Below are 60,948 nucleotides of genomic sequence, written 5' to 3'. Positions count from 1 at the left end.
TAAATACACTTAATTACGCTAAAATTGGTATTTTTGTTAAACCAATTAAAAGTTCTTCCTCACACAAGTCCTCAACCCTCCCCACAGTTTGCTTGCCTCTGCTAGTCCCTGCACAGCTGTTCCTTCTTGAAACATCCAGCACCTGGAAACAGCCCATCTCCCCACACTTTAGTCTTACAGATCTGAAATTCCATCCTGTTTGGACATGCACATGTTATGGGAGAAGCGCTAGGAAGGATGCAGTAGGTGCGTCCCACACCTGAGCGGCCTCAGGATACTTCAGCGAAAGGTGAGATTGTGGCCATAGCCTCTGCAATGAAACGGAGTCAGCACACTGGTCAAGTTGGCACACAAAAGTATTTATGACTTCTTGGAAAGAATCACATTGCACAGTTAGATTCCAGAACTGATAATTTTATTCTGTTCAGCACAATGTTCTCTGTAATTTAGCTGAATATGAAACTTTGTCTTTATTGATGTTGATTTTCAGCTGTTGCATAGCTATGCTTCAGTGGTAAATGAATAGTGGTATATACTTAAACAAAAATGGTTGTAAGAACTAATTACACAAATCTGTGTATAATTCCTATACATTTGACATGCATAAAGTTCCCAGGCTTACTATATAACATAGTTCTACTGCATCATGTTTTAAAAGCACTCAGGAATTTTCAGGACAATAAATGAAAACTTGACCCTTGTAGAACATTTTTAAACAGCAATTAATGCAGCATCACATAACTTCTGATAACACTTCCATACTTTAACATTTCTGATATAATAGGTATAGGGAGATCATTTGATCAAGGTCCAACACATCCATGACAGAAGCAGAGCATGTCTATGGGTTTTATTTCTATGCCACAATTCAGCTCTCATACTTAGTCTTCTGCAGCATGCTGTTTCCAGAGTTTATACAGCAAACTATTCTCTCTGCTAATGAATTTAAGCTAATAAAATCCTAGCAGTCTTGGTTTGAAGACTTCTGGTACAAATGTATGTATTACAAAGTGGCACATGTCTTTTTAATGTAAAAAGTTTATTACAATAAAATGGGTCAAATGCTGCAATACATCCATCAACATGGAAGAACTTGCATGATTTATTTTGTACACAATCCATTTCAACAGGAGTACAGATCCAGCTACTCAATGGACTGTCTTGTTTAAATAACATCAATCAATAAAACCACATTTAAATCTAATGAGCATTCTTCTGGACCATCTTGATGAAACTAAGGAAGAGATAGACACAGATAATGCATGCAAATTCTTGATTTGTTACTTTTTAGCAGTTCTTTGTTCTAAGAACAGCACCTGTATTACAGCAGTTCACAGAGCAGGAGGTGAAATGGTGGAAGAGTTGCACTTGGTGCCTCAGTTGAATTGGCCTGCCTGGCTAGCTAATTATGCAACAGTGCTTTCTTCCTTCTACAGTGTCTGCAAATGCAAAAATATTCCTGATACTTAAAAATAAAGCCACTTCTGAACAATAACCGTTAATTGAAATAACTACTTATAATAGTCTTTATGCAACTGAAGTTAAATTGTGTTTCCTTATTTACTATTGTTGAAGAACTACTTTGAGATGAAAACTACTTGGAATCTCAGCTAGAAGAGGTTTAAGCCACTCAACAATATTGTCTATTTCTTTTGAACAGAAAACCAAGGTTACTCTACAAAGCAGTTATTCAACATTCAGTTGTTTTTCACCTCAACCACAGCATCAGTGCAAGTCAAAGGACACACCTTTGTCACCATTTTTGCACTGTGATGAAAAGGATTATGCCTAAGCACCCCCTAGAGCACAAATTGGAAGGCATAATCTTTTGTTTACAAAGTTCCAAGGAAAATCTGATGCCTCACCTTGTTGTTACTGGATTAACAATGAAATGGAAGCTAGAAGGAATACTGCTTCCCACAATGGTTCAGGGAATGTCACAACTGATATCAGTTGCGAAACAGGAAGTTATGACACCCACAGGGAAAGAATAAGCTGTGGAAGGAATCTAAAGGTGCCACTGATAGCTCCAGGGGTGCATTCGCACATAACCCTGAAGCACTCATTCTGGCAAGGCCTGATAGATCCATAAACCAGAATCCCTGACGATCTCTGCTGCCTGAAAGACAGCTTTAAGCTCTCCACAAGATACTACCATGGCCACCATCTTTTAAAGCCTCACCTTGGGAGACCTTGGTACTTATAGAACAACTGCCAAGTTCACTCAGGACTGGAAAAAAATCTATATTAAACTTACTCTCCCTTTCTACTTCAGTGCTTTCAACTGCAAGTCTTCCCCTCCCTCTCAATATGGAGGCCAGATAAGGTGCTGAAAGTTTTAAAGAGTGCTTTTTATTCCTGTAAACCTTTCAGAACATTACTGTCTTGGCAAAAAGGTGCCTCATCTCTCAGTAAACACCAGAGCAGTACTTTGAAAACAGACATGGAGCTTCCTTTCAGAACACCTCTGAAGTGTAAGCTGCCTTATCTCCCTCTAGTTTTCAGTACAGCTACTATGAAGAGCAAGAATACCCCACTTTTTTGCAAGTCAATAAATGTGTTTCTAAAAGAGACTAATACTTTGTACTTACCTAAGCTCTCACATATACATCTTTGAAAAGGGTCCCTTAAACAGAGGCAATTATTTCAAAACCCCTGAAAAGCATACATCTAAACTTTAGATCTTGACTCTTATTACTCACTCTTGATTTTCTGAAGCCTCACCAACAGCACACAAGTTTTATTTTGCTTTCCCTAGCCACCAAACCCACTCTGTTCTCCACAATTCTGCAAATCTAAGGAATTAAAAACAGCCCAGGCACTCCCTAAAACACTTGAAAGTTTCCATCTACAGTAGTCACAATTGACTTACAAACCTGGAACTAGCCAGTCCCCACTCAATAAGAGGCTGTTTTAGTAAGGCAAACATTTATTTATCAATTTTCATGTATCATGTCAGACCAACAGGTAAGATATTTACACAACAGTTTGAAATACACAGTATTTGCATTTTAGACAAGCAACTAAATGCAGCCTGTAGTAAGTTTTCTACGCAGTATCCAGATACTCCCACTGCTACATAATTTCAGTTAAAAACCAACATCTGTAATGCTTCCACAGAAGTTTCTATACCTGAGGAGTTTTAGTATATCCTTTCAAGAGGAAGTCTGCAATTAAAAGCCACATACACAAGCCTATTTAAGGTTGTCATTCCAGTTGCAAATTATTTGCTTCCTTTGAAGCAAGGTCTGATATACACTCCCTTAAGCCACATGATACTTGTGCTGGCCCTTCTGAAGAAGTGCTATCTGCATCATCTCCACAGTTAAGCTCTTTATTTTCCTGTTCAGATTCCTCTGGAGCCAGACTCTTCAGTGTCTCAAGATTGTCAGGTGCTTCCCCAGTCAGTCTCTAGGAAAAAACCCAACAAAACAAGACAGTGTGAACTTAGCACTTTTTCTACTTAATAGCCAGGGAGGTAAGACTGTATATTGAATTAAGCAAACAAATTATATTCATTTGGAGATTGTTGATATAATTAAAACATTCTTCAGTCAAAAAGCTTAGACACTTGAGTTCAACTTGAATTGCTATCTCTAAATCACAGACCACATCTGGTTTGTTGACTGTTAAGTCTTCCTTAGGTTCTTCAATTGGACAGGTTTTATCATCAGCAAACAAAATACAGGAAACAGCTTCCCAGGTTAAATATTACTATAGTAGTATATAGGTTTAATTTTAGAAAAATTACTATACAACAGATTAAGTTCATAATTTTTAATCAGAGATAATGAAGCTACATTAAGTCTAGATGAACTAGAAGACCCAGCAGTTTCTAGCACTTGATGATCAAACTAGAAGTTCTTTACCTAACCTGATCTAAGGAAGAAAAACAGGACTGTAAGATGCTGCTTTTGAGGCTTCTGGTTGTTTGATGTATCACTTAAGGCTCATTAAAGCCTCAGAAGCTAGCACCTCACTAATAAGTGAACTTAACTGTTGAGGAACTGCAGAGAAGTTTCCTGCATTAGTCCTTAAGTCATTTAATTTCTGCCTGTGGGTTTACCACTAACAAGCAGCACCCCCTGAATACCAAAAAGATTCAAGTGCAGCAAAACAGAGGAGTCTTCAAAGACTGATCTAAATAATTGTACTAAAAAACCAACCTAGATAAGATTAGTATCAATGTTCCATGGCTATATATTTATCACAGCTTCAGAGACTGTTACTGAGAATGTACTGCTTTCATGGAACCAATGGCACAACTACCTGTCCCCAAGGACTTCTCAGAGGAAGCTATTTTGAAATTTACAAGTTTATGAACCCTATAGACTTTGTACATTAGCCCCTTTTTGGGCCACACACCCAGCAATTCCTCAGTGAAACCTTGACTTTAAAGAGCATAGGTGCTTCCTTCTCCCTCTCACTGCTCCGCTTTGCATATCCCTGTTTCAAGCTTAATTCCGCAGAAGACACAGCCAGTACAAACACTTCATTTAGCCAGCAACCTCACACAACTTATTAAACACTTGAACTTAAGTCATCTCAGAGAAGTAAAAATGAACCCTTCCTTCCCATATCACCATCTCTAACATGCAAAACCTGTTAAGACAATAGGTTGAATCTTCCCTTCAGAAAACACCCCTCTTAAGTACTTTTCTCATTACTCCTGTGGATTTTAAGCTGGAAAAACTCATCCCCTAGAAGGGGCTTTATGCTTCTGGATTAGAACATTACCACAACAAACAGCTAGACTGTAATGTTAAATGAAGAGTTGTGTGAACACAGAACAGAAGTCATGATTCATTAAACTATCTTTGCTGGTTTCTCACTTTTTCATTCTATAACATTAACTGAAGAGTCAAGTACCTCAATCATGCTGGTCATATAATGCACATGTTCAGCAAGGGACATTAGCTCTTCATTTTCTTCTTTTAGGCGGGCAATTTCACCATCTTTCTGTTCAATTTCTTTGTGCAGCTGAGTTCAAATAACAAAATGTTAACAGGAGTACAATCGCCAGTGGTAAAGAAATAAGTTACTCTTTCACTAGCTACCTTTTCATTTTCTTGAAGTACTTCATACAGAGCCTTCCTCCTCTCTTCAGCCAATTCTTTCCAATATTGAGATGAAGGGCTTCCTGAAATAAGCACCTACAGTAAGTCTGTGCTAAGGCTAAATTCTTAAGATCACCTTAAAATATCTAACTAATATCTAAATAGAAGTGTTCTATAAAGAATGATAAGAACTCACAACTAATCTCTGGGAAAACACTATACAGAGTAAGTTTACAGCTAGAGACATAATTTTACAAAGCCAGAGATCCTAAGCTGTATTAATGGCCATACAGGTAGTCTTCAAGAAGCTGCCTCAAGTATGGCAGCAGGCTTTGCAAGATGGCGGTCACATTCACAATTGTCAGTCTTGATGCATGCTTTGTGGAAGATGGAAGTCTTATTCCCAAGTCACTGTCCACACACTGGGCTTAACCAGTCTCCCACTGAACTTGAGACTTTCAAACTGGTTCTGAGAAACTGCACATGCAGCACACTGCCAAAACAGACTTTCAGTTCACCTTAATTATTAGTCACACGAAAGCTTGCAGCTAGGTCAAAGTAACCAACTAAGGGACTTGTTAACACTGCTGCACACCAAGTTTATGGTAGCCAGTAGTTGAGAACCATTCTGCAACTTTAGTTATCTATACTGCATTCACTATACCACAGAGGGCAAGTATTATTTATTCCTGCTAGGCATTATGTAAAAAACCTAAGCCTTTATCTAACTAACAAAGGAACCATATTTCAAGTTATATTCCAATGGGAGCATAGCATTTAAAGTGCAAGAAAACTTTTTAGGAATTATCACATACCTTTTATCATGAGATCTATAGCTTGAATGGCATCATTCATATTCTCATTTTCTTGCTCCTTGTCCACAGACATCTCAGCTTTACAAGCCTTTGAGGTCAACTTGTTATTTTGGAGTTTCCTTTTGACTGAAGATTTCTTCTGCATGAAACACAACCAAGTTTAACTTCAGAGCAATGTTACAGCTTTTTTTTTTTAAATACAACTTGTAAGTCTGCAGTTTCTTCACATTATAGTTCTAATTTACAGACATCACCCTTGATACCCATAGGTTTAACACGAGAAAAGTCTCAAACATTTTCCTGAAGCACTTCAAAATTGCTATTTTTAATATCCTCTATTACTAAAATAGTAAGTTGAAATTGTGTCACATTAGTTTGCAGATTGTATGTTTTTTCAAATATATTAGTTTTGAGTTAAAAGCTCAAGAGCATTTCACTATGAGTAGAAATAATTACACGTCCACAGGTTCTCATTTAATTCGTACCTCATTACGTCTGCCAACCAGGCAACCTGTTGCTGAAGGCTGAATCATTTTAAGAGTCCGTCTTGAGGCAGCACTGCCTATGGTGTCTGTGAGGTACTTCTAAAAAGACAAATACGGCTTCAGACCATTGTTGCTCTTCTCTACATAAACTGAGACTTAAGAGATTTGTCATGCTTCCAGGTAACCCATGGTTCATCTCAAGACAAGAAGATGATACTTTAGTCTACGTTAAGGCTTGGGCAAAGCAGGAGATCTAGTTATTTATAGCAGAGATGATGCTACGCTCATACCCTGCCTCTTAGAAAACCCTTACCCTTCATAAAGGAACCTGAATAGGTCTCATAGCAGAAATATTCTGACTAGATGTCAAGACCAGCTACAGTGCAGTCACACATCTAAACTTCAGCTGCTCCCAAAGTTGTATTTGACAACAGCAGTATTGGACTCCAGGGAAGAGACACAGTGACTGCAATTGTAAGTTTACTTGGTAAAGTCACACAAATCACTTCAGGCAGTACCCATTTGTTACCTGTGAACATACCCTCAAAAGTGTTCATTTAAATAATGTGTTGCTTCAATTATCCATTAAAATGGATCTAAAGCTTCCTTGCTCTGATCCAGACAGGCTATTGTTTTGTATAAACAGTATGTTTATCACCTTTTCTGTCATGCATAAATATCTATTTCCTTCATTAAAGCTTTCTGATTGGGTTGGTTACACTGCTACCACAGGATAGCAAACAATGGCAGACAACCAAGCAAGAATAGCCAGAATACAATGCCACACCAGCGTGAGAAAGTTACCAATTCACACTGTACTTCATATGACAAGAGTTCGCTTTTCCCACGGTAGTTTCTGCCACCAATTACCCTACTGTTGAACTAAAGGACAAACACTAACTGCTGTGGGAACAAGAATCACACCGTGTGTCAGACACTGCTTGCTGCCATTGAAGGTTAGAGTTAAGCATGCTCTGCCAAGAAATTATTGACTAATACTTGAGTTAACCCATTGGAAGGGCAAAAAGCCACACTGAGGAATTTATACCCTATAGCTATACTTGCCCACTATAGGACAAGACTACCATGTGTCTAAGTCAAACTTCACTACAATCACTCTATCCCTCATGATAGAGGGCTAGTAGCCTCTATTTTACATGGTATTTGTACAATTCCAAGTAGGGCCTATATTAAAAGGTTTAACAAAAGAATTTTATAACAACTGGAATAGGTATAAACTTTAGTAACTTATCAGTCATCTCAAAAACCTAAATCCTTTAAGCATTTCCACCGATTCCAAGGCAACTATGGTTCATGAGGGTGACTTTAGAAACAGAACTGCCTGGCATGAAGACTTCAGTTAAAGCATGGTCAAGACAGATTTAACTCTTAGTAAGTTCATCCCTATAAAGAGCAGGCTACAGAACCTACTCTGCAACCTCTTAGCAGCCAGAATGATTCGGTAACCAAACTAAGGCAGGTAGCCAGCATCTAAAAAAAATCACATGGAAAGACAGCAAGCTTAATGTCAAACTAAAAAGTACTCGCAGTGAGAAAAAAGTAGTCATAAGCACATATGCCCAAGTAGGACAGAGTGTTCCCAAGCCACATTGCCTGCCAGGAGGTTATTCAAGCCAACAGGACATAAGCCAGGTGGAAGCACACTGCAACAGATCCCTTTGTACTCCTTCAGTGGATACAAAACTTGTGTCAGACAGAGGGACTGCTTCACAGAGAACTGAGTGCAAACCTCTAAACAAAGCAAATTCTCTGAGATACTCTTGATAAATTCAATCTTCTATTTTCTCTATCTACTCCCATACTCTAGCCTTAAGACTTTAAAGCCTATACCTCCAAAGATCCTGATGATTTTTCTGAGTTCGGTTTCTGTTTCATTTTGGAATTAATAGGATCACTGCAAAAAGAAGCAATAGATTAGTAACATCCAGCTGCAACTGAAGGTCAGGCACACTAGTTACAGAGTATCACAATTTCGGTTTATCAACTTTTATGACAGCATTAAAAATTCAATCATGAATCGCGTGGCCAGCAGGCTCTTCCAGAGCCCTTGGAGCCCACTTGGGGCTCCTCCCAGAGGTGCGAGCTACAAGCGCGCTAGAAACGCAAAGCCCTGAGGGCACACCCGTGTGGCTGACACCAGCGGTGCCACACTAGCCCACCACAGACGCCACCAGAGATTACGGACCCGTTATCCCTCTCCTCAGGGATAGTGGGGGGGGGGGGCGCATCACAGGCTCACATCCAAGATGGCGGGGGGGGCGGCACCCTCCCGCTCCCGCCAGCCGAGCCCGCAGCGCTCCTCCTCGCTCGCCGGCGCGGCCAATGGGGAAGCGAGGTAGGAGCCCGCCAAGACCCAAAAGCAGCCATGAAAACCCACAGCTTCCCCCCTCCCCCCCCACCGGCTTAAACGAGACGGACCCCCTTCCTCAACTCACCGTACGCGCCCAGCGAACGCCGCCCCGACCCCGCTCACCTCCAGCCGCTCCCGCACAGACCCCGCCAGAACGCGCACCCAACGAGCCACCCTCTCCCGCCCGGCGTGCGGCTATAAGGAGCACGGAGGGCGGGGGGTACGGTCACGTGATCCGCCGGCCGCTCTTCGAGCCAATCGCAGGCCGCGCTTCCCCATCCCGCCGGCGGAGCCACGCCCCCCGGGCCTCTGGCGGGAGAACGGGGGCCGGAGGGGAGGGACGTACTGAGGCGGCCTGAGGGGACCAAAGCCCGTAGGAGGTAGGGAGAGCAAGTGCCTCTGCAGGTGGTCCGGGGAGAGCTTTTCATCGTGAGGAAGGTGAGAGGAAAACTGAAGAGTACAGCACTGGGCTATGAGATACCTCAGCTATGAACTCATGGTGGCCCTGCCAGTGCCTTGGGGGGGTGGGGGAGTGGACACAGGCCTGTCAGGTGCAATCTGCCCCCGGGCTGGAGTCACCTGAGCTGAAGCTGTAGGAAAGGAAACACAGGAGCATTGCCTGGTGCTCATCTTGCGATAGGAAGTCTACTGGCTCCATAGTCAAAATCTCCCTGTAGCTTGAAACTAGATACAAAGTTTCTCTGTTTTTTCCCATTATTTGTTTTGTAAAGACATTGTGCCAAACCAAGTTTAATGACGTATCCACTTTATTGTCATCACCTCTATCTAAATACAGTACGATCTGCAAAACCAGGGAAGAAAATTAACATGGTTGAGCTACAAGAACTGATATACAACAATAATTTTACATATGATATAGACTACAACTGTCCATTAATTATGCATAAGGTATGCTGTTAAGTTTGTCAGAAGCCACTTTACAATTATGTTCCTGCAAATATTTGCACGTTTATCTTTTATTTATGCTAATAGTATCATCTGCTGACTTGTGAGTAAATGTTTGTAGAGTTAAGGACACATTCCTTGAAATCAAGGTCTCACAGCTAGCTTAGAGCAGCTATCAACATTTTTCCAGGCAATGTGATGGAGCCATTAGAAATTAGGATAATCCAGAGAAGTATTTATTTAGCATGCCACTCTGTTAGTCTTCTGTTTGGGAAGAAACTGTATGGTGCTTATGAGAATGTCTTAAGGGGAATGTCATGGTCCGATGAAAGAAAGAAAGGCAGAACATAAAAAATGATGAATTAGGAAATCTTTAAACAAGGATAAGGAAATAACTCTGATCTCTCTTGCATAAACTTGTTCAGTCTCCCATTGTCCCATTTAAACTTTCATTGTCCACAATATCCTTTGGCAAGTACTTCTAGAGCTCAAATAGCCATTGTCTGAAGAACCCCCTACTTTTTTTTTTTTTCTTCTTTTCTTCTTTACTTTTGAACCTGATTCCTATAGCTTCGTTTGATGTCCTTGGCCCTTGTACTTGAAGAGACAACAAACAATTGGTCCTCATATAGGCCACTGTTACACAGATTCCCCTCCAGTTCTCTCCAAGGTCTATTTAGCCATCCTTTACGTGAAAGCTGTTCCATCTTTCTGCTTTTTTGTGAACTGTATGCCGTTTCATTTGCCTTTTTAGCCACTGCTGAACATCAGGCTGACATTCTTGTGGAAATGTCTGTCATAACTCTGAGATCTTATTCTTGAATGATGGTCAGTTCACAGTCTATTATTCAATATGTGAAACTAAGATTTTTTTTCCTATATATGTTCTTCTACGTTCATCTACATTGAATTTAATTGACTGCTGTATTCCCCAGATACTCAATTCCATAATGCCCTTCTGCAGTTTTTCAGTCACCTCTGTTCCTATTTTGAATAATACAGTGTCATCAGCAAGCTGTCACCTCAGTAAGGTTTGTCTTCTATCAAGAAAATGAAAATAACATGTGCAGAAATGTCTAGCTAAATTACTATTGTTCTGTTAGAGTACTAAAAAAAAAAAGTTCATGGTCTTAAGTTAATTTAATTCTTGTTGACCCTAGAAGAAAATTTGAAATTTCCATATTCCAAAACACTAGCAGATATGCTAAACTCTGGTCAAATATACACATAAATCTTACCAGCATTACATCTCCTTTCAGAAAGATCTGGATACAAGTAATGTGTACATAAACACAATATTAAAACATTCCTATTTTTATGTTTTATGTATTGTTATATAGCAATATAAATATGCAATATAAAATACATTATACAAAACATTTAAATTATATGTGTGCATAGATTTATATACATAAACAGCAACATGGGTATTTTATGGCTGTGATACAATTTTTGTAATACTAATGTTTTCAAGTGAAACTTTCACAAAGATTACATTTTCAAAATTTGGTTTTAATTCATTACAAAGTTTTCAGGTAGATTTACAGTTCAGAAGTGGAATAACAGCTTTTGGAAATGCTGATAATTGGAAAGGGCCGAGGTAATGGGAGATGGTTCTGATGTGACAGTTCTGTTTGTTTTTCCTTTTAATTTGTTCCTTGCTGGAGGCATATGATCTGCGGGTTTGTTACAAGGGTGCCACTCCTTCAATTTATCCAGCTGAAGAACATATCCTATTATGAACCACTGCGTCTCAGAGTTTTCCTTCAGTTCAGTTTCTTCAGTTTGAAAGGCTTGCAAAGAATCCCTTCACCGTGTCAGAAGGAACACTGGGAACTTATTATTGTATAATATATTCATAGTCTTAACTGTGGGAAACTGGTATAATTATATAAAAATCTCACAGAAAGGTTTCAAGTTACTTTATTGTAATAATTCCCGTTTTTGTGGCTGAAGGTTAAATTTAAATAGGGGTTATAGCATTTTTACATGCAAAACTCTGTTAACCCAAAGCTAGTAGAATATATATTTCTTCAGATTGAGTGCGATATAATGCATTTCAGCTTGTTTGTTTCATAAAAAAATAAAACTCTCTGTCATGAATACTTATGACTATTTGCACTTCAAGTGAGCCTAAGCAAACACGCCAAGGTTTCCCATAGAACTCAGCCAATTTGTAAGATTATTCATGGCAGCAGAGAATGTGTACTTTTTAGAGCTTTTATACTCCATTGCTATCAATAAATGTTATCGTTTTTAATAGCAAATGACAACTGAAAAAAAGCTTCTTGGAGGACTTCACATGCCTGGGAATATCGGAATAGTTGGGAGGGCACTACCCACTCTCCAATAACTCTGGGGTCCAGACTCCTGCAAGTGGAAACTTCCTAAGCATCATACAGAGGCAGTTTGGACTTGGCTATCAGAACCAAGTACTGGCAAAACAGTATTTCTACCTGACAGTCACATTGTGCCTTTTGTCAAGGCCTTTACTGGTATCCACAGATAATTATCTGGCTTTGGGGTGCTTAAGGACTCTATTTCTACCTGCTACATTAAGTGCAGGTATATTTACAGTGTAATTTTGTATTTTATAAATTACATTGTTATATAAATATCATAAATGCTTTCTTATTTATTAGTATTTAATGTAAGCAACTCTTGTAACTGTTTTAGAGAACTTACGTGGAGAGGGTCAAGGGACTCAGTGCAGTGTTGTGCCTCTGAAGATTGTGAATATCTTATCTCAGTCCTGCCCGGGGTGCAGGTCCTGCAAAAGGGTCCAGGAAAGGAAGCCCCCAGGCTGGGTTTGGGATCTCGGAACCGATGACCGGGAACTGTGGCTCTCAGGGGCCCTTGCTGCCCTTCTCTTGGCCCTTCTGTCCAACATTTACCTAAGGGATAAAACGGCTCTCCGCAATCGGCCGGGTGACACTAGGTGGCAGCGTGGCATCACGTTGCCTAACGCTTCCTCTCCCTCAGCGTCTTGTTTCTAGGGTATTACGTTGTACAGAAGAGTGTTTCGTGTGTTACCGGCAAGTCCGTGATTTGTCTTCTTTTCCCTAAGTTAATCAGCACAGAAGGCTGTATGCTAATTAAACTCTGTCCAAAGAAAGGATTGTATACACGGCACAATCCGGATATAATTCATAATGCAAGCCATTTTTCAATGATAGCTGCTGCTATTAATCAAATCGCTCTAGAGAGTCTGCAACTTTCCTGTATTAGAAAAAAATATTATCCTGTGATTAGTGATCCTTAGTGCTTCAGAGGTGAAAGGTTAAAAGAAAAATGTACATCTCACCTTCTGAATTTTTCCCAAGTACTGGGTGAGGTACTAAGACATCCCTTAAACCAGTTAGGTCCTAACCTTCTCAGCTATGGATTTGCCTTGAAAAAAACATAATTTATGTAGTGCTTTTAGATTTAAAAATGAAACTTTCTCTATAAAGGCTAGGAATTGCTAATCTAAAGCTACTTCCAATTCCACTGACTACAAGTATTTAGAATATTATTTGCAGACTGAATAAATAAAACAAGTTGTTTCAAACTTTACTCTTATTCTTGCAAACACCTGCTGCGCAAACACAAAACCTACATTGGAACATGACTGTCTCTGGTTTTGATAGATCAGACAAGTCTAATAAAGACAAATGCATTTGCACAGCTTTAACTGCAAACATAAGTTAAAGATGAAGCAGCAGCACAGCGACAAAAAGTCAATAGTCTTTCAGATACCAAAGCACTTTGTCCAATGGAATTTGAATTGTAGGTTTATGTACAAATTGCAGGCAATGTGCATTTCAGACATTTTCAGAATATATGCAAAGATTTAAAGACAGGACGTGCATTTGTTATACAACACAAAGGGCCAAGCTGTTTAACAAATAAATCATGACTACCATACTCAAAGAGGCAATTGGTTGGGCATCCGTGTTTGGGGAAGCTGTCTTCTCAGCGAAGGCATTAAGAACCATGTTAGTTTTGACACCATAACTGCACATACTCGGGTCTCCTAAATGAGTCAGGAAAGCACAAATGGGACAAGCAAAAAATGGGAACACGTGTAATCAAGTGTATTTAAATATACATATATACACACACACGCAAATTATTAAGATGGAACAAACTCAGCAAGATAGTGGATGTAGTTCAGCCAAAGTGTAGGATCAATACCTCATGTGCTAAAGAATGTATGGTCCATTTTATGGCCACAGCCCTACAACTAGAAGGGAGGACATAGGGAAGTGATGATTGAAGCTTAATATTGTAGCAGTAGCTGTGCGCTGGATGTATACTTGTCCACAGTATGATGTAAGGAATGTTTTCTGTATTAAACATTGTCATTTCTCTACACAAAAGCATTCCTCTTATGCCTTGGAAACTAATGTTTGCTCTATAGTGCAGAAAGAGTGAATCACAGTATACTCTGAAGTGTATGAATGAGTTTTAATTGCCATCTAATTTGTCTTGTTTGAATTTAGAAAGGAATACTAATTTATTTTTGTCAGATGCATAAACATTTGGCACTGAATTAATCATAGTTCTGTTTTTGAAGCAAGTAGCTTCAGGGTTGATACTATTTCTAATATATACAGCCAGCACAGTATGCACAGAAAGTGTAAACATAAAGCTAACAGACTCCATCTCTTCTCTTTCTATAACTTATATATTAATTTGCCACAACCTGTTAAAAACTAATTATTAATTAGAAATTATTAAGTTTTAAGTAACTAATTATTACCTGGAAATTAAGAGCAGAGGCATTAGAGTACAATGTTGCCCACATGCTTTTAATTCTGAAAAAAAGGAGTTAGATTCTGAAATCACATAAAATTTGGAAAAAAACCAAACAAGGTCTTTCTATAAAGTTATAAATCCTTTTTAATTTACAGAAAAAATCCACAACTTATTACGCAACTGAAATGTGAAAAAAACTACAGTGCTGAATTTCACTGAAAAAAGCAAGGGAACAATAAAATGGTGAATAGAAAATCCAAGTTTTTTCACAGCAGAAAAGGAGAAAATATGCAAGCAACCAGACAGTCCAAACTTGCAGTGCTTCTCAAAACTACATTACTCAAACTTTCTCTCCCAAGCAATGTATTTTTGTGATGAGGTCTTTCCTACTTCCACATGGGCTATTGCCCACACTGCCTGATTCTGTATTTCTCCAGGATGATGGCTGAACAGTGTCACCTCCCTGCTGCAGAGACCGAAGTCCCTGGGGATGTGCATGCATTTGGTTCCCCAGAGATGACGGGACTGCAGCTACACAGTGACGTATAAAGTCCTCCTTACTTTGAGTGGGGAAAGACTAAAGGACAACAGCTTATTTGTCTGCGCTATGTTAACCAAGCAGAAGCTGAGCCATTCTACCAACTCTTTTGCTCAGCCTGGATTTAACATGCACAAGAAACACTATTTTTGCTGTGCTAATGGGATTGAAACCTAAAAAAAGAACGATTACATATTTTGCATATACTGTCACAACCTACTTGTTTTGTATACCACAATTCTCTCTCCTTAATGATAAAGCTTATATAGTTTTAAACTAGATTTGAAGAGAGGCAGAGGGACTGTTTATCAGGGAGTGTAGTGATAGGACAAGGGGTAATGGCTTTAAAATAAAAGAGGGTAGATTTAGATTAGATGTTAGGAAGAAATTCTTTACTGTGAGGGTGGTGAGGCACTGGAACAGGTTGCCCAGAGAAGTTGTGGATGCCCCCTCCACAGTGTTCAAGGCCAGGTTGGATGGGGCTTTGGGCAATGTGGTCTAGTGGAGGGCGTCCCTGCCCATGGCAGGGGGGTTGGAACTAGATGATCTTTGAGGTCCCTTCCACCCCAAACCATTCTATGATTCTATGATTCAGTCTGTCATTAGACCAAGTGTTATGATTGCAAAACACCAGCTTTCAGGCATGTGAGCCTCTCTTATAAATGATACAACATTGCATAATCAGTAAGCAGCATAACAATATTATACAATTATCTGGTCAAGAGAATTATGGATCAATAACATATTAATATTTATTTCACTGTCTTAACTCCCCCTTCATTCAGTAAGAGATATTACTTAATAATATATATTTTAACTAAGATGCTGTTATTTTTCTATGTGAGCTTCATCATTGTGCATGATGGAGAAAAAGCAGTACAATTCTATGAAAGTAGGACAAGACTTAGCTATTACTCACGGCTTTAATAGTGCAGATATTTCTGTACATACATGTGTAATAAACATCGTTTGGTTGGCTGATGTACTCATTTGTGCAAACGTTGTCAGGATATCTTTACTAGCCAATGAGCAAAAAGAAAAAAATCTTCTCTGAGTTTGGTAAGGGAGGTAGTTGCCTATATAAGGAGGAGCTGCAATCTATACACAAGGAACCTGGAGTGATTTCAGTTCCCCATCCCGTTCCGAAATGTTGCGAAAGGATTTGAACAGCCAGAGTTTGCACAAGACAGCTGGTGGCTGCTACCCAGTCTCCTATTTCCTCTAAGTATATATGTATTTCCTCTGAGTATATATATTACTCTCCTCGTAGCTATTCTAGAAAGTCCTCCAGAAGAAAAAAACTTCTTGTGCCAGCACTACATTTGACAACATTTTTTGGATGCGTTCCTCAACCTGCTGCCCGATCCCTTGCGACAAAGGGCAGTAGCTGCGGCCACATCCCTCCCCGCGCTCCAGGGTAGCTGGAGCTACTGGGCTGGAAGAAAACTCCCTCCTTTCTCCTCCGCAGGCAGGCAAGGCGCCAGTTCCCTCGGAGGGCCTTCTGTGCTGGGGCAATCCCCACGTCAAGCAGCACTGCTTTGCATTGGCCATGCCGGCACAAAGAAGGTCACAGGCCAAGTGTGAGTCATGGCTTAAAATAGCAGCGGGCACAAGAGGGAATTTCAGAGTGCAGCACAAAATGCCGTACAGGGCAGCATGGCAAACAAAACTGCTTTGACTGAAAAAGTGGGTATCTAAACACAGCTCTTGTTAAGGCCAGGCTGATATTGCAACGAAAAAAGGTTGGTATTCTGAAACAGTCGCAGCAGTGCAGGGCTAAGGTAATACTCCTGTTTATAGAACCATAGAATGGTTTGGGGTGGAAGGGACCTCAAAGATCATCTAGTTCCAACCCCCCTGCCGTGGGCAGGGACACCCTCCACTAGACCACGTTCCCCAAAGCCCCATCCAACCTGGGCTTAAACACTTCCAGGGAGGGGGCCTCCACAACTTCTCTGGGCAACCTGTTCCAGTGCCTCACCACCCTCACAGTAAAGAATTTCTTTCTAACATCTAATCTAAATCGACCCTCCTTCAGCTTAAACCCATTACCCCTTGTCCTGTCACTACACTCCCTCATAAACAGTCCCTCTCCAGCTTTCCTGTAGGCCCCTTCAGGTACTGGAAAGCCACAATTAGATCTCCCCAGAGCCTTCTCTTCTCCAGGCTGAACAACCCCAACTCTCTCAGCCTGTCCTCACAGGAGAGGTGCTCCAGGCCTCTGATCAGCTTCGGGGCCTCCTCTGGACTCACTCCAACAGCTCCATGTCTCTCCTGTACTGGGGCCCCCAGAGCTGGACGCAGTACTCCAGGTGGGGTCTCAGCAGAGTGGAGTAGAGGGGCAGGATCACCTCCCTCGACCTGCTGGTGCCTTGCTTTTTGCCTCCAAATACAGGGTTATTTTCAATGGGCATTGCCATTAGGAGTGAACAGTAGTCTCTAAGTGGGTAAAAAATTATCTGTTTGTGCTCTGTTCCTGTTCAAACAACAGGGGAGCGTTCTGGGTAACGCCTGTAACGGGGAAGGCAAGGCAGGGTGTTTGCGTCGGAGGGTCTGACTCATACTGGGTGAAGACGATGAGGTCTAAGGGCCGAGCCAGAGCAGCCGCCTATGACAAGATGTCCAAGGGAAAGGGTGTAAAGGAGACGTGTGCTAAAGGGAAGTAATTAATGTGAAGGTCGGGAGAGAAGAAGGGAAACCAGCAGCAACAAGTAAGAGCAGAGACCAAGGGAAAAAAAAAAAGACTGAAATCTACTGGAGTTTATTGGAGAGTGTCATCACTGTGCCATGTGGGCTTTGAAACGCAATCCAATGAGATAGTCAGTGCCCGCAGTTGTTTTCCGCTTGCAATCTTTTTAATATCGTTGCTGTTCTGGTGAGTCACAGGCGCCAGCTGCCAGAGGGGAGGTGGGAGAGATGCCTTCACCCTCCCCGGGGGCAGCCCTGGCACAAACCAGCGAGTCGCCATCCCCTCAGCTCTGGTGCAGCACAGCCCCAGCCCGCGCTGCCAGCCCTTTTAGCGGTGCCTTCACTTGGGGTAACTTTGGATGGTGAGGCTTTGCCCGGTGCGGCTGAGGGGAGACCAGAGCAGTGGGCGCCCTGTGCTGCTGATGGCGATTCTTCCTTCTCGCCCCGGGACTCCCAGCTAAATGTCAGCCATGGCCTCGCTTCACTACTGCTGCCGGGAAGGTGAAAGGCGGGAGGCATGAACCTTTCCTTTTGGCATAGAAATAAAAATGCTTGCTTTTCCCTAAGGATTGGGTTTGTGTCTCTTGAATAGCAATTACTTAGTTATAAAAATTAGCCAGTTTCCTCAGGAGGCATTTTACAACCACTACGGAGAAGCACATGTTGTTACAGGCAGGTTGCGCGCTGTTTCTGTTGCAAGATCAGCACTGGAGGCAGACTGTTGGCCTGTAATCTTTTAGTCGAATGTTGTATTATTATTATTTATTTACAGTTTACTTCACACATGTACACTGGGCTGAATACAACCCTCAACAAATGAAATTAAACAAAATGCACCACCGCAAAACTTAAAAATCCATAATTCCCAAGAACACCTCGACGCTTAAGGTTGAAACCTTAATACTTGAAGTTCAAGCGTCCCCTTCGTGTCCGGCGGGCCCCCGCCTGGGGATAAAAAGGCCGAATTCGGGACAGAGCGGCCTGTAGCGGTGGCGATGGGGAGGGCGGGGGGCGGGGGGGGGGCCGCCCCGCGCAAATACCACCTCAGGCGGGGGTGAGGGTGGGGGGTGGCGTTCCCTGCCCTCCCCTTTGCCTTCCTGCCCTGCTCCTCGCCCCCCCCCACCCCCGAACTGCGTTGAGCAACTCCATCCGGGTCCTTCTCCCGCGGGCTGTGCCCGGCTCGGCCTCACGTGGGGTTTGAGGGAGATGACACGAGGCGTCACCGTGCGGGGGGAGATGGAACGGAGAAGTGCGACCCAGATTCTTGGCGTGGCGGCGGCGCGGAGATGCTCTGCCGCTGTTGTACTACCCTCTGTGTAACGCCAGAAAGAGAGTGTCCGTGGCTAGCGAAGTTACTGCTGAGCCTTCCAGCCTGAAGCAAAATATTCTGTACCCTCCCGGGGACTCGGGCGCTTGGTACGCGCTGCCAGAGCGCGCATGCGCAGTGCGGGCAGGGCGGTGCCTGTGTGACTCAGACGCTGCCATTTTGAGTGGTCGGTCCTGACCGCGCAGTTCCTCTCCGCGCTCGCCCCCGTGCCGAGGCACAGGCGCAGACCGAGGCGCTTCCGCTCGCTCCTGCCGTCGCCTTCGAGGACGTCCCGGGACCCCCTGGGCGAAGAGAGGCTCTCCTCAGCCCTTTCATCCTTCTCCCGGCCGTCCCCGTCCTCCGCCGCCGCTCCGGGATCTCTATGCCCGCCGCCCTCCGTAGGAGCCAGTAGCGCAGGGACCCGCCGCCGTCTCCTCCTCCTTCCGCTGCTGCAACTGCCGTCGCCTCTTCCTCCTTCTCCTCCTCCTCTCTCCGCCACCATTTCCCCACTCCCCGGCACCGGGGCGCTGAGCTAGACTATGGGGACCAAGTTGGGGCTGAGCAGCGGCAGAGCAGGCGGCCCGGTCACCGTGTCCACTGCGGCAGGGATGGGGGGGCTCCGCGGCTTCGTGGCTTTATCTTGACATGGCTCCTCTCCGTGCTGCTAGCAGCGCCGCCGCCTCCACTGCTCCTCCTGCGCCCGCCGGCTGCGGGTAGCGAGCGGGCCACGGTCTCGGTCTCTTGTCTGAGTCTCTCAGTCTCTTGCTTAAGTGGGGGGGAAAGTTTTGGGAGGGGTTCCTTTTTTGTTTTTGTTTTCCTTTCTTTTTGTCAAGAGAGGAGGGGGGAATACTTTTTTCCCCTCTTCTTAACCTGGTCCGACAGATTTGCTAACCTAAAAACTTTTAACCCCGACTAATCAAAACAGCTGGGGGGAAAAATGTCTGGAGAGAGGAAGAAAATAACTTGATAATTGGGGATTTGCTTTTTAGGGGGGAGGGTGTTTAAAAGATTTAAAATTGCAATCTAGGCTTGCAGTTAAACCTCGCAAAAAAATTTGACGCTGAAAACCTGTTTTGCGAGAAAAGCAGGAGCAAAACTCTCCATGTTTTCCAAGTCGTGACCATGAAGTGAGAGGGGAGACACTGTACTACTGTGGGTGTCCCGCTGCCCCGGGCACAGGTCGCCCGCTGCAGCCTCTGCCGTCTCCTGTAGAGAGAGGCCTAAGGAGAAGCGAAAAGCATTGGCCATGCACAGCCTCGGCTAACCGTGCTCGCTGTGGAGCGCAGCAGAGAGAGAAGGATCCCCGGGGGATCAGCAGCTCAGGGAAGCGTGTGAGGTGTTGGGGGATGTAGGGCTCTCCCACTGGTAAGGAGTCTGGGTTTAGGGCACTGGTTTGGGTTTTATTCTCTAGGTGAGATAATACTGTCCTTTGAACCCCTGCCCGCCCCTCGTCTATGGCCATCATGATCCCTCTTCTCTTTGGCAGCAGTAGCCTCAGGGCAATGATGTGCCTGATGATGAGCAGGATGAAGTTAGAAATGACTCCGCTGTTTTTTCTCTTTGCTCCCCTGCAAACCAGCACTGTGTTGTCTGTAGTTGATTTTGTTGTTGGCAGAGAAATCTCATATCTCCCAGGATGTGCACTCCTCCTTTGCACCCTTTTCTCTGCTCTCCACCAAGTGTAATAATTCTAAAGAAAAAAAAAAAAAAGACGGGCAGCATAGCAATAGCAGAAAGCTGAGAATAATAATCAGTAGAGTCATGAATCTGGCTGGGGTAAAACGCAATTTGTAATTTCAGCTTCATTTTGTTTTTTTTTTTTTTTGTAAGCAGAGCAAAAATACCCCCCCATGGATTGGGCTTGTGCCAGTTGCTTTTTATTGTACACATAAATTGTGATAAGATTTGTTTTTGTTTTTTTCTTCATTCTTACCCACTTATTCCTGCGGCTAAACTGTTCAAATTTTTTCTTCAAAATTCTTAAGGTTTTTTCTTGATTTATTGTAAAACCTCTTGTCCAGCCATGGCTGGACAACTACTTACTTTGTTTCTTGACCCCTCCGATACGACATTCTCATAAAATACTGCCTGAGGTGTGGTTTTGGGTTACATTCGCGTTTTATCTATTCAGTCGTATTAGCAGGAATAAAACGACTTGTTTCTGTTGTACTTGAGTCTTATGAAAAGGTGCCCATAGTTTAGCGACAGTTTCCAAAGGCTTTAGTACCACCTGTATTACAAAATGGGGGACCCAAACTCCCGGAAGAAACAAGCTCTGAACAGACTTCGTGCTCAGCTTAGAAAGAAAAAAGAATCTTTAGCTGACCAGTTTGACTTCAAGATGTACATTGCCTTTGTGTTCAAAGACAAGGTAACTTGGTTTTGATGTTTCTGTCTTACTGTGTTGTCTCTTGCAATGCATGTTAACGCTGCTGTGCAAAATCTTGTTGCCTGATTGCATCTTACAGTTTTTCCTTCATAGTTTCCTGTGACTTTTTAACATTTTTTTAATTGCTGATGTAATGTTTACTTGGTTTGTGTTTGTTATTTTGGCTTTTCATATGTTTCTAGTTTTGCAATGCAGAGGGTGCCAGTGCCTCATTAAAGGATTATTTGGTAACTTCTGTATTGGGTAAATATTTGTGGAAGTTAATACTATAATTCATTAAGCCTAATTGGGGTCTGAATTGCATAATTGACTGTGAACAGTCGAGTTGAGAAGGGAGACCTGGCTGGAGTGATTGCTAAAGTTACACTGTTTATCTGGTCGAAGCAGAAGGGAAAACCTTGCAGTTGGAGGAAGAAGTTGCAGAATGGAAATGGCCCAGGCATGCAGGCCCGTGTGGAACTGCTGCTCCCATTTTGAAAGGGAGAAGAGGGGAGTCTTCATTTGCTTGGCTGCTTTGTCAGCTGCTGCTGGATGCTGCGCAGCTGAGCTGGGATGGGGAGCCTGGTGGTATTTCTAAAGCTAACTATAGACCCAGAGTTGTAGGAGAGTTTTTGTCCACAGAAAGTGAAGAAAAGTAGGTGCTTATAGTAAGTGAATGTGCTGAACAAATGTTGAGGAAGTGAAGATAGAAGCAAATGGCAACAGAGTACATAATGTAGGAAATGCATGTAGATGAGCACTGAAATTGTTTAATCCCCTCAAATGTACAGTTTTTGCATTTGCTGTAATAGTTAAGTGTTTTTCAATGAAGACTCTTTGAACTCTTTTAATTGAAAAGTTTCCTTAAAATTTCTAAGTTTAATTTGCTTTTGTTCATCAGTTCTAGTGCAAATAGAGATGGATATAGTGGGATATAATTTCTTGGTACTGTCTCATAATAAAGAGAAATAATAATGTTTAAGCAGTGGTAACAATTAGATTTTCTTAGATGATACGACTTTAATGGCCTTAGTTGGAGCACTCTTACTACTTTCTGGTTGCTTTGTAGAAATACATTGCAAATACCTGTTTTACATCCTATAAAATTTGTTTATATTGCAGAGAACTAAAGATACCAGTTTGCTTAAAGTAGTTTAGCTCAGCCTAGCTTGGTCAGCAAATAGTTGCCTGTTATTTGTGTTCTGGCTGGGGTGTGGAGGGTTATTTGATAAAATATGCTTTGTTTGTCATGTAGTTCTTAAATAGGTCAAGACTTCTCACAAGCTAGAAGAAAACTTTTAGAAGCAGACACACAACTTTAAGTGATTTTCACATACAGCAAAAACCATTCTTCCAAATTCCCTGTAATGTTTTGGCCTTGCTTGAGAGAGATTGAAATATTTGTAGTGAGCATAAAAGTTATTTAGCAAATTAAAATAGTCCTTCTTTGGCAAAGTTATGACTTGTAGCTAACTTCAGATTGGATCTTGATTGCCCACTGTTACCAAAGGTGGCATTGAAAGATTTCTCTTTTCATAAAACGCCAACTTTTTATAAAGTATTGGGGGTGGAGATGGAGGGGGGGTAGGGAGAGTGCTACTTGATTTGCAAAGAGAAGCTTGCAGAGGACTCTTGGTCAGCCCAAAGTCATGTATTCTACATGATGAAAAGGCAGGGCTGTTAATGTTTAGATACAGCTTTAATGTTTGCAAGATTGGCATGTAAATCTGCATCTTTGGAGACTACAAAAACATCTTCAACTTTTTTATATAAAAAGTTGTTGGACTGATTCTGTTTATGAGATTTTGCTTGTAAATTTTACTGTGGTTTGTGTCAAAGTCCTAACTATGTGCTGTGCACTTCATACATGAATGCTAACAGAAAATAACAAATTCTGAAATAAAATGTTATCTATAATTGCCTAGAAAGGATTGTAATCTTAATGTAACCTGTGCTTTTTTTTAGAAGAAAAAGTCAGCGCTTTTTGAAGTGTCTGAAGTGATACCAGTCATGACCAATAATTATGAAGAAAATATCCTGAAAGGTGTGCGGGATTCCAGCTATTCTTTGGAAAGTTCCTTAGAGCTTCTGCAGAAGGATGTAGTACAGCTTCATGCACCCCGCTACCAGTCTATGCGCAGGGTAAAGTTACTCTTTACATTTGCTGAATTTTTTAGTTTGTTTTCAACACTTGTGCTTCTCTTTGTGAATGTTAAGGCTTATCCTGCTCGTTTTATTTCTTCACTCTTCTGCTACGTGATGGTTCTGAGGGTATGTGTCTGTGGGGCCTAGTTTGAAGGGTAACAGCATAAGTATTCTGAAATTCTGTTTAAATGTGTAGTGCTCAAGCTTTGCTTTTCATCTGTCTCATTCAAATATGCCTTGGGAATTATGTATTCTTGCCATCCTTGTCCTTTAGCAGGCATGTGTTAATTCTTGCAACAGGTCTTGCTGTACAACTAAGTGGGTTTTTAATTAATATTGGAAGATACTCTTTGCTAATGTTTTCTTAAAGTTGGAATTTATATTAACTGGATACTAAAACTCAATGGAAGGCAAGGAAGACTTTAGTTGTGCTATGAGTAGTATAAATGGAAAATTACACAAAAGCGGTAATAAGTGCCACCTCTTAATTATGTGGGTATATAGGCAAGTTGCTTATCTGTATCTTTGACTAACAGAAGGAATGTAAGTACAAAACTTTACTACTTACAGGATGTGATTGGCTGTACCCAGGAGATGGACTTCATTCTTTGGCCTCGCAATGATATTGAGAAGATAGTCTGTCTCCTGTTTTCTCGGTGGAAGGGATCTGATGAACCCTTTAGGCCTGTTCAGGTATTTGGTTTTGGTTTTTAACTTCAATAAGTAACTTACACCTAGAGGGAAGGATAAGCACTCTGTTTTTAATGAGTAAGTTGATAAGGTATGTGACTTCTGTGGATGTTAGAAAGTATGCTGGCTGTTTATGAAGCAGTCAAAGTTTGGAATGCCAAATTCTACTTCCTATCTTTATGCACGGTTATAGTAGCACTTCCAAAATTTAAGTGTCTGAAGGATCTTGTCAAATGATGTGTATGTATAAATACATATGTTACTATTTGTAGAAGTGGATTAGCTGTGGCTCTAGTACAACTGAATCTTTGTCTAAATATGATGATGTCATTAAGGTTCTGAGAGTATCCCAAGTTGCTGTATTTTGTTAGATGGAAGAAGGTCTGAGGAGGATGGAATTTTTGCCTTATAATTTTACCTTGAAATAGATTCCAAAATTTTAGATTTTTTCAGTAGCCAGCTCTAGCTGTTTACATTCAGATTTTTCAACCCTCTAATAGGTATTTGCTGTGCTGGTTCTGCAATAATAGTTAGTGGAAGAAATGTGCTGTACTGCTGATGCACAGGGATGTTGTGACACAACAGGCTAAATCTGGTTTTATATATGTAGTTGTACCTTTGAATTGTTAATACGTTGTTGCATTGACTAAAGTCTGTGGTGGCAGAATGAAATTAGGGAATTCTTTAAATTGTGCCAAGACTCAAGTGTGTTGTTGCTGTGGTCCCCAATTTTTGCTTTTCATAGATGATAAAAGGAAAGAAACAAAAGTGGTTGTAAAGCCCCACATTGAAGGAGACTAATTGGTTAAATGTAAGCTTTAGCTGAATAAATATTCCTCCTTCTTATACAACGCAGGCCAAGTTCGAATTTCATCACGGTGACTATGAAAAACAGTTTCTGCATGTTCTGAGCCGAAAGGATAAGACTGGAATTGTTGTCAACAACCCTAGCCAGTCAGTGTTTCTCTTCATTGACAGACAGCACTTGCAGGTAAGCTTCTTTTGTCCTTCTTTAACATGTGTGTGTTAATCATAATGTCCTTTTTCTTTTTGGGAACTACAGTGATTTTATTGCAAAATACTCAAGTAGAAAAATTGATCATGCACTCATGCTTGCATTCCAGCAGTTTCAGAGGAAACTGATGCTATAAATAGGATTCACGCATGCAAAAACTAGTTACAGGCCACAGATGTGTTAACATAGAATTGATGTTCTTGTATTAAAAATACTCTAAAATAGATTTAACAGTGTTTTGGAAAAATTAAAACATTGGCTTAATTTGGGTAATATTACAGAAATTATTCAAGTAAAGAATGAACAGAACAGTGAAAATATTTTAGGCATTAGAGGTTGCAGACTAATCTTGAGTTCAGGCTGCTTAAATGGATGAAATAGTGACTTTTAAATGTCTGTGGTGTTCCTCCACAACCAGCAGCAAGCTAATAATTGGGCTGGATCTGCTTGGGGTCTGCCTATTAGTCTTGAGTTAACTTTCATACTTAATAGCTTTTGGGTTTTCTTTGCCTCCAGACTCCAAAAAACAAAGCTACAATCTTCAAGTTATGCAGCATCTGCCTGTACCTGCCACAGGAGCAGCTCACTCACTGGACGGTTGGTACCATAGAGGATCACCTCCGTCCTTACATGCCAGAGTAAGGTACTGGCCAGCAAAATGGGGAAGATCACAGAATGCAGCAGTGGATTTTCACTTTCCTCACCACTTTATTCTTTCAGAATTTAGAAGAAAATGGACTCATGTTCAGAACACTATACATTGTGAAACTTGATCATCCTGGATTTTTTTTATCATTTGTATCTCAGAACTTTACAATTTTTTTTAGATGTTTTCTGCATGGACCTTGTGAAAGAGAGGATGCTCTGCACACTTCTGCACTGCATTAGCATCTTATAAAATGTGAAATGAAGGGACTGTACACTGAAACAAATGTATCCGAAGGCACAAGGTGATCATTTGTGGTGGTGTTCCCATTTGTGCTGGTCATGCCCCCTAACATCTATAATGTTAACCATCAGTATTTGGAGGGTGAGAAGTGAATGTAACAGGTATAAAAGCCTTACAGCTTTGCTGTTAATGATTGTATCAAAGAGAACTATCATTCATTTTAATGAACGGAAAAGTGGCTATTACAATAGGAAGTAAATGTGGGAAAGAAATCTTTCTTTAAAAAAAAAGGCATCTCATTAAATGTGTAGGCATTTTTTGCCTCTTATTTTGCTGGGCCATGTCTAAGTTTACTGGCACTTCTGTTTTGGATCTCTTTCCCCAAGTTGCTGTATAACTGTATGAAAGTATTCTTTTGAGTTGGATGCATTTATACAGATGAGGCAGACCTGGAGTCTGAAGTAGCTAAAGCAGCTAAAAATAAAATAATAGCTGCAGAAACAATGTTGGTAGAGGATTATTTTTTCTTGAGAGTTGAGACTTGTAAACTTGCAGGTGAACTGTGCAGGAAATACTGGTTTCTAAAACATTTCTTATGGAAAACCCATTGAGGTTTTTTCTTTTGGAATAGACATTATAAAACAATGTAAAATAGTGTTTGGAGTGTCAAAAGTTGGTTCTGACAGAACATTTTGAGATTGTGCAATGCTAAAAGGAAGACTACTGTATCGTTTTGATGACAAAGAAGGCTCTGCTTAAGGGTTGAGTACTTTACTGGAGTAAAACTGCATAAGCCTGCTCCCTTTGGATAAAACTAGTGCTTACCTGTTTAAAACTTGTATTTAGCTTTTGTTTGGAATTGGAAAAAAATTGGAACTTAAATAAATTAGGTGAAAGATAACTGGCTTTGTGGAAGTCCTGTGAATCGAATTTTAGTGCCTTACATCTTGACAGTGTCACCCATTGCAAACACTGAAAATGTACACACTGTAAAATGGTATTAAGATTAACAAAGGTTAGTGGGAAGGGTGTTCTTACATATGCGGGCAATATGTTTGTTTTGAAAAGCAGCTGCCAGAAATAATTACTAGCATACTATTGTATTGGTACATGGATATTTTTAGTTCTTTGGTCATAAGGTCCTACAGGTGAAACTGAAGCACCCTAAAACAACACCACCTGAAAGCTGCAACTTGACATTAATAAATGCTTTAAGTTATCAAAGAAGTATCTCAAATTCTGCTTTACAGAAGGCTAAGACTTACTAGAATATTTAGTAACCATCATACCTGCTAATAATACTTAAAATTCCACAGCTTTAAGTGCCCTTTCTTTGAATGGCTTGTAAGGCATAGTAGCAAGTGTCTGCATGAAGCTCAAGAGTTTTTGTAGGGTCTTGAACATTCAAGTTTCATGAGTTTGGATTTTGCTGCTTAAGCGCAATCCCTTTCTAATTTGTCATTTTGGAAATGATCTTATAGTGTTGAGATTATGGCCATAGTTACCTTGGTTAACAAAGCAAATGGCTTAGTAGTTCTTGCATTAGGGATTTTGTTTTTCCTCATTCTGGTTTCTCTTAAAAGAAGCCTCAAGATGTAGGCGTGAGTGGACATGTACTGTGCTTTTTAAGTGTCAGCAATGGTATGATCTTTAATTCCCTCTGTTGCAGGGAACAACTTGTTCAGTTTAATTGCTTTCTTAGTTTTGTATGGGATGCGTAAGACACAGGCTATTCATTTGTTTGTGACAGTGATCCCAGTGTTAATACTGTGCTTTCTTGGGAGAACATAGTTGTGTAATACTCATTTTGTTAAACGTGGTCTGTTCTACCCGGCTAACAGATGATGTGCTTTTGCTGTGCTATCAGACTGAGTTGATAGCCATCTGCATTGTGTAAGTTGTGGAAAGAAAGATAAAGGGGAACAATGGGCTTCAGAGCATGAGAATCTCGGAGTGAGTGTATGAGAGTTTTTGTTCTTAAATCATTTCGCATCTTTGAAAGGTGTCTCTCCACTTCAGCATGATGACTTTTGAGGGAGAAGATTAAACTTGAGCTTGTCCCACTCTTCTCAATGGAGCTTCTAGTTCAGTCTCAGAATATTTTTCAGCAAAATGCCCTTCAGAAGTGAATGGAAGCAGTTCACAATATCTAGCTTTTGGTTTCAGGCCCTCTTTGTATCAGCTGAGTGGCTTTTTTGTAGGCTCTTAACTTCAAAATGTAGGTTTTACCTTTAAAACTAATGTTTACAAAGCACAACTTGTGACTCTGTAAACCTGTCAGTTTGTTCAGTGGAGCTGTTTGTAAATATAAAAAGGTCTCTTTTATAACACAATTTTGGTTACTACCTGTTGTCAGCTACTTGTGTGGCTCCTGTGGATATGCTGATACTGAGAGTTGAAACAGGCTCAATACCTCGCCTGACTACGGGAGTTTTACCAGGCTATTGCTTGAGGATTTTTCACATGAACTTGGCAAGTGCAAATGGGGCACGGATAAACGTGGAGGCAGCAAAATGAAGCAGAGGCCCACTAAATCTCTTGCATCTAAAGAAAGTGTCTGGTGAAGGGAAGCTTGTGTCAGGTGCTTCCCAGGTGATGTGGAGTAACTTCTTAAATGTCATAGCCTGTACATGGCTGTATAGTTTCCCTTCCCTTTTCAAGCATCTTTAGCTGCACAAGCATTATCAAAAATGCAGTGAGATGGACAGAACTGCTTATACAAGCATTGCCCAAATGTTGTAGGCCTCTAGCTAGTTTGCAGCTGATGCCTTTTGTCACGTCTGTCTCAAAGCATAAATTGCATCTCAAAAGCTGTTTCATTACACTAAAATTGCTGTTACGTGATTTGTCAGGTACTAGAAACACATTGGGATTGTTCAGTGTTTCCCTTAAGAAAAAGTTACTCGAACTAATCTTTGACCATTGACAGCTTTAGATTAAGCTACTGATCTCTTGCTACAAGTCAACTTTTTGCATAGCAAAATGTTAAGCCTATTAGAAACAAAGCTGACAGAAAGATGGTTGTTTTGACCACTGAGCAGTGAGAATGGTCACTTCAGGGTTTTTTTGCTCTGTAAGTGTGAGATTATTCTAATGGCCTGTTACAGGGTTAATGTAAGATTACATTAAGTTTCCTGCCACAAGTGTGGTGGTAGTTAGTCAAGAATTACTAGACTACATTTACATCCAATAAGCAGACATGTGGTGTGCGTTTACTTAATTCCTATTTTCTTCCATTAGCCTGGAAAAGCTGTCCCCACTTTTGCATTTATTGCAGCAGCAAATTCAGAAGCTATGTAAGCCTGCAGATTCTGGAACAGCTTTCTGGAATGAAGTAATGAGATAAAGGGCTTTCATAGTGTTTTACAAAAGGAAAAAATGTTTAGCATGCGTGTTTGAGGGATGGTACTAGCCTGAGTGGTGTTTATTCCAGAATTCCTTTTGTGGAACAAACCTACTTTTTGATTTTAGTAATCTTTGCATATAAGCCATTCTTTCCCAGACTGTACAGCCAATGTTACTACTTGTCCCTTTGTATATCATTAGCACACAAAAAGGACATTTCTGTGTATAGGTTTGGCCTTCGTTTGCACCTGTACTAACTGATGCCATACTGGTATTGTGAGAGCGAGGCCTCAGCTTGCAGGTGCCTTCCATACCTGCTAGGCTACTTCTGCTTTGCTGCAGGAGTTGAGTGACTGTGAGTGAAAAGGTTGAGCCATACAGGGCCTCACACTGCAACTGGAGGTTTCTCTAGCCCTTTTCCTGCTGTGGGGCAGGGGGGCTGGGTCTTTGTGTTACTCTGGTGTCTCAGTCTTCCTGGCGGTGCTGGTGGAGTAGAGATGGTCTCTGTGCTGCCAGGAATATGAAGGAGACCAGCGCAGTTCCATCTGCAGTCGTCAGTACTGTTGTGTTCAGATTTGTGCACCACAGCTGGGGGCTCACTGGGCTGACATGCCGGTGTTGTGGAGGGTGCATCAGCTCTGCAGGTTAACTGAAGGAAGCTAAGCAATAAGTGTAACTTCCCTTTTGCACGGCTTGCTGAAATGCTTTTTACAGCTGAAGATATCTATGACCTAGTTCTTCTGCTTGGTGAGGATTTACATATGGAAAGGTCCCTTAATTTGAGCACAGTTGTTTTATGCTACAGCACCTACTCTACAAGCTGCTTTTCTGGACTCCTGAAAACTATTTAGCTACTGCTTTTAAGCCAAATAAATCAAAGATCCAGAACCTTACTACAGTGGTACAGCCCCAGGTGCTGGTTTGGGGAACAAAAGTAGAGGGTTTTGGTTGGTGGGGTTTTTTTGTTTCTGGAGGATAGCCCATGTTTCTTGTTTGATTAGAGCTTGCAGGTAATTTGCTCTGATTTAGGAGAGAACTGTATATGCTGCAGTGCCCCACAACTGTGGTGGCTTGGGACCAGGGGATCTGGTAACAGCAGTTACTGGGTGAATGCATTACAGAATTACAAAGGTAATAACAGGCATCGTGTTGCCCCTGAACTCTTGAGTAACAAAATAGGAATCAAAGTGGTTTTTTCTTTATTCCCATGGACAGTGAGGCAAGGTACTGGCTAAATGCTTTTCTGCAGATGGAAAATTCTAAAATGGTTAGTGATAAAATGCAGTTGGAAATTCTTCTGTATGCCCTGGCAGTGGCTCGGAGCCAGTCAGTGAAGCCAAACAGAATTGAAGGGCTGTTCAGAACAGTTACTTAACTGCCTAATTCTCCCTGCCCCCCATCCCTTTAGGTTGTAATGCTTGACAGTCAGAATTGTAAACCAACTAGCTTGTAATTAAATTGGCAGAGTAACCTAGGTGAAGCAGCTCAGCTGTGAGACCCCTGTGACAGGTGGCTCAGCTGGAAGGACTAAGGAGGAGCCCTGGTAGTGCAAGGCCTGTTTTCAGCAGTTACCTTCCTCTCTCCCTGGCTTGCTGCTGACAAGTTGCTTCTTCCTGAGAGGTGGAATCCTTAATGACTGCATCCCTCCTCACAGCACCTCAGTCAGTGATCAGTATTTGCCCTGATGAGTATTTGGACTCGGTTTTAAACTCCAGTGGGAATGATTGTGTTCTGATTCCTTGTTTTCTCGAGGGATCTGTAATGCGCGGCTCCACCACGGTACAAGTACCTGTGTGTCAATCTGAATGCATTTGTGCAATAGTAGTGAGGTCAAACCAGCACGAAATGCTTGGCTGATCAATATAGCATGAAGTGGAAAGCTGCAGTTACTTTCACTGATAGAGACAAACTGTTCTGTGATGTGTCACGTACCGCTACGTGAAAAGTGTTGCCCTCTGTGAGGACAGACCTCTAGACATCAAGGAGTATGGTGTAAGTGTTTGGTATGTTTAAAAAAAGAAGAAAAAGATTGGAAAAAAACCCAAAACCCAGCACAATATGGGAGGGACAGTCTCATTTGCAGCTGTAAGATAGGGAGTTTACAAATGTCTGTCAGTTACTGGATATGTAATCTGTCATACTAATAAGACTCGCAAGATGATCTCAAGTCATTTTATTTGCTTGCTTGTAAGGGAATTATGCCTAAATCTGCAGTGATGGAATCGGGTCAACCCCGCAGGAGATCTGTTTGCTCTGATGCCAGGTGGAACCATGTACCATTTGTCCTTATTACACCAATTCTTTCCAATTACTTCCTTTGAGACTCAGCTAAGGTAAGATACAGATGTTTCAACATGTAGTTTAGGGTGAAATTGGTAAAGAACACTTCCAAATATTAAGTCTGATGTTTGACAGTTTATTCCCAAAGCTAAGCAAGCTTAATGGTGACAATTCCTTCTGAGATCATCTCCAAGCCTAAATTGTGAAATAAATTATGAGGTCAACATGCTGCTGCTGGTGGAGGGATAACAGACAAGGTTGTCTTAATCAGTTTAATGAACCACTTCTGAAATAACTGGCCTGCATATTAATTATGTCCCTCTTATTAATTAGCACTAAAATACTGTGTTGAATAGTTTGTTATAAGGGAGAATTCTTGTGTTACTTCAGGAAGGTTGTGGGGGTTTTTTTTTGTTTCTCTCTCAGGCTCAGATGGGAACAGGAGGATACTGTTGTTGCTATGTTGGTTTGCCACTCTTAATTTGCCTGGACACTTTTCAATTGTAATTATGTAGATATGATGAATGCTAAGTGATAGAATGAGACAACTTAACTATGGTACGTTCCTGAGGAAGCTAGCTTTGGAGGGAAGTCACGTTAAGTTGCAGTGGGACAGTTACAAGAGGACGGAGCTGCCCCAGCACACAGAGCTGGGACTGTTCTCAATCTTTTGGCACATACCGGTGCCACCTCCATTCTCACCCTCTGCTTTTTATTTCAGATAATAGTCACTCCTGTGTTCCAGTGAGGGGGGTGGACTTATAGTAGTTGGAGGAGCAGTTCAAATCCTTGCTTCTATTTCCTTTACATCTTGCACTCTACTTACATGGGTAACCTATGGAAGAAAACTAGTAAACTTCAGAATGAGAAACAGAATGACTGGAGATGCTAGAACAGCAATTGCTAAACTCACTAGGTGTGTCTACATGCTGTGATGGATCCTCTCTGTCTGCTTGTCCTAGTAACTGTAGAGAAGCTGGAGATGCTTAAGACTCATAATTGATCTCCAGGCAGAGGAAGCTGTTAAAGTGAGAAACAACTCGATCCAGTGAAGTGTATAGTGCTGGTGAGCAAAGATTAAAAACAAATCCCCCAAACTTTGCACCTGTAGTTAAGTGTCTTCTCAGAACTGCTTTAGCAAACTACTGTGTTTCTGTAAGTGGGATTCAGGGATGATTCTGAGCATGAGTGGAAGTACTGATGGGAAAGAGCATTATAAATGTACTGCTGAAGAGATGTTACTACTATCAGAAGTTCAACTAGCCACAGGCATGTAAGTCATGTACACTTCTGAGACAGCCTCAGAGAAAAAGCTTTTGTTGAGAATGTGTATACCACAAATGACTGTTCTAAACTTGCAGCAAAAATACATGCTGATAGCCTAGGCCCACTGTAGGTATTTTTTTAGGGGACTTCCATTGAAGGGTGAGTTATCAGCTGTATCATTGGTTTGAAAGTAATTTTGGAAAGATTTCTGATATATTAGTAAACTTGTTCAACTTCATATTGAAAACCAGTCTGCATGAACAGGTCACTTAACTCACTGGAAATTATTTCTTTAGGTTTAGGAAAGCACAAAAAAAACACCCTAACTGCACATTTAATCACAGAATTCAAATCACTAAAGACAATGTGTCATCTTCCATGTCAAAAAGAATTATGCATGCCCTTTACTAGCGTAGATTAACTTTTCCAAATCTTCCACCAGAGAAGAAAAACTAAGGTCATGTTTTATGTAAACTTGCACTGCATATGTAGCATTGCTGTTTTCATTACAGTGCAATAGCCTTCCCAAGATTGTTTATTGTCAGTTTGAAGAAAGCAGTTAAACCTGTCCATGATAGCGCATGAGGAGACAAGTCTTCAGCATGTTATGCAGATGAACAGCAGCTTAACTCTACCACATTTGACCCAAATCAGACATCTACACCCTTAGCCTGATGAAAGGCTCACCAAATTTATTTTGATACATCTCTAGCTCTCAGCTGATGATTTTAAAACAAATACAGCCAGAACTTAAGGTAGGTAGAGGTGAAAAGCCCTGATGATTTAACTGCATTTTCACATTCAGGAATCACAGGGAGATAGTGATGAATTCTCAGGTGAATTTGTGTACAACGGATCCACCACACCCCCTCTCGACCACTCCATGCTGGCAAGCTTTTACCAAGTGCAAAGAGATTACAAAACTATTAAATAATCTTTAAAAATGTACTTTCAGAAAGCTTTATTGAATACTTTTGAATTTGTTACAGCATCAGTAAATTACATTCTGTATTAGCCTGCTTTACACTTTCAAACTGTTTTCACACTGTTACAGGAACTCTGTACTACCATCCTACAGATCAAGTAGTTTAGATTTTAAGTGTATATAGTGTTGTTCGAATGTGACTGTGATGAGCCTGAAGACACGGTCGCTTTGTCATGCGATGACACCACGGGCAAAGAAAACAAAGATCTCCTAAAACGCTGTCATGCTGGTAAACCATATGGCTAGTCCAAAGGATCTTCTCTTCTGCTATCCTGACCAAAGAAAGCCAGGTGCATCCCTGTGCTATTATGCTCTGTTGTTCATTCCCAAAATAGGTACTAATTTTAAGCTTGTAGCAATTCTGGTGGTAATTAAGAAATTTGTTCATTTATTATGGAAGTGAGAGTAAATCACTTTATATAGACTATCACAACTTTGTGCAGATAATGTCTTATTGCATAAATGAGAAAATGATTCTATATGGCATTCTTAAACCCAACATTATTTTTTAAATTACTTATATTAATTTCCTAGATACTTTGTATGTCTACCTTGTGCAATTAACTTTCCTGTCGCCTTATTTGTTAAATCCACGCTGGCAAATGCAATATTTCTTCCTTGCTTCAAAATCTGAGCTGTAATCAGTATCTCTTCTCCAATCTTAGCAGCAGAAGTGTATCTTCAATGAAGAACAAAATTAACAGGTAAGAGGCTGTACAGAGCACAAATCCAAGAATATCCCTTTATTTTAGATTATCATGAAGGGAATTAGCAACAGAGAGTAATAAAAACAGATCTCCCTCCAACTGCCTGCTTGCAAATCCCCACTTTTTAAAGTCCTTGAGTTCCTCTAAGTACTGCAGTGGTGATTCGGTGTAAGGGTTTGCTGAGAAAATAGAGGATAGAAAGAAACCCATTGGCTTGGTTCTGAGGAACCAAGTTCTGTTCCATTTTCGAACAGAAACAATTGGGTATCAAAGATCTCAGATAAATGTTCAGTTCCAAGTCTGATTCCAGCCACTGCTGGCTCCCTACAGCCTTTCTAAACCAGTCTGGCTGGTTCAGCTGCAGAATGTCTCTCTTACAAAGGCTCCAGAAGGTCACTTCTGTACGGAACTGAAGCACAGGTTAACTGCTTCCCATACCCTGGTCAGAAAGAAGTCATGGAAATCTGGGAGGCCTTCAAACTTCCCAGGCTTAATGCTGTTTCCATTCATTAGATAACTCTTTGTTTTTATTTACATGAGTAGGAGGGTGTGCTTTTAAAACACACTGCAGGGAACAGGAAGAAATTCCTCCACAAAATGCCTGGAAAGAATTAGGAGGAACATGATTCAACCATGATCTGAGGTAAGGGAACAATATTCAAATGTTAGAGAATGTGTAATTGCTGGACATAATGAAATTTATCTCAGTGAGATTTAACCAGTCCATTTTTATACGTGACACCATGTCAAAAGTATGTCAGTCATGCTTAATGCTGATGCAGCACAAGCCCCATTAGTTGACAGGGAGCAGGGTTTCAGTCTTGTTTCATTCTCAGAGGCTGCTGCTGATCCTCTTAAAAAAAAGTTTCTCTGTTCCCCTCTGTTCTTTCCATTACTGAAATAGTTTCCTCGTGACAACCCTTTAAAAAGCTCCTTCCCAAAAAGGAAAAAAGTTGCATTATAGCATATAACACTTGTTCACTGAAAGCAGTAGTCTGGGTTAAACAAAGCTATTAATACTGCTTCAGATAACATTTCCTAAAGGTTATGCTACTCAGTCATTTTGGATCACCTCCAGAGACAGCACTTTCTTAAGATTTTAGCCCTTATGTAATTGGGTAGGCATACTTGATAGTGTAAATAATTCCGATGTCGGCCTCTTGTTATACTACTGCAGGGAAAAAAAACCTAATCATAGGAGAATTTAATGTTTTGATTTCCAGTAATTTCCTGGTCATGACAATGGCTGTACAAAGCTTAAACAGATGCTCCAGTCCCACCCGCCCAGTGGAGAAATCAGAAGGTGCTGGGGGGGGAAAGGAGGGAACTTGGTAAAGATACAGAACATTCCACACACACTTTTAAAGCTTTTTTTTGTTTTTTTTAAAGACAGTTTTGATGAAGGGTTACTTTTTCCAAGATTTTTAATGCTTTGTGTTAGTTATTCCAAGTAGGATTACTTTAGTTCCAATCAGTCATCATCTCTTAATTAAAAGTAATGAAGCAAAGCTGACAAGCTATAATAGCATGATCAAAGGTTTCAGAACAACTCTTTTTTTTTAAAGACACTGTGCTTTAAATTTGCATTACAGGAAGAACTATTCTCAATATAAAACTGTCTTTAAATGACCCAGAGCAAAGGAATCATCCTCCAGTGAGAAATTCTGATTCAATCTGTAATTCACCCTCTATGTAAGCCTAAACCAGAGCTAAACAATCTCCTGTTTTAACATTTTTCCTGTTTTAACATTTTATGGACTAATACTAAAAAAGGGTTTACAGAAAGCTGCTTACTCTAGATTTTGGTGTTTGAGGACGCACTCTAACATATCTTCACAACTGAAGACAGAAGTTAAGCCAATTTTGTAAGACTAAAATTTACCACATTATCAACATCCCTTTACATTCTATGAATGAATGGGTACGGTCTCTTAAATGCATGTAATGAAAGCTTACAAAAGTCCAACTTGAATTTTGCAACTAAATGGCAATATGCCCAAATACAACCCCTCCTTAATTTATCAAAACAAGACTTCTGAAACCAAAGAAAACACCTTTTTTGAAGTGGGTACTACAGTAATTACGTACAATGAAGTCAATACCATGCTAGGGGAAGAAAAGTTAGTATGTTCTGGTAAACATGGTAGATAATACCTACGTGATGTTCATGTCCACACTGACCCCAGGCACTGCTCTTTCTGTGTACAGCAATGCTGCTGTTGACACCACATCCACAAGCGTGGCTGTCAAACCTCCATGTAATGTGCCTCCTCTGTTTGTATGCTCCTCCTCTACTTTCATTTCACAAACAATTTTTCCAGGAGTTGCGGAAAGAAGTTTCATCTGTATAACAAAAGGAATAAAAAGCTTACTGACAATAGTACCAACACCTGATACTGCCCTGAATCTAACTGAAAGTAAATTTTGTTTAATTCTGGACTCCTGAGACAAATTAAAAGATGGAAAATATAGTAATTCAACTGTCACATTAGGTATTTCCATAAATTTTGAGCCAAAGATTGACATTTAAACTGTCAGCTTAACAAAACTTAATACTTGCTACAGTCTCAGGAATTGTTTTCAAGACAACATTCTTCTTCAATTTTCCTTTTGCTTGAATCTGTGACTGAAAAGTCAGATTAGAGGGAACACAAAACTGCTCTGACCGTGCATACCATAGTTGTGAAGGTGTATTTGTTAGCTCACAAAATGGAAATGAGACTGGCAGTAGTTCATTAATCATTATACTAGAGCAACCTCAGTAAAAATCAGCATTTTGAAATGAGCCCTAGAAACGCTAATCAGTTTAGCATCCCTGAACTGAAATTCATACTCCTGGACAGAAGTATCCAAAGCTGTATCACACTGTACTACAGCATCATGACTTCCATATACACATTTATTCCAGACCATAGGTGTTAAATAGAAAAATTATGATACATATCTGGTACCATGCTTCCCCTGTAACCAATGCAAGAAGCTGGATTTTTGAGACTAAGAAGTTACTGCAGTTCAGTATTTTAAAATCTCTTTTTCAAGTTTCTTCAGTAAGTAGCACTACATTCAAAATCTGTAATATATTAAAAATCTGAAAACAGATGCAAAACTGGGGTAAGTTCAGCATATTTATTTACACCTCTACCTAAGACCGTAAAATATCTTTAGACTGTGACAAGTGAAATGTGGGCATATTTATTATAAGTCCTTCTAATTTTTTCAAATTTGTTTTTATATGTTTCCATACTGTATCATCTGAGTTGATTTAAATCTTTTTAATCTTAAAAGGAATTAAGACTAAAATGTTTCCAGTTTCACTATTCCTTATTTATAATGCAGTGTAAGAGCTCAGTTTCAGCCAATGTCCTTTTCTGATAGGCCAAAGTTTATCCAAATTTTGCAGAGAAATGATACTAAGATAAATGATGTACTACACAGTCCATCTACGAATGGAAAAAAGCTGGAATTAAGCAGAGAGGAAATCACTGAGGCAGTGTCCTAATATAGAAATAGCACCTTGATCAATGAAAATCCCAAGTCGTAACCAGGCATGCTGCGCTGCACTGACTGGATGCCTAAGATTCTGACAGAATTTCTAATGAGGACTTCACTGACACTTGACGCTGGGAGCAGATGGCTTCCACAACTGTCAGGGAGTGTTCAGATCCATCAGTGAGGCAAGGAGAGCATCTGGTTTCATTAGTCATTGCTCTGATCTGGTGCTAGCTGCCTGCTCTCCTTGACAAAAATAGTTCAGTATTTGAAAGCTTCCAGGACTTAGACAGCGAGAGTTGCTGGTTGTACTTCTCACAGTCCTTCTGTGCTTGTCCTCCCACATGTCTGTCTTGGTGAACAATATATTGCTTCAGCTTCCAGCCTCTACTATGATGCACTACTACTTTGAAGAAAGGGCTTTATAACCCACAGTTGTTAAGCCCTATGTAGATACCACATTGGAATTAAATCAGAAACTAAGTCTGATGCTGTAAGTAAAAAGCTTCAGACAAAAATTGGTCTTCTCCAGAACAGCAAAAATCTTGAGTTGTATTTAGTTATGGTAAGAAAGGCTTCAGGTATCTCCCAGAAAAACAGCAGACACTTAAAATTCAAACAATACTGTACTTTTATTGTTGTTGTTATTATGATGTCCATAGCATCATAATTGTAGAAGGAGATTGCAGAAGAAGTCTAAAAGTATTCCGGAGCAAGGTAGGAAACCTGTCTCCCAAGGCTCATGTCCATCCAGTTACCTTTATGAGTTGACATACTGCATTTGCTCTTCGCTTAGTAGGATTTTAAGGTAAAGGGGAATAAAGTTATAACAGTGAAGAGGTGACTAACAACTAATTAGACTCTTCATAAATAAATGAGCTTCTTAAACCTAAAGCTTTATACTTTTTATATAAAAAGACCAAAATGTTTTGGGGAAACAAAATAACAGTTGCTTTGCAAATAATTACTTTCTATTAAATGTATCGGATCATGGAGCTGTCAAAGCACTGCTTCCAATATTGCATTTGCTCCTCTAAAATGCAAAACATATGAATTTTGACATGGTTGGTTTTCTTAGATATATTTACAGCCTCACTTCATGTCACAGTTATACAAATAAATAGAAATTAAATGGAGAATTCTAGCATTGTGAAATTTAGCGAGGATACTGAAACTGCTTCACAGGACCTTAAGAACACATCAGCTGTCTACTGCACACTACAAAATTTAAGACAACACAGTAACATCATTTCAACTTTTTTGATCATAACATAGCATTACATTAGAGCTGTACCAAATACATTTCTTTATGCTAGGCCTTGTGTAGAAATTCATAGAGCACTGAGGTGCTTGTGCTTTCAGTCTGACTTCAAGGTGAGGTGTGAGATAACAAGCTACTTTTTTATTTTTAAACAGAGTAGTAATTTATTTCATAATTTCAGAGTCCTCAAAGTTAGCTTAGTTGCAGGTACTACAAAGGGAAGAATACTAGTTACTAAGTAACCCATGGAAGGTTATTCAGCACAATCCTTGTCTTCAGAAAGGTACTGGAAGGCAGATCTAGTATTAAAAAAGCTTATTGAATAACAATTGTGTTACCATCACGGCCACACATCCCCGTTCGGAGATCTTGAATCCTGGGCAAACAGCGGCAGGCCTGCACCCCCGGGCTCCTGGAGTGCCCGCAGCCATGCCAACCGCCCCGGGGGTTCGGCTAACCCCCCGCAGGCCTCGGCCTTCTCCAGCTCCGCCGCTGCCGGCCCGAGGCGGGAACTGCCCCGGCAGGACAGCACGGCTTCCCCAGACCTCGGCCGAGGCTCTAACAGCGAGACTGCGCGTAAGGAAACACACCTCACTCTGGTTCAGCCTTTTATTCCGGGAGGAGGAAAAACCGGCTTCTAAACGAGCAGCCCCACCTTGGGCCAACCGCTGTCTCTCCAGTCAGAGGCTACCGTTAACAGCCAGCCGCCGGCGGGACGCCCTCCCGTGTGCCTCTTCTGGGGGCCCCGCCGCCCTCTCCCTGCGGCCCGCCCGTACCTTGCGGAGCACCCGGTCGAAGCCCTGCGACTCCACCATGTACTTCATGGCCTCCCTCAGGCTCTCCACCGTGAACCCCATGCTGCCCACCCCTCCGACGAACACCCTCCCGCGCCCCGGAACAGCAACCCGGCGGGCGGAGCTTCCCCCCGGCTTCCGTCCGCAGCGCCCCGCCGCGGGGGAGTCATGGAGGCGGCTGTGAGGCAGCGGGAGGGGGGCGAGGACGAGGCGGGCCGATGTCCACAGGCAGAAGAGCCGCCGCCTCTGAAGGAGGAGGAGGAAGAGGAAGAAAAAGAGGAGGAGGAGGAGGAGAAGGAGGCTTTGCACCTCGCCAAGCGGAGGAGGGTGCTGTGCTCCGAGTTCGCCACCATCACCAGCAGCGATGCGGCGGTGGCGCACACCTTCTTGGCCGACAATGACTGGCATATGCAGGTACGTCTGGGGGCAGCAGCGGGGGCGCGGGGCTGTCCCGGCGGCGGCCCCTTCCCTGCCATCTGCCTCTGTGTTTCAGAGGGCGCTGAACGCCTATTTCGAGCCGCCGGTAGAGAAGAAGGAGGAGGAGGAGGAGGCGGCGGCGGCGGCAAGCGGGATGCTGCCGGTCTGCGGGGGGCCCGGGAGCTGGTAGGTAACCCCTGGGGCGGGGGGCGGTGTGTGACAGGAGGAGGCGGATCGGGGGCGCTCGGCTTGGCGGGGTGGGGGCGAGGGGAGCGGAACCTTCGCGCCTGCAGCCGGGTTCCCCTCCGCTGGGAGGTGCAGGGGCCCCCACGCCCGGGGAGAGCCTCCCCCGGGGAGCGGCGCTCCTCTCTCCGCCTGACTTCGCACCTCTGCCGCCACGTGGTTAGGCAGGTAGTTTCTGTCCCGCACACTTACATAAGTTTCCGCACTAGTTCTCGCTGTTTCCCAAGGCTGCCCCCTCCGAGGGGAATAGCCAGCTCCTCTTGAGACGCTGTCAAAATTGCAGGCTGCACTTTCCCTCTGTGGATGCTTCAGCCACCTTCCTCTGGGCTAGTAGATAGTGAGCCTTTCAGAGAGGGGACAAGGTCATTTTCTTTTCACGGTCTTGTCTTGTCCAGTAATATATTTACAGATTTTACTGTACACGTGCACATTTGTATATGTGTAAACTGTACATGTATATCATATACTAGGTGTATGCATATTTGTTGTTCTAGAAATAAAATTGACATGTACACGCACACCTTCCTAGATGTACCTGTGAAAGTCAGGGTCTAAGATCCTGTGTCTCACATACATTGACTGTCTCACAGCATACCTGTAGGGCATACCAAGGGTGTTGAACTGTTTGTGGAATTGAGCTTTTGCAGATCTCTGCCATTCACAGTCCTAAGGGAAGCTTTTTTCCTGTAGATTTATTTATTACAGTCTCGTATGTTATATAGAACAGCCCTTATGATCTTTATAGTTATGAATAAGCTGTATTTGATAACAGCATATCTGGTTTTGCTTGATATAACTAACTACACGTGTGGAAAAAATGCAAGCCTACTGAACATTAGCGTTGGTCTCTAGGTAGTCCATGATGAGTCAGAATATATCTGTATCAAACTGGCAGCACCATTTTCTTTTCCAGCCTCTTTCTGTCTTCGCACTGTGGGTTTTGTCTTGAGCTGCTGTATGCAGGATGTGTTGGGAGGGAGGGCTGTTTGGAGGTGTGCCAGTCAGGGGAAGATCACTGCAAACCACACAGACTTTCAGATTTCATCTCCTAGTTCTTCAGGTTACAGTATAAATATAAAAAGTCATCATGGAAATATTGGAGGAATATACCATGTTATTTGCCTTTAGCTTCCTCTCCTTTGTCTGCTTTTCTTTTTCTGTTCAGTTTAGATTACATGCGCATGGTAGCGGAATCTTATGTTGTTTGTGCAGCACCAAGTACAAAACCAGTACTAAGTTCTAAGGAATAGATTTGTTTTGGTTCAAGACCTTATTTTTATGTGGGCATACAAATTCTATGTTTAAAAACAAAACTCTAGTATCCTAACTTTGCCAAAGCACAATTTGTCTAGTCTTAGCTCTACTGTTTAATGTGTTTTGTTACAGACTTTTCCTTTACTCGAGGAATTTACATTGGACCACTTTTGTGGTTTAAACCCAGTGGGCAGCTCAGTCCCACTTACTCGCTTCACCCCAGTGGGATGAGGTAGAGAATTGGAGGGATAAAAGTATTAAAACTCATAGGTTGAGATAAAACCAGTTCAATAAGTAAAGCAAAAGCTGCACACAAGCAGGAATTCATTCACCACTTCCTATGGGCAGGCAGGTGTTCAGCCATCTCCAGGAAAGCAGGGCTCGATCATGCGTAATGGTTACTTGGGAAGACAAACGCTATCACTCCAAACGTTCCCTTTTCCTCCTTCTTCCCCCAGTTTTTATTGCTGAGCATGATGTCATAGGGTATGGGATGTCCCTTTGGTGAATTTGGATCAGCTGTCCTGGCTGTGTCCTCTCCCAACCTCTTGCTCGCTCCCAGCCTACTTGCTGGTGGGGTAGCAGGAGAAACAGAGAAGGCCTTGACGCTATGTGAGCACTGCTCAGCCACACATGACGCATCCCTGTGATATCAACACTGGTTTGGTCACAAGTCTAAGACACAGCACCATATGAGCTGCTATAAAGAAAATTAACTCTATCCCAGCCAAACCCAGTACAATCATGTTAGCAGGTAGAATCTGGTTCTCTTTAGCAACAGTCCCCAAACAGTTACTGGGCGCTCAAACTTTGACAGTGTTTAGCCTTTATCAAATCAACAGGGTAATGTACACATCCTGCTTCTAGCATGGGGAAAGAGTTGAATTACTTAAGTGCTTTGGATTACATTGGTTGCCCTCTGGTTAACTTAGAGTGGTAAATGTTACCTTGTGTCTATAAGGAAGAGGAAAAACAACTTAGTTCACTTGTGTACTAAGGCTTAGTAGAACTGAGGTCTGTATGTTTTAGTTACTGCGCTTTTAAATTATGTTGAGATCAATACATGTTAACTTTTTGTTGGAAAGTTTTTAGATGGCCATCTGTAAGTTCTGATGAGTCTAAACCCCTTTCCTTTAGAAGATGAGGGAGGTAATTGCAGGAAGAATAGTATTATGCATGTTGACAAACAAGTAAACTCTCTCTTTAGTATTGACCTCACAGGAGATGCAACTACTAGTAATGCTGGTGTCAATAGTGCAGACTCAAGGCAACAAGAAGATGACAGCAGCTTCTCACTGATAACGTGGAACATTGATGGGCTGGATCTAGGAAATCTAAAAGAACGAGCTAGAGGAATCTGTTCTTATCTGGCATTGTAAGTACAGCTTCATATTTGTATTGTCATTGTTAGAGGAGAAAACAAGCTTCTTGTTTTAGATACTTAGAAGTCTTCATGCCCAAATTATCGTAACGTTAGATGCCGCAATACAATCACTCTATAAATCCTAAATAGCTGACTAAAAGTTGATATACTGGTAGAAAGAGGTGTGAACCTATGCAGCATCCCAAAGGTTAAATGTTTTGTGATGGCTACTTCAAAAAGCTTTTTTTTATAATGAGCAATAGTGTTCAAGTTGCAGTCATACATCAAGAGTATACTTCATACTTTCATCTTGTACATGAGAGAAGGATAAAACTGCATGAAACTTGTTTGTCTCATTCCAGTGGTATGAATAACCTCACACTAAAGCAAACTGTTTGAAACAACAAAAAAGATTTTTTTAGCGAAATGTGAAAAGTGGCTTTCTTGCCATTACTGTTACTTGTCTGTTGAAAAAGAAAATGTGCGAGGCAAGATAAAAGCAATAGAATCTGTGATTACCTTTTATAGTTCCACCAGTGGAAGCCTTCCATGAATATATTTATGAGCAATTTAACAATTACATAAATTGATTTAATACAGTAACTTAGCACTGTAAATTAAATTATTTAAACAAGTGATAATTTAGGTTCCTCTTAAAACAGCAGGAACCCCTTAACTAAATCAATTTTCACTTGATTCTGTTAATCTGGGGTGACAATATTTTTCTTCTGTAAATAAGACCTTAGGTTTGTCCTTCACCTGCTTAGAGCAGGGCTATTCAGCAGTGTAGCAAAAATTGGGACAGCTGTAAAGACATGTCTAAAATCAGCATTTTCAGGACTGCTGCCCCACACGAACTGTTACTGATTGCACAGCTCTAAGAAATAAGAGCTTGGTATTGATGAGATTGGAGAAAATGAATGGCAGGTTACCTGAGGGGATCTGTTGTGAGGGACTGAGGTGGTGGTTGGAATCTCCTGGAGAACTTAGATGCTGCAGAACATGTTCCAAAGCTGCTCTGCAGCTAAGTTGAATTCCTCGTCTATGTAGTATATGAAACCTCTGCAAATGTTTGTAAGTCATACTTTTTATTACCATGTCAGTTCCATGTCCATAATAATCACTGTTTCCTCCCTTTTAACAATGGTGATGTGTCTACATCCTACTAAACATGATGGAGAGAGATTTTTCTTTTTTTAAAAACCAGATTCTTGCAATGTCTATGAAGATGAGGACCAGGTGCACCTGAAATCCCTGACCCTGTTCCATCTGGCCTCAGAGTGTAACAATACTACCTTTCAGTTAATTTAAATTTAGTTAAATTATTGTCTTGCCAATTTCAGATACAGTCCAGATGTTGTTTTTTTACAAGAGGTCATCCCACCACATCTCTCTCTTCTACAGATGAGAGCAGGCAGTTACACTATTATTCCAGGTAAGAAATAATCCTCAGTTTCTGAAGACAGAAACCGTAAAAAGCAAGTTTGGTTTTATTCTGCCTCCCTTGCCAAAATCTCTGACAATTTGTAGGAATGAAAAGAGTAAGGTCAAGAAGGAAGCACCTAAATTATTTCCTGTGCTTTGATAGCAGGATATAGTTTGTTGCAAATTATGCATGTGAAAAGCTTGCTTGCCTGATGGCTTCCCCTGTATTTTGTCTGCATTTTGAAAGACTGATAGCAAGGGTAGCCAAAAAAGTTCCATAAGTAAGTAATTTCTTAAATATTTACATTTAAAAAAATATGAAAAATTCACACCACTATTATGAAACTTAACTAATGACTTTGTACATCTTACAAATTAATTTGATTCTCCCAGATCATGGTAAAAAGGTCTCTAGGAACCTTAACTGCTTTATGGCATGGCAGAAGATATCCTCAACCGTTTCTTTCCCTGTTTCTCTTTAGGTAACATGGATGGCTATTTCACTGCCATAATGTTGAAGAAATCAAGAGTGAAGCTACTGAAGCATGAGACAATACCTTTTCCAACAACCTCCATGATGAGGAACCTTTTGGTTGTGCATGTGAGTCAGTATGTACTAAACAGCTGTGTTTCTGCCTTCAAAGCAAAAAATCCCAGGAAGGGCTGGACTGGCTTTACTCTATGGCAGTCTCAAACAGCAGAAAAACTCCAAACATACAAACCCAGTTGCATTTGATACTAACAAACTTATATCTTTTATGTAAGTTACTGGCTGTACTTCATTTTCAAGTCTTATAACCTCTGAAAACAAAACTAAAAGTCTGTTATCCTCCTGTAAGCCACTTTTCAATGTAAAACTAACATTAACCAGAGCTCTGTCATTCAGTAATTTACTTTGTGATTAGATTTTTGTCTTTGAACTTCTTATCGTGGTATGGATGGTAACATCGCCCCTCTGTTTCATGCACAGGTGAGCGTATCTGGTAATGAACTTTGTCTTATGACCTCTCATCTGGAGAGCACTAAAAGTCACTCTAAGGAGCGTTTGAAGCAGCTGCAAATAGTGTTAAACAAAATGCAGGAGGAGCCTGAGTCTACCACTGTTATATTTGGAGGGGATACAAACCTCAGAGACAGCGAGGTAACTAGAAATAAGCAACCTTGTTATTTTGAGAGGGTATTCTGACAAAATCTTCTCAGGCTCTTCTGTTGTCTTTATGAGAAATGACCTGCTTAGGCAGAACAGCGATATGCAATGTTTATTCTAATAAGTGGAAGCATGGCTAGGTAGAAGCTGCTGCTTTGCTGTGCTGAGGCATTGTTATAGCTGAGGTGATTCCCCTCTGCCCCCAGTAACAAAATGCTTTATTGGCAATATTTATATCTGAGAAGATGCAGAGATAGTCGATGAAGTTTCGACTTCAAAGTATCTTCTCATTTTGAGAACCTGATCTTTACTTGCTCAACTCTCCCATTCTCAGAGAGTTAATGCTTGTAGAATCAATGAAAGAAGAGGGTGCTCTGGAGAAATAGATCTTGGGAGTTTAAAATTAATCCCCCATCATTGAGACGTTTGAAATTAGAAGTAATTTTTGGCTGCTGATATTAAAAGGGGAATTTATGCATTATTACCGAAAGGTCAGTGTTCCATCTTTCCCTATCATGACATTCCATTGCAGTGAACTGGAACGACATTGTTTCGGAGAACACTGTGTTACTCCCATACCTCAAAATTTCAGACCTGAACGTTTATTTTGTAAGATGTTTTGGATGTAGCAAGTACTACAGGAATTGGTGATGCTTTAGAGTATCCTGAGAAATACTACAATTTAGAAACATCTCCAATATCTTTATTTTTAACAACTTATGTTTTGCAGAAAAAGATATTGTGACAACTGAGTTCTGGTTTTGAAGATAAAATTTGTGAATTCAGTATCTTGTGGATTTTTTTCTCCCCTTCTACCTTCAGGTTACTAAACTAGGCAACTTACCTAACAACATAATGGATATCTGGGATTTTTTGGGTAAACCTCAACACTGCCGCTATACTTGGGACACCCACTCCAACACCAACCTGGATGCAAGCTACAAGTGCAAGATGAGATTTGACCGTGTTTACTTTCGGCCTGCAGCAGAAGGACATATTATTCCACGAAGTATGGACTTAATTGGATTGGAAAAACTAGACTGTGGCAGGTTCCCTAGTGATCACTGGGGTCTTCTGTGTAATTTTGATGTGATATTATAAAAAAGAAAACAGGCTTCCGTTTTTAGTTTTTAGGTGATTTATTCTTGCTTTTACAAAATTTTACCCTCTCAGTTTAAGTAGGGTGTACTTAAATTTTCAACCCTAACACATTCTCTGCTCTTGACTTCTGCTGGAATGGCTTCATTTCAAGACAGGGTTCCCTTTTCCTCATTGTACACATCTGTTCTTGAATCACGTTTTTAAATATTTATATTTAACAATATATACAAATACAAAACCAAATTCTAGTTTTAAAATGGGAGGAAAAACCTGTAAATATGATTCATAAACATAGTTGATAGTTTAAAAGATAGTTTTATTTTGGCTTGTATTATAATCTCATAATAAATGCTGCTTTTTATTTTAAGAATACTTCTATTGTGCCTGCTTTGTTTCTTTACAACTGTGGGTTTTTTTAGAGTGTTTTGTATTAGCTGCTTAAGTTTGTGTTGTACGTATGTACCCCTTCAGGCAAGACAGTGGAGGAGCTGCAGAAAGAATTGCTAGATTCTCACAGAATAAGGGTTTCTTCAGTAAGAATTAAAGTAATATTGGACAGATTTAAGAATGATATACCTTCTGTTTGACAAGAAAAGGATATAGGCAGCTCCATGGAAGTCGTTCACTTAGGATGATGTATACCTTACTTTGTGTTTATTAACATGGATGTGAGTTGCAGATTAAAATGTATTCTCTTTCCAGTGAGCTTGTAGAAACAATGCTCTTATAAACTGCTGTGCAAAGCCTGAGCAGCTCTTGGTCTCACTGACTTTGCAAAAGGTCAAACAGGCTTTCTTACTTGAAGAACTGTATAATCACTCGCAGAAGCTGTCGGTTTATAGATGCACAAAATACTGAGCTGATTCAAAAGGGAAAGTCTCCTAAGTTTCTGAGGTGAAGTTCAGTGCACCGGCATGGAGAGGAAGCACAGACGACCCCCATCAATGACATGTGTGAACACAGAGACAGCCAGCCTAAAATCCTTTATTTCTTTGTTGTTTGTAAACTTCAGGCTTAAGACCAAAGACAAACTTGTGTTTTCTGGACTTCTGTGGAGCCAAGCTCCCAGCCAGCCACTTGCTCAGTCCCCCCTTCCCCAGGCAGATGGGAGGAGGAAAGGGGAGAAACAGAGGCAAGAAAGCTCATGGGTTGAGATAAAGACAGGGACATTGTTTACCACTTACCTTCATGGGCAAGAGACTTGATTTGGGGAAATTAATTTATGGCCAAGTAATATATCTATTTAATTATTGATTCCCTGTATTGGGAAGCAAGATGATGAACATTTAAATACTTAGGGGAAATGCCTTTCTTCTCTGTCCCCGGCTCAATGTCACCCCCAGCTCCTTTCCTTCCCCCTCGTTATGGCCGCAGGTCCTGCTCTGTCCCTTCAGCAAAGTGAGGAGCACCAAGAGAGGGTTATGGTCGGCACACAAATGTGCCTCTTGGCCCTGCCCTCCTGCTCCTGTGTCTCTGCTCCAGGGCAGGCCCTTCGAGGGCTAAGGCCATGTGTGTTCTGTCATGGAGCACCTCCTCTGACCTTGGTGTTCCCTCTGCTGTTTCTCACTCTCCTTTTATTCCTTCTCCTTTGCTTGCCCAGCATTTTCTGCTCTGCCTTACCTATGCTTTCTCTGAGGAGCCACCACCTTGGCTGCAGGGCTCAGTCATGCTGTGGTGAGTCTGCTGCAACCGGTTGTGACTGGCTTGGGGCAGCCCTGGCCGCTCCTCACAGAGGCCCCTGCAGCCCCCTGCCAGCACCTGTGCACAATGCAACCTTCCGAGAAAAAAAAAAAAAAAGAAAAAGCAGGTTCTCACACAGGCAAACAGCAGTGGCACTCCCCTGCAGCCCTAGCTGCCCAGCAAGGAAAAATGTACTGACACCATTATTGCTTAGCCTAATGTGTCCGCCTGCATGCTCCAGCCAGCCAAGCGCCACGGAAGGAGCATGTCCGGACATTGCCCTTCCTGCCTTGTCTTGCACCCTGCAAACATGGCGAGTGGGGCTCAGTGCGATACAGGGCAGTGGAAGACAAATTTGTGGATCCTTACCCTGAAATAGAACAGACTAGATTATTTCAGTTGGAAGGGACCTACAGCAATCATCTAGTCCAACTGCCTGACTGGGCTGACCAAAAGGTAAAGCCTGTTGTTAAGGGCATTGTCCAAATGCCCCTTAAACCCTGACAGGCTTGGGGCATCGACTGCCTCTCTAGGAAGCCTGTTCCAGTGTTTGACCACCGTGTTGGTAAAGAAATGCTTCCTCATGTCCAGTCTGAACCTCCCCTGAATAGGATGCTGAAGAGTCAGCTCCTTAACCAGCTCCTTCTCCTCCCAGGAATGGGGAGGCCTGAGGTTGGTGTGGTTTTCCATTGATTCAACAGGAGGCCTAGGTGGCCTTACTAAACAAGCAAATAAACTTCAGGATGTTAATTCATTTCCACAGAAGTCGGGTGCAGAAATCTCCAGTTTTGCTTTTGCTTCTTTAAACATCAAACCCCAAATTCCTTTACTAAAGGTGAAAGAGGCTGGCCTGTTTTGGGAATGATGTCCAAACCCTCGCATCCTGATTACTCTCAACATATCCCATTTTTATAATAACTCAGCTTCAAAAACAAGGAAGGAGAAGTCACTGATACTTATTTTAACTTGTGTTGGGCCTGTGATCTCTTCTGTCTATTCCCAAATAAATAGTTCTATAAAAAAGTGAAAAATGTCCACAACTGTTGGGATTTTCCTTCTGGTTTTCAAACGGGGCTGGTGCAGTCATGCTGACTTGCTGCATGCTCTCTTCTTCCTCACCAAGAGCCTTCAAAGAAATGTCACGGGGTTTGTTTTCATTGCTGATGCCTCCTCCCTGTCCTCGGTAGGTACAGCCAAAGGATTTGTGGGGAAGGTGAAGGCAGGGGATGATAGTTTAACTTTCCTAAAGACTTTGGAGAAGGGGAAAGCACAATAAACTCATGCTTCACCACAAGAAACACCAGTTTACGTGACCTCCTGGATTATGGTTGGTTTTGTTTATGTGGCTACAGCTTTTGGACTATTTTGGAAGATATGAAAAAGGCTGACTACTGTTGTTCTAGGATAAGTTTTTAATTTGGGGAAGAAAGAACTGAGAAAAAAGGGTTCAGAGCAGCATGCAACTCAATGCCTAAACTCCAGATGCATTTGTAGCATTTAGTAACTGATCCCTCCTCTGATCCACACTTGGTCTTAAACTTTGCCATAGATAGGGAGCAGCAACATAATATTTTTATTAGGAACAAGCAAAGACATAACACTTTGTAAGGGCAAATTCATTTTTCTAATTCTAAAAGATCAGCAAGAGGAAGACTGTATTCAGTGCAATTAGTGGTTAGTCATTCTTTCAGAATGAGGAAATTATGCATACAGCCTTTAAAACTCTTCTTCTTAAACTACAGAAAAAGTGATAATACTTAAATAAATTTAAGAAGACATAAATGATAAATGTTTTACTGACTATTGGATGTGAAGCAATACATCTTTAATTAAATATACTTTAAACCACTTAATAAGCATCCAAATTGCTGACAATCAAGAGCAGTCAGAGCCCTTCAATTAATTTGCCTCTTAATTTAATCGGTGATGTCAAAGGTAAAGTATCTGCTGAATACAGCAACTAAAACTTAAAGGGATAGAAACAACAACGTTAAACTAAGCAAAAGATTTCTTGGGCTAAAACTTGTAATGTGATTTGTTTTCCTGATTCAGTAACATAATATTATGGCATCCATACATCCCAAAGGACTTAAACATATGAATGTGAGAAAATGCAATAATGCTCTCCTATTAATCAACAGCAACAGCAACCTTGTGGAAATCATGTGCTATTGGAGGCATTATTTTATTAATACTTTGATTCAGGTTTCAAGAGAAGTAACTTCTTCTGAGGATCCAGCCAGAATTAAACATTTCTACATCAAAAGTGCTTGAACTTACCTAAAAGAGAATAGAAATCCATAGAACAAAATAAAGACATTTTAAGCATCTGGGAAGGTAAATAATAAATAAATGGATTTAAAAAAATGGAAAAAAATAGTAGCAGGCAAAACCACAGTGACAGCAGAAAATTATGTTATCATGGTTAAAAGTACATACCTAAAGAATATGTATGCTCTTGACTATAGGGAGTGATCTGAAACCATAACTAATGAAAATTTGTTTTACAAAGAGGAAGTGTATGGAAGATTAAAGCTATAAACATCACACATCATATACAGGTTTGGAATTTGGTCAATTTGATACAAGAACAGACAAGACATATCCAAAATTACTAGATCAAAATACAAACATGATAACCTGTATTATGAGAACACCTGCAGAACCTATTGTTACGGTTACTGTACAAAACAAAAGATGAGAATAATTACACAGCAACAGATGGGCTGTGTTTTGATGAGCAGATGGCATGATTTTCAGTTGTATCAGCTCAGCATGGTTGAAAAACTCCACAAAGATTGTGTTATCACTTCTGCATATCTTAGTATGTTTTTACCCTGTGGCAGGCAATCCAGTACAAAATCCTGCTGAAGACACAGTGCTTAGCATCACAGAACCACAGAATGGTTTGGGTTGGAAGGGACCTCAAAGATCATCTAGTTCCAACCCCCCTGCCACAGGCAGGGACACCCTCCACTAGACCACGTTGCCCAAAGCCCCATCCAACCTGGCCTTGAACACTTCCAGGCAGGGGGCAGCCACAGCTTCTCTGGGCAACCTGTTCCAGTACCTCACCACCCTCACAGTGAAGAATTTCTTCCTTATATCTAATCTAAATCTGCCCTCTTTCAGTTTAAACCCATTACCCCTTGTCCTATCACTACACTCCCTGATAAACAGTCCCTCTCCCTTTATATACTGGAAGGCTGTTCTAAGGTCTCCCGGGAGCCTTCTCTTCTCCAGGCTGAACAACCCCAACTCTCTCAGCCTGTCCTCATAGGAGAGGTGCTCCAGCCCTCTATCATCTCTGTGGCCTCCTCTGGATTTGCTCCAACAGCTCCATGTCCTTCTTATGTTGGGGCCCCGAGGGCTGGATGCAGTACTCCAGGTGGGGTCTCACAAGAGCAGAGTAGAGGGGCAGAATCACTTCCTGCATGTGGGTGCTGTCTTGAAATACCCAGTGCAGGTAAACTCCACACAGGTGCTGCAAGGGTTAACTTCGTTAGGGTAAATTTCCCAGGTTTTGCATTAACTAAGAGTATAATAAAGACTCATTAATTAAGATTCATAAATAGCATCTTTTCATTTCACGGAGGTGAGGCTTGTTGTGTAACATCAACTCAGAGAAAACAGACTCCCAGCGACTGAGAAGCCATCAGTGTAATGCTGCCATTTCGGTAACGGCTGAGAAAACAGGAGGATTAAACAGGAGATGCAGTAGGCAGAAATGTTGCTAAATTACAAGAATTGAAATTAAAGTAATATTGTATCTGCAACAACTCACAGAAAAATCACTAGTGTTATCTGTATTTATGTATTCATGCACATCTGACAAGAAATTGACCTACTAACACAAGGAGGTATAGCAGATCTATAGTTTTGACCAAAGAAAAAAATAAGAGTATTTGTCTGCCTTGATGAAGGTTAACATACTTCAATGAAAGAAAGAAAGGTCATTCTAACCTTTTGCACTATTACATTTCCTGGTACTGTTACTGATGGGGCAGAGAAGCTAACAAAAACCTACTCAGAAATCATTTGCTGAGGCAGAAACTTTTCCTGGATGTGGTGGTAGCTATTGTATGCAAGTATAACTGACAATGGTGGCCAAGAAAGAGCACTCACCTCGTTGTGGCTTTCAAAAATTCTCCCAGTTATTGCAGAACAAAAAAAAAAATCTGTCTCAGATGCCTTGAAGGTGAATACTACCCTCTTTTTCAGTGCTGGCAGACACTTCCTTGAACTGAAACAGATCCATTTTTTTTACCCATTTCAGATGGGAGGTGGGGAAAAAGGGTATTTTCAGAAAAACCCAACACAATATAGTGAAAGGTTTGGTAACCAAACTAGTACATCTCCCAGACCTCTTTCCTTTGGAATAGATATTACATGAAAAACTTCAAAGCAGCTGGTTAGATTGTGAGCAAGCTAGGTGAGAGGAGGAGGGAGAGCAGGGTGAGCAGGGAGCTGCGCCAGTCCCCTGCAATGGGAGGAACCTCCCTGGACCCACCAGCACCAAGTGGGTGGCAGAAGAGCCATTTGGCAGTGATGGGGGTGTGCTATTCAGAGGTATCCAAAATACCTCCGGATGTCTGGCAGTCAGTTAGCCGTCCTGGCTGATGACAGCTTCACAAGGCTTTTGTTTGACCAACTGAGTGCAGGTACTGTGGAAAGGAGCTGAAGGTAACTAGATCAACATTTACCTAGCAGGCTACATTTTGAAGCTTCAGTCATCTTTAGATAGCATTACAGCACACTCAGCCTATTATTTCATCAGCATTAAGCCTTTTAGCTCATCAATGTTATGAAAGGCAAGAATTGGCTCAGCAAGAAAATACCATTTTAGCCTCAGCCATCTGTGATAATCCTGCTTTTTTGGTCTGTTCCTCCATTTCATAGCATTTCTGGAGTTTGCAGACAGTGAGTAGGCAATAGGTGCTGCTGCTAGATTTCTCGAGCGGGAGATGTTTGCTCTGATGCCTTCGTGTTTGCATGGGACCAGCTGCATCCTGTTCTCTCAACAGAGAAGGAAGTGTTGTGTGCGAGAGGTCAAGGGCACTGGACCAGCTACTGGCGTGCAGAGAAAGCAAACAGGGACAGTTGCTGCTTTCATCCTTTTCCCCCTGCTTTCACTAAGATGGTGGGAGGTACCTCCTGACAGGATGCAAGAGGGCTTATCTCCCTAAGCCTCCACTGCACTAAGGAGCCTTTTGCATACTTGCACAGATGGTTCAAAAAGCTCTGGCATTGAGTATACAAGTGAATACTCTTTCCTGCAGAAGAAATAAAAAAAAAAAAGTGCAACTATATCTGGTGCTTTTACAGTCAGTAAAATTAGGAACTCACAACCATGCAAAGCATTGGAGGATGATCTTCCTCCACTGGGTCTGTAAATCAACCCTTGGGGTGCCAAGAAGGCTGCAAGGCATGAGAAATGGGGCTGCTTTGCAAGGGAAAGAGAGCCAGACTTCCTCCCTCCACACACACTTCCTCTTCAAAGCCCAGCAGGCTTGGTCAACATCAGAAAAAAATATAACATTCTCATTGACCCTTTTGTGTTGTTACTAGAATAATTGTCTTTACATCAAATAAGCAGACTTCAGCCTCCATAAGTCTGGCCTAAACATGGAAATCACAGAAACTGAAGAATCAAAATTGACATAACAACATACCATGAAAAAATATTTTTAAAAATGCAACCAGACAATTCCTTTAGGCTCCTTCATATATATCCACAAGCAATCCAGTATTACAGTTCAGAGATTGAATTCCTTGCTTTACAGAGCAAGTACATGAGTTACTGGCTCTTTGTACCAAGGGAGATTTGAGTAGCTTCAGGAAATCTCATACAGCCTATTGTTTAAAAAAAAAAAAAAAAAAAAGGTAAGGTGGGAATCAGAAAGAAAGTAAAAAGAGGAGGTAAAAACAGTTGTATGCTGAAGAGATGACATTTTTACATCTTTAGAACACCTTGTTTTTCAGTCATCCTGTAACACCTGCAAAATACCATTTTCCTGAGCCAAGCTTTGTCAATTTATTGAAGACTAAGCAGAACTCAGCAACTGGTGGGAGCAGCCATAAAGGTGACCTGGTTATAAAGGGAAAAATACAGAACAGAAGAAGATGACTGATGGAATACAGACAGAGAAAATGCCTGTCACCTTGAGAACCAGGAGCATCCTTGACAAACGCAGCTGACATCTTCGGAGTGCAGCTGAGTACCAAGAAACTGGAGACATCCTGAGATACCATCAATAAGCACAAAGCCAAGCAACTGTAAGAGCAACTTATCATCTGCAAAGCTGAAAAATACCTGGAAGAGGGGGGAAACATCCTGAGAAGGCAGGAATTGGCAACTGCTGTTGGCTGTTCTACCTGGAAAAAAAGGAAAGCAGTCTGGAAAAATAAAAATTGGTCTCAGAAAATAGAAAACATCATCATCTGTTGTCTGTCCCAGGTGAAAAATGGAAATTAAAAGCACCCATTGCCTGCTCCAGGTGGTGATGTCCTATGCCCCCTTATGTCTCTGTGATATAAAAACTTATTTTTTGCCCCAATGGAGCTGTCTTTCTGAGAACTTCCCGTGCACGAATCCTTTTGTATGACATCTCCTAGATAGACTGGACCCTCACTGAGAATGCCTGCCTGACTCCAGACTCCATGACAGGGTATCGTTGAAGCGAGACTCTCATTTTATTAGTCCACCTCTGGGCCCCCTTCTGAGAGCAATGGTAACTGAATTGTAATTTCTAGTATTGGTGAGTGTGGTACTGATAATGCTTTGAATGTATATAGGTATATGTTGTTGTATAGGTTAGGAAAAGACGAACATCTTTGAAACATTTTTGTTAATAACTGTAATGAAATACCTACCGTTTATTGCATATATTACAACATTTTAATACCCTCCGCTCATTCTGCCATGGGAATTACATGGCTCTGCTCCTAGGTCTGCACTGATGTTCTCTGTTATGCAGCTTCCAGACAAAGCTATTTTGACAAGCAAGACAGAGCATGGTGGGAAAAATCCTGTTCCCTCCCTTCACGGTAGTCAACAAGATGCAACGTTCTCGGGTGCTGTGTTCTTTGCGCCACGGCCTGCAGAGAGACTTTTAAACCGCGAGACAGACACAGTCTCTGGAGTTTGTGCCCTGGGAGTATCCTTGTCATGAATGCACTCAGGTGTGTGTGGGGTTCTGTACATGGATTTGGATATGGCGTGTGGAATTTGTCCTTTAACTGAGTTGTCTGGCTTTTGGGTTTATCTTCAGAGTTCAGAGTGATTGTTTTGACTGTCAACATCTAGGAGATCAATAACATGAATACATTTAGAAATCTGTACAGAGTAAACACTGTCAAGGTGCCCAAAATGAAAATCTGCAGTGCTGTGCATCCTTGAAATGAGACATCTTTGATGTATTTATTGTCTTTTTAAAATTAACAGCTAACAGTCTGTTAACAGGATGAGTAGCTGGAATCCGGCTGTGCTGGTGATAACATTTTTCAAATATTTATTCAATAGGTTAGGCTTGGCTTGACTCCTGATTATGTTGTATTCTCTGATTCTACTCTACCGTTTTTGAATGGGTGGTGTTAGTCAATGCAGTGACATAACGACAGTTTTATTTTACTTCCACTCCTCTCCCAATAATTCCTAACAATTCTCTTTGCCTTTTTGACTAATAATGAGAATCAAACTGGGTTTTGGGGGTTTTTTTAAGAACTGGGGAAGAAATAAACTCTATGTTCCACACATCTCTCCATCTAGCTGCTGCACTTCAGTACAGAGTTTCCTCAACTAGAGTATAAGTGATCTTATGCTTTTGCTTTTGAGGAAAATCCTACCTTATTGACATCTTTCTTTTGGGGATGCCCATAAGCACAGGGAAAGGGTCAGGTCTGTGAAAACCTGGGAAGGAGGTTTTTGGATCAGGGTTGGAGAAATTCCCTTCTGCAAGGAATGGATTGCAACTTGCCACTGTGAGCTGTCGCCTTTCTGGTGTTTGGAGCGTGGAGGAACTATTATTCGCATCTTCCCTTCTTTTACAGAAAGGCAACTGGTAAAGTAGCAGGGATCATTCACACTGTATGTGCCATATGTTTTCCACAAACCACCTGCTCCACTGATTTGCAAACTGGGATCATGGTTAAAACTTACCCATGTGTCTAAAAGTTCCCTCACATTTGGGTGGCTTAGCTAGGCACTAGACATGCTCCGCAATGCAGTATTAGTCTGCTGTTACAAAACATTCGGGGGAGAACATGGGCACTAAGTGAAGGGCAACAGTTTTTATTTCATTGCAAGGAAGGGGGGTTTATCAGGACTGTAAGGTCAGGCTGGCAAAGAAAATAACTTTCTGTAGAAGGCTTCTGTTAATAAATTTTGCGTGCTTTCTCCCCTCTTGAGCATAAGGCAGAGAAAAAAAGGAATCCTTTTCATTATGGTTATTTGCAATCTAATTTGCCAGGCCGAAAGACAATCTGAATGATTCTCAGTTCTCAATATGCTACAGGACCAAGGTGAAGTACAAATCGTAGAGGACCCAGCAATTCTGTTCCGATGGATCAGCTTCTCAGGCAGTATCCTTTCGTTGAGACTTTTCAGATAAGTAAACTAAACAAGGTTGAAAACAAAATGCTATTTTCTAAAATGTGGATTTTACAATGTATTTTTAGTCAGATAGGAGCTTGGTAGCTTTTTTCTGTCTCCTTGAGGCCTACTGAGCTGCATGTACTGTACTGTCTCAAAGCTTGGTTCTCTGCAGCTCTGAGAATAAAATACTGCAGGTTCTCCCATTGACTGACTGAAATAAAATAATCTGTGATGCATGAACAAGTCTAAATGAAATAATAATATCCTTAGCAGTGAACACCGGATTGGTAATACAATAATTGAGCAGATTTATTGCCATCTCCTTGGACTAGCCTGCTGAAACAGACTGCTTTTTTATTTAATCTCACATCAGAGGAATTACTGGCTGGTAATCCATCGTTAAACATCATTTAGAATGATGGATGAAAATGTCAGCTTTTCCAGCATAATCAATCCATATCTATTAACACGTATTATTTATGATTCTCATAATGGGACCTGCAGGCATTTCCAGGGGGAAATGGAGACATCAGCTGTTGTTGAAATGAGATATGCTGTAGTTTATGAGTTAATAACTGCATATAAAAAAATGCTTGCCCACAGTATTGATTGTCCTTTACCATTTCACAAATGAATAGAGTGCCTTGGCTTTCCCCCATGCTGTGTATGGCAGCTTTTCCTTCTATTAATTTTGTTATGAATAATTCAGTGAGAAAACATTAAAAAGCATACAAGAAAGACCATTTTGCAAATTATTTCTAAGACACGGTGTGGGGAAAAGCCTTTGAATGTAAAGTAATAAGAAACACTTTACTGCTTTGTTGCTGTTTGCTAAGGACTTCGGGCACTTCTCCCTCCCTCAGTTCCTATGCAAACAATTTGATATGTTTCTTCAACTGCAGCACAGTTGCATTTTAAGGACACTTTCTACAGTATGCTGCCTCAAAGATGAGGCAAACCTTGATTCATGGACTTAATGCAGCTGATGGTGCAGCAGTAGTCATGGGCACAATGTCAACTGTTGCCTCAATTAAACTACACTTGAGAATCATTTTATGCTTCAGTTCATAAGCATCAGTAAAAGAAAATGAGTAGTAAATGCCTGTCTAGAGTACCAAAGACCAACTCATATTTCAGATGAAAATGAAGACAAAACGTAGCTTTGATTTGCCTGTGGAATTCCCATTAACTGCACCACTGGCAGAAGGGAGTTGGATCAATAGTTGGCTGGCCGCAGAAGACAGTTTCTGTCTGTTCAGCAGCCAATGCAAAAGAAAAACTGTCATAGCGTAATCTTTATCAGGTTATCTTCATTACACCAGCTCAATGATATAGGTATGTGCTCGTCAGCTAGGGGCGCTTCGATTTCCTGGTCTTATCTGTGCTCTGAGCACGTGTGCTCACAAATTATTTGTTTATAGCCATGAAACACCTTCAATGTTAATCTCTCTTATTCTCTTTATAGGTAATCCATAACCGGGAACTTTCTCTCAAGACTACTTACTGAGAATTTTCTACAAAAGGGCTGTATCAAAACTTACCTTTCTTCCTGCTTAGGAAGAATTGGCTAGCACCTTTTGTGGTGGCTGTTGAAGCTTGACTGAAAGATTTACCATGTATAGTTTGGTAAGTTCTTGGAGGGTATTTCTGCTTTTTTACAAGCATTTCTCTGCTTATTTGAACAAAGACAACTGCTGACTGTGAAGGAAAAACAAACATTCTCTATGAGCTGTTAGGTTTCCAGGCGGCAGGTTGAATGTATGGCAAACTATACATAAAACACAGTGATCTCACATATTTCCTCACCTTAGACTGGCAGAGCAGAGATATTTTACTTCTTTGCAGTGTTCTGTAGTTCATATAGCTTCACCTTAGTGTATGCGAGGTGAGGATCTTCATACACAAATCAGCGATTTTGGCTCAGTTTGTACATGGTTCTTGAAAGAATAGGTTTTTTGAGCGCAGCACAGGTTTAAAAAATGTTACTACTTACAAATCTAAAATAGGAGGAAAAAATTACTTCTTCATGCAATGATAACATAAATTACAGTATCAAACCTTCTAGCCTAATCTTAAAATATATTATCAAAAATGATGGAAGTCAGAAAACAGTGTTATTTTTCTGACTAAACCAGAAAATGCACATATATCTGGTTTAGTGCCTATCTCTAAAATGCACACATATATCATCACAAAAAGCCTGAAAGTGACATTTGGAGAATTTTTCTTATGTGTCCTTCTCAGGGGAGGGAAAATAGAATAAAAAGTTGTATTTTCTATTATGTTCTCTCCCACACAACCACATTTTCCTGAATTTGTTATTCTCTTCCCTGAAAGAAATCCTTTAAGATTAATCCCTAAGGATTTGTTCAATCAGTTTTATGGCAGGAATAGGACAGATACCACCCTTGGCAACCTGTATAAGATGGCTGTAAAAATGTCATTAGATGAGGCCACCTTGCTTAATCAGCCCTTTTCAGTAAGGCTACCTCTGGGACCTATTTGCTGTTCATACCAGTTAAGAAATATATTAGAAGAGGAGATGCATAGTCTAGCTCTTCTAGCAATCACAATATTTTTTCACAAATGCTCAATTTTTTTTTTTTAAAGGAGTGTTTGTCATTTCTCCAAGTTTAATTTTGACAATACTGTAAAGACTTCTAAGCAACCTGATGATTCAGTAAAGTTATTCCTGGCTTTTTAGCACTATTGTGCTTTGCCAGCAAATGAGTCACTTTGAAGAAATATGCAATTCAGCTTCAAAACAATATCAAATAATTTTAGTCTCATCCTTTCAGCTGAATTTCATTTTATTAGTCTAAGCCCAAGGCAAATAAAAAAATACGAACAGGGTGTGTTTTTTGGAAAGAAAAATCTGGTCAGCACTGGTCACAGCAAGGCAATCATTAAAGCCAAATTTCATTCTGTTGCAAAGAGGGGCAAGGTTTTAAATTACTAAAAGTTAAAAATATATGACAATCAAAAACTATGTCTGAAATGAGAAAAAAAATGTTCAGAAGAATCATCAGGCATCAATGGCTTTTTTTAGTATGTTAATATTTCACTTTTAGTGAATGGCAATTATCTGTTTAGGTAACCAAAACGCATTCTTGAGAAAAGATGGCACTGAGAAAGGGAAGTTTTCATGTTCACTGTTATAAAAGTAGGTTTAAGCTCCAAACAGAGCCACCAGATAGGGGTTTTTTATAGTCCTAAAAAAAAAAGGAAAAGTCAGAACTTGAAAAAGGGCCACTGTAAAAAAAAAGCAAAGAGGAGGAAGGACAGAGGATCCAAGAAGCAGAGAGGTTGCAACATGTTTGGGGTGAGGGTGGGGAGTCTGCCAGATATGATTAGATAGTATGTTATTTCTCTGTGGGGTGTTATTCTGTGATAAAAACTTCAGGGCGTTGCTATTTTTCATAATTTGCTATATGGCTTATAATTAATGCTTTGTCATTAGGCTACAGAAATAAAGGCACGTCCTTCTTTTATAGTAATGGTCAATGCTTTAATTAACTTTTGAGAAAATGGATGATAAAAGAAGAACTGCGTAGTGAGCTTTGAGAATACTAAACCACTGTCATG

At 41.0% G+C, this 60,948-nt stretch overlaps 4 protein-coding genes across 5 annotated transcripts; 2 read left to right on the top strand and 2 right to left on the bottom strand.

Moving 5' to 3' along the window:
- Positions 1–402: 402 nt before the first annotated feature.
- On the bottom strand, positions 403–19,408 carry GMNN (geminin DNA replication inhibitor). Its single transcript, XM_054815033.1, has 8 exons — positions 19,106–19,408; positions 8,814–8,923; positions 8,209–8,272; positions 6,358–6,456; positions 5,873–6,011; positions 5,058–5,140; positions 4,870–4,980; positions 403–3,411 (listed from the first exon to the last, which is right to left on the bottom strand). Exons 1-8 carry the CDS (start codon positions 19,406–19,408, stop codon positions 3,208–3,210), a joined length of 1,113 nt encoding a protein of 370 aa, XP_054671008.1. The 3' UTR covers positions 403–3,207.
- A 1,201-nt stretch (positions 19,409–20,609) lies between these two features.
- Positions 20,610–26,911, top strand: C2H6orf62 (chromosome 2 C6orf62 homolog). Of its 2 annotated transcripts, none has more exons than XM_054814109.1 (5): positions 20,610–21,277; positions 23,240–23,416; positions 23,990–24,112; positions 24,966–25,100; positions 25,952–26,911. In XM_054814109.1, exons 1-5 carry the CDS (start codon positions 21,149–21,151, stop codon positions 25,973–25,975), a joined length of 588 nt encoding a protein of 195 aa, XP_054670084.1. In that variant the 5' UTR covers positions 20,610–21,148; the 3' UTR covers positions 25,976–26,911. The 2 variants fall into 2 exon arrangements, with proteins under 2 accessions (XP_054670084.1, XP_054670083.1); XM_054814108.1 differs by having other exon boundaries at positions 25,641–26,911.
- A 6,926-nt stretch (positions 26,912–33,837) lies between these two features.
- ACOT13 (acyl-CoA thioesterase 13) lies at positions 33,838–40,256 on the bottom strand. The gene is made up of 3 exons (XM_054814110.1): positions 40,123–40,256; positions 36,755–36,939; positions 33,838–34,568 (listed from the first exon to the last, which is right to left on the bottom strand). Exons 1-3 carry the CDS (start codon positions 40,201–40,203, stop codon positions 34,412–34,414), a joined length of 423 nt encoding a protein of 140 aa, XP_054670085.1. The 5' UTR covers positions 40,204–40,256; the 3' UTR covers positions 33,838–34,411.
- TDP2 (tyrosyl-DNA phosphodiesterase 2) lies at positions 40,219–47,462 on the top strand. The gene is made up of 7 exons (XM_054814107.1): positions 40,219–40,554; positions 40,634–40,743; positions 43,262–43,429; positions 44,761–44,852; positions 45,325–45,443; positions 45,813–45,983; positions 46,812–47,462. Exons 1-7 carry the CDS (start codon positions 40,309–40,311, stop codon positions 47,088–47,090), a joined length of 1,185 nt encoding a protein of 394 aa, XP_054670082.1. The 5' UTR covers positions 40,219–40,308; the 3' UTR covers positions 47,091–47,462.
- The last annotated feature ends 13,486 nt before the right edge of the window (positions 47,463–60,948 follow it).

Source organism: Grus americana, chromosome 2 (genome assembly GCF_028858705.1).
Source record: "Grus americana isolate bGruAme1 chromosome 2, bGruAme1.mat, whole genome shotgun sequence".
Lineage (NCBI taxonomy): Eukaryota > Metazoa > Chordata > Aves > Gruiformes > Gruidae > Grus > Grus americana.
Note: the sequence above shows the minus strand (reverse complement) of the source record. Positions and strands in the feature narration are given on the sequence as shown.

What these genes read in the sequence shown, in the direction of transcription:
- TDP2 (XM_054814107.1), top strand. Translation starts at nt 40,309, where the DNA reads ATGGAGGCGGCTGTGAGGCAGCGGGAGGGGGGCGAGGACGAGGCGGGC. An exon ending in ACAATGACTGGCATATGCAG is followed by an intron (nt 40,555 to 40,633) that starts GTACGTCTGGGG and finishes TCTGTGTTTCAG; the next exon opens with AGGGCGCTGAACGCCTATTT. An exon ending in CAGTTACACTATTATTCCAG is followed by an intron (nt 44,853 to 45,324) that starts GTAAGAAATAAT and finishes GTTTCTCTTTAG; the next exon opens with GTAACATGGATGGCTATTTC.
- C2H6orf62 (XM_054814108.1), top strand. Translation starts at nt 21,149, where the DNA reads ATGGGGGACCCAAACTCCCGGAAGAAACAAGCTCTGAACAGACTTCGT. An exon ending in CCTTTGTGTTCAAAGACAAG is followed by an intron (nt 21,278 to 23,239) that starts GTAACTTGGTTT and finishes GCTTTTTTTTAG; the next exon opens with AAGAAAAAGTCAGCGCTTTT. An exon ending in TTGACAGACAGCACTTGCAG is followed by an intron (nt 25,101 to 25,640) that starts GTAAGCTTCTTT and finishes CTTTGCCTCCAG; the next exon opens with ACTCCAAAAAACAAAGCTAC.
- ACOT13 (XM_054814110.1), bottom strand. Translation starts at nt 40,203, where the DNA reads ATGGGGTTCACGGTGGAGAGCCTGAGGGAGGCCATGAAGTACATGGTG. An exon ending in TCGACCGGGTGCTCCGCAAG is followed by an intron (nt 36,940 to 40,122) that starts GTACGGGCGGGC and finishes TTTGTTATACAG; the next exon opens with ATGAAACTTCTTTCCGCAAC. An exon ending in AGTGTGGACATGAACATCAC is followed by an intron (nt 34,569 to 36,754) that starts GTAGGTATTATC and finishes TCTTCATTGAAG; the next exon opens with ATACACTTCTGCTGCTAAGA.
- GMNN (XM_054815033.1), bottom strand. Translation starts at nt 19,408, where the DNA reads ATGGTGGCGGAGAGAGGAGGAGGAGAAGGAGGAAGAGGCGACGGCAGT. An exon ending in TGGTTGGCAGACGTAATGAG is followed by an intron (nt 6,012 to 6,357) that starts GTACGAATTAAA and finishes TGTTTCATGCAG; the next exon opens with AAGAAATCTTCAGTCAAAAG. An exon ending in TACTTCAAGAAAATGAAAAG is followed by an intron (nt 4,981 to 5,057) that starts GTAGCTAGTGAA and finishes ATTTGAACTCAG; the next exon opens with CTGCACAAAGAAATTGAACA.